We start from the raw sequence: 72,089 nt of genomic DNA on the forward strand, positions 1-72,089 counted from the left end.
CTTAAAATATGATTTTTTTTATGTGTATAAACTTATTCCTTAAATAAAAAATCATATTATATTCCAAGATAATATATCTCTACTGAATGTTGGAATAAAAACTTCTAAATTTAGCACCAATGGTGAAAAATGCAAAAGTGTGTTGTCAACTGGATTGTTAGAACTTGACTCCAAGTTTGTAAATTTGAACTCAAAAATATTATATGAGTTGGAAATCTATAAAATTTGATGTATTTCCATTTTTTTTTGAAAAAGAGTACAAAAATATGGAAGTCCACAAAACTACAAAACTGGGTTTTGGGCTTTTTTTCCTTTTTTGTTTTAGTTATCCTTGGAGTTTTGAATCTCTCTATGATTCCCATTACATCAAATGGGTATAAAATTTCCAAGGTGAAAATATTCTTATACTATTTCATGCAAAAATTCTTAACATTTTGTTCTAAAGCTTCATATCCTTTGATCTTCCCTGGAACTTTCCTTATGATTTCTTCACTGTATGAAGATTGTTTTTTTTGGTGACAACTCCAAATGATCCCTTAAATTGATGTATCATCAACTCCATCGGGTATAGTTGAGTATTTTGATCATCTTGATATATTTCAGTTCTCACATTTCTAAAAAGGTGCCCCCACTTCATCCATCTTCTCAAATGTCTCCGTTTTGATGTCTTCTATCTCTGAAAACATCTATGAAATTCCCTAAGAACCAATACTCATGATTATAATCAAATCATAGAAATTATCCAATTTTGTGTTTTTGTACAACTTCAAAAGATCTTGGAATCTATTCTTCTTTATTATTCAGAGATGTGATCTCATTACATCCCAATCATGGGCCTAATTAAAAATATTGTTCTCCCCTTCCACCAAGCCTCAAAGCTTGACTTTATTCTAAAAAATGGAGTGTAGTAGTTGAAAAATAATATCTATAGACTCTATTCCAAAATTGGTAAAATTATGCCTCCACTGTACACATGTCCTAAGAAAATAATTAGAATGGATGTCTAGCATGGATCACTTTTTGAGCACAACCTTGAATGCAACTTCTAGACTAGTAAGATCAATGAGACCTACTATCTTAGTGAAAATACCTTAAACCTTCATTCTTCTTTTGGAGGGCATGTATCCATGTTTCATTTGTGGCCATACACTTAAACACATGCTTCATTCACATTGTTTCTAGAGATATAACATCTTCATAGGTTGGTTGATTGAGATCAATCTCCATGATTCAATAGTATTCAATTGTGAGGTCAATAATGTTGTCTTATTAGGTAGATTGAAAATCATGTTCCTTCTAGCTACTTGACCTATCTCGTGTCATGTATAACATTCTATATGATTTAGTATTGGTTGTGGGTAAGTGTAAGAACTTTTCACTTGAGAGAATGTCTACATTTTCAATCATGGTGTATGTACCCTTCCTTGTCTATATTACATTAGATAACTATATGGGTTTAGTAGAAAAAAATGATGACTCTAGAAGGATCTCTTCATATCTACTAGTAAAGGAGGCCTAGTCTTTCTCATCTTTATCTATATTCTCTACTTATTCATCTTCTACCTTTTCCTCCATTTTCTCTTTAATATACTCATTATTTTTGGGAGGGAAAGGTGGTTCTCCTTTGGATGAAACCTATGGAATTTGCACCTTTAGATGTACCTTTTTTCGCTCTTCATCCATTGTGTCCTTTTATACTTCTTCATCCTATTCTAAAGATGAAGGTGGGGGAATGAATTATTCTTCCAATAGAGGTGAAGGAGTTTTTAAATTTATAGTAGGTTGTTCCTTCAAAATGGTTTGGGAATCATCTCTCTTGACATTCTCTATTTCTTTTCTTCCATGCTTATTTTTCCTTCTTTAAAGGTTTTCTTCTTATTTTTCTCTTGGGTACCTTCTTTAGTATATGCTCTCTTAGAACCTATCTATACCTTTATAATTGTACCTTGGATAGCAACCTTAGGCACATGTAGCTATTATGTAGACATCTTTATAGTGACCTTTTCTAGTGGCTTACATGTCTCAACTATATGTAACTTAGTGGGAAGAGTCCACCATTTTTCACTCTTCTTCTCTAAAGCGAACTATAAAATTTAAATGTCAAATTCACCTGACCCCTGATCCTTTCACATTTCCTTCTCCTAATCTATAGACTCATTAATATATGTCAAATTATCTTGGGAATAGGAAGACATTTTTTGCTAGCTCTTATTTATTTATTTATGTCAACTATATTCTATTGAGTTCTCCTTGTGAGAGGGACATCTTCTTTTAGACTATCTCCCCTTTTTAGCAATGGGACTCATGAAAGGAGACAGTGTGGCACTGCCTCTCTTACTTTGGTAAAATTTTCCTTTATTTTTCTTGAGGGTAGAGACAACAACATGAGTTTACTTTCTCCTTCTTGGGTAGCTCCTATTTGATGGATGCTTTCCTTTCTTTCCATTTCTTTAGCTTTCCCCATGTTTATACTCATAAGTGACATGCATTTCATGCCAATATGATGTCTCTAGTTTATGTGGCATAGTTGGCCCCATGTTGAAACAACCACCTTCTTTTCCTTACCCTTGCTACACTTTATCAGAGATAATAGCTATGGTCTCTATTTTACTAGGTCCATTCATAAAGGTTTAGACATATAGATCCATGTAAGTGTCCAAATATTACTTTCCCTATGCCCCAAATCATCATTCTCTAGTTTGATAATATTGTCATTAGTAATCACTTGCTTGAATATTTCATCTTTATTGTATAATGAATCAAGGAAATCTTATGAGTCCTTATTCTACACAATCTAAGGGATCTCTACATCAAAGATATACTTTTCCAGATAAATATTTGTACTGTAATAGTGTTTAATTTTCACCATGTAATCATGTACAAAATTTATCTAGTGATCTTCTAACTAAGGTTTGTGGGAAAAACCTCTACCCATTTCCTTCTTGAAGGAACCCACTGGGTTGAACACAGACCAAATCATTCAGAACTCCTCTCATTCTAAATGGAATTTTATTATTGTCTTCACGTCTTTGATAGTGCATGCCCCCAAAGAGATGGAAAAGATCCAAAAATGCACATTCTTTATCTTTACATGTTTGTACACATTCTTTATCTTCCTTGCAATCTCCAATAATATCAACCTTTTAGATGGATATGTCAAAAAATTCTTTTGATAAATTGTGGCCCTAAAGACTCTGATGTAGTCAAACATTCTAGATTGAATGTAATATTTCCTAAGCTTTGTGATCTAGTGACAACATCTAGATATAGTCTCTTGGAATAGTCAAAATCCTCTTAGGGCATCCAAATCTAGTGATTATGTTATTCAACAAAAAATATTTCACAATCTTGCTAGTTGACTTCCTTGTTGGAATAGCTTCTACCCACTTTGTGAAGTAATAAGTAGAAACTAAGATCCATGAATGAACTCCACTAGATTTATTTGAAATCTCTCCAATAAAGTAAATACCCTATTTCTAAAAAGGGGCTTGTGCCTCCACTAGTTTTAATGGTGTGTTTCTAGAAAACTTTAATTTACTTGCATACTTCTGGTAGGGGTCACACTTTCTTACCAACTCATGAGCATCTCTGAATAGAGTAGGCCACCAAAGTCAAGATCTCAACACTTTATGAGTTGTTCTCTTAGGCATGTAATGTCCCCCACACACTCCACTATGCATCTCATTTAAGATTTTAATGGATTCTTCTTGATCCACACATTTTAGTAACACACCCTCCAAGCTTCTCCATTAGAGTTTGCTACCTACTATAATGTACTTGACTACGTGAAATTTTAATGTTCTCTTCTCATTTTCACTCATGTTTGGTGGAGTGCACATATATTGTAAATAATGGATAATATTTTTGTACCAATCACTATGGTCCATATCACATATGTTTGGTCTTAGGTCATCATTTACATTATTTATTTGATTAGCATTAAGATTTGATTGTGCCATCAACTTTGCTAATCCTTTTCCTCTGACTAGTTTGGTGATCTAGATGTAAATATTAAATTCTTGTATCCTATTGATCCACCTACATCTTCTGCTAGAGACCTCTTGTTGAGAAAAAGTATCCTTGACAACATCAATAGGCACAAAAGAAATGATAGTGGCACCAACCAAGTAATATCTAAAAGCCTTTACAACCTTTACCAGGGCATAAACCTATTTTTCATTTATGTCATACTTGAGTTTTGTAGCTTGCAAGGATTTACTAAAAAATGTAATGGGTTATTCAAAGACTTCTTCATTCTTTTGGAGCAATACTAATTGTATGAAATGATGCAAATGAAAAAATATGCATTGTTTTACTATAATTAGGAGCTCTAAGCATGACTACATTATTTATGGTTTCTTTAATTTCTTGAAAAGCAATTGAAGGTTCTCCATCCCATTTAATCAATGCCCCTTTCTTGAGCATCTTAGAAATTGGTCTATTGATCTCAACAAAGTTGGTTACAAACCTTCTTAGAAAATTGACTTGGTGAAAAAATGATTGTATTCCTTTCACATTTTTAGGCTTGAGGACCTTATCTATAGTAGAAACCATCTCTAGGTCAATCCTTACTCCATCCTTGGATACTATGTGACTAAGAAGTTTTCGCTTTGTCACCCCAAAAGCACATTTTCTTGGATTTAGAGAAACTCCATATTCTAAGGCCTTCATGAAGATTTTTTCCAAATTTTTATAGTGGTCTCCTAACTTCTTTGAATAGGTTATTAAATTATTTTGGTACACTACCATGGATTATCTATATAACTAGAAAAAGAAACATCCATAGCATTTTAATAAAGTTTCTCCTATATTTGTTAGGTCAAAAGGCATCCTAACATACACATAAGTTCCCCATGGTGTTGTGAAGGAAATCTTGTATTTTTCAACTTCATCTACCAACATAATTGTAACATGGAAATCCATCCATCATGGACATCAACTTAGAACCAATTATCTTCTGCGACATAGCCTCTATCTTTGGTAGACCATAATTATCTTTTAATGAGGCAACATTCAAGTTTCTAAAGTCTACACACAACCTGATATCTCCATTCTTTTTTCTGGTAGGTACCAAATTTGAAACCCAAGAAGAATACCTAATGGGCTTAATAATACCTCCACATTTAAGTTTCATTAATTCTTCTTGCATTTTAGAGCTAACTTGAGATTCACAGGCCTCTTCTTTTTCCTAAATGGTTTGACATTATGATGCAAGCATCCTTAAACTTCTCAAATATGTATATTCAATATCAATTATTTTTTCTATTGTACTATTGGAAGAGGTATGTCTATACATAATCCATATTCTTGCTATGGAAAAAGACTTCCAATTCTCCTCACTTAAACATATAAATATTGAATCTTTTAAAACCTTCTTCAATCTTATATTCATATCCCCCATGATGAATCTTTGAATAAAATCATTTAAAAACACAGAAAATATTCTCTTAAAAAAATCAGATTTTTCTAACTTCAAACAATCCGTAGAAACCAAAAATCATATCCAAATTGGGGAAGGAATAAAATGTACTTTCCATGGTAATTATAAGCTCCTTAAGAAACCATTTTTTGCAGATTTAAATCTACACTAAGGAGATTGGTCCAAACCCATCAAATCAGATTTTTTTTTGATAAGTTAAAAATCTTCTTCTTTTGCATGTCATGTAGACAAGGCTATCTATTCTTTAAAAATCAGAATTAAGTTTAAAATCAAACCCAATGCCATGACTATAAATCAAAATTCTCACATTCTAATCAACATGTAGGAATCAATTCATATTCTATTAGATCAAACTCCTTACCAACCCAATGCCATAGTTTTCCATATTCATATGATACTTGATAAACCAAACTGCTGCTAATACTTTCAAATATAAATAGAATAGTTATTACTTAATAGTCCTTTCCAACATATGTGAGATTGATAACATAGAAAACTGAATTTTTATCATTCCAATTCAACAAATGGAAAAACTCGATATCATACTTGTCACACATGAATTGTCAAAGGAAAATAATTTCAACACATAGAAAAAAATTCCATGTTCCTTAGTAGTTGATTCTTGGAAAATATAGGGCATAGAATATTTCTATTAAGATGAATCCATTTGAACAAAAATTAGAAAATGATGGAGCTAATACTAAAACAAAACTTAACTATTCTATTCCAAACATTTAGTTCATGTTATTGGTTGTTCATAGCCAGAGAAATAAATCATATTTACATTATTTCATCCTCTTCTCTCCTCTCAATTATATTCATGTCCAATTGATTTTAGACCTTTATAACTATTTGATGGGCACTTACAAAATACTCTTTCCCTTTCAAATACACAAACTGTTCAAATTTCTTGGTACATTTGGTGACATATTTCAGAATTGTAATTTGCTACTTTTGTTTTTACATTTTGATCACATGACATTTAATTTCATAATTTGAACAACATTAAGCCATAATAAGAGGAAATTAAATATTTTGTTGGTGCCCTTGCACCACATTATCTTTCAAAGGGATAACATTCTTAAACAAATCCTCCCTATAAGCCTTTAGATGATCATAAGACCAAGAAAATACATGCCTAAATTTTCTTATTAAATCAATCAATTATTTTCTTATGGAAGGAGATAAAGTCTTACCCACATACACCTTCTTTGGAGACTCAATTGTTCCCAGATTAATCTCTTCTAGCTCCTTTGGCTTCTTGTCTTTGATTTCCAATTTAAGCTCATCCTAGTTGTAAAAAATACTCTCCAACATCACCAATCCCTTAGGAACTTTTTTTGTTTTGAGTTGCAGCATGTTTTGACCAAAAAATATGTCCTTCTCATTCAGAGTCTCCACATGGGCACTACAGTCCAACTCCTATCCATGGTACTTGTCTTCTCACATGAGAAAATTCAAAGTGTTTGAATTATCTTCAAAAACCTACCAATTCTCCATATTATTAGGGATAGATGGTTTGGTCTATACTTCAACCTTGGAGACCCCAACAAAAGAAATATCATCAGGTTTGATAACTATATTATCAAGGAGATTAGCCATCTTGTTAATTGTTTTGTCCATCTATGTAATCCAAAATGCATCAAAGGCCTCAATCTCATCCACACAAAATTTCTATATTCTTTCAACCTCTTTTTATTTGATGTATATGTCTACCTCACATGGGATACTATTAGTTTAGAGTCATCACCCATAGGCTTTCCTATTTAGTCGGTGAAATAGATCCATAGGAGATTGGTAATGACTAAGTGCCCCAAGCCCCCTCAATTCAGAAAAAGGCTCCTTATTTTCTTTAGAAATATAGGGGTATGCATGCAAGGGCCCCCTTTCAATAATTATTTTAGGGCTGCCCACTTTCTGTAGGCACCCATCAAAGTAAATGTTGACTTGCTTATTACATGCAAGCCTTTCTTCCCATGTTTAGCAGCTACTCTCAAACCCATTAGGAGTGCTTCATACTTATCAATATTATTTGTACATGTGAAATCTAGGGTGAATGAATATCTAAAAGTTTCTTTATTTGGGGAAATAAAAGAAACTCTAGCTCTTTCTCCTTCCTTTGAGCTGGCACCATCAAAATGCATAGTCCATAACCCTTCTAACTTAGAACAATCAATAACTTCTTGTGAGATCAATGTAGGGAGTTTTTGTTTCTCCAAAATAATTGGCTGAAATTTGAAAGAATTGATGTCAATATCTAAGAAACAAGTGGCATCTTTGTAAATATTTTCCTCTATCATATGAGTCACCCTGGACTCTTGGTTTACTTTGATATCTTTGTCACCAATATTAAAAGTAGCAAAAGATAAGTCACATTGCAAGCTACCTCCCATTGAAACACTCCACTTTATAGACAAAAACATACCATATTATGGAGGGATATCCATGACCAAAACACTCATAATAAGGTCACTATTAGGATATGCAACTAGCTTATGTGGTAGTCCATTCATAGTACCTATAGCAAGAACTTCCCTTGAATCCATATCATAACATCTCCCTTTTTTGGTATCTACTTTCAATCCCAAAGATTCCATGATTTTAAAGGGCATAACAATTTTTGAAGCACTAAAATCTATCATACAATTCTTCATAGTTCTATCATTTATGATCAAACTCAAGAAAAAGGATCTATGTTTTTAATGTATGCCACTGCATAATTATATAAACACATAGGTGGAATTTGAGATATCACCCCTTGTTCCTCAATTTTCTTTTCAAAAATGCTTTCGACCTTTTCTCCTAGTGGAATCTTATTTCCAACATTTTCTAACCATGCCAAATCCTTATTTCTATGCTCCTTTATTCTAAACATTTCACATAGAGGTACATTTACTGTTATTTGGGACAACATGGAAATCATATCAATAGGGATATAAGGAGGTATATCAATGTTCATACCTTTATTATCTTGTAGTTGCAAAGTAGCATCCCCTGTTGGCTTGTTGGGCTTCATCTCAACTAGCTTTACTACAATAGGTTCTTTATTTTTTTCATCATTTGGAGCTACTACATTCTTCTTTTGTTCACATTTCTTTTCTCTAGTATCTTTTACCTTGATAATCAGTGGATCTTTCTTTTTATCCAAATCAACTATCTTGTAGTCACATATTTTATGAAAATACCAAAAGATTTTCTAGTGTTGTTATCTACTATTCTATTTCTCAAGTTATAGTTACTTTGCACATTAGCCCACACCTAATAACATGCTACATGCTTTGATGGCTACTTCTTCTTCTTCATCTAAGAAAATTTGTTGATGATGGATCCCATATATTCTTCTTTGATTTATACGTTAGATTTTGGTTTCTCCATGTTTGATTCAAAGTAATCACAATAAGAATTAATCACATTACAAGAAACATCATCATGACTTTCTTCATCAACTTCTTCTTCTATCATTGATTATTGTGATGCAAAAATAGATTGAGCTACAACACAATATTTAGGAGAATGAGGAGATTAGAATTCCATACACCAGGGTACCTCCTCAACCATATTTACCATACTTCTTTACAAAGGATCAGGTGTTCCTTTGTTAGAAACTCCTTGTGGAGAATTGGTTATGGGTTTACCATCTTTCCATTGTGTATTATAAGGAAAGTTTTTCAACCTAGTTTGTTTATTAAAATTATTAAACTATGGTCTATCACCACTGCTTGTATTGTTGGCATTTCTAGTTGAAGGCTTCATGTTTTTAAAAAAGTTCAACATCTGATCCATCTTGCCTTCCTTATACTTCTTATTTGTAACATGCATGTCACCTTCTTTCTTATTTCCATGAGGATTGAACAATTTAGGATCATCCCTCCTTAATTTTCCTAAAGCCCTCCTATTTTTTTCCAATGTTGACAACCATCTTGAAGGTATCCCTTAATGTTTTGGGATCCTTATCTCTCAATATATATGTCATCTTGATTTCAAAAGTATTGAAATAGGTTGTTAAACATACAATCTCATCCAACCTCATAACTTGTAGGAGCTTGTATATTCCCTTCTGAAATCTAACATTAAAGTCAAAAGTAGACTTCGTTTGACTCATTCTTATTTTTCTTAATAATATTAAACTCATTTAACAAAAAATTAACTTTGGTATTATCACCATATTTCTCTTTGAAACATTTCTCCAAGTCATACTAGGATGAAATACTATTCATCAAGGAGTCTTCTAAACTAATCCCTAACATCTTCAATAAGTGAATGTATAAACAATTTCATCACCATGTTCTCATGTTCAACCTCATAGTAATTTAGCATGTGATTGATATTTCTAAGATGCTCCTCTCTAGTAATGGAATTGTTACCAAAAAACTTAGTAGTTTTGTCCCTTAGTTCATTTGGGACAAGATTTGAATGGCTAGGGATTTCTAAGAAAGAGATTTTATTATATCTTTCCATATACATATACCTCTTCATAAAACCTAAAGCATTAGTAGAAAAAGGTCAAAAAACTTGAATTTGAACATTTGTCTTTCATTGTTGTCCACTAATTTGTTGGCCTATTGTGGTAGAAAAGGAAGTCAGACCAGATTGCGAAATACCCACATTGCTTATTGTGGGACCACAAGCAGTACTAGAGGGCACTCCTATTGAAGTTTGGATTTGCCCTATATTTAAATTAGAGGAAAACTTTAAGAACTGAATTCTCTTCTTCATCTTAGCTACTTGAGAGCTTCATTGTCCACTTTTTCAAGTTCTTTGGCTAGATCCTCACATTCTTTCTTAGCATTCTCTAATTCCAAATCTATTTTAGACATGGTATGGATATTCTTGGATGTAGTAAATGGTTTATTTATCCTAACACCAATCACCTTATGTTTACCCTTATTAACAATCCTAGTGTTGAGACCATTCATCTGCACTTTAGTTTTATCTTCAATAGGTTTGAATGAATGAATTTGTGCAACAATAGGACATTCATTTTTGGGTAGAGCTTTTTCATACTCATGAACCTTAGATCTTATTGTTCCCACATCTCCAAATAGATCTAAATGTAGAGAAATCAATTTATCCTCTAGTTTCTTATTTTTCTTTTGTAGCCTAGCCATCCTTCTGAGAAAACTATCTCTTTTAGTAAGAGCATTCATGGTGATTGTTTCTTTTTCCTTCTCCAAATGTATCCATTTGGCATCTTCCTTAGCAACTCTTTTCCTAATGGTCTCTACCTCAACTAATAAGTCATCAAGATCTACACTAATTGCTTCTAATTTTTTGGGATCACTTAGTTCAATGAGGTTTAATTTAGCAAAAGGGACATGCCTTGGGTGATATCTACTTGACTAGAGACTCCTGGATCTCACATGTTGATTTCCACTTTTAGAACCATTAGATCTAAAGATAAAATATCCCATAGATGAAACCATTTTATCTTAATTAGTTGTCTCCTCTTGGAAAGGTGTTGCAAATAGTTCACCCAAAAGTCGAGTATTCTCAGATTTAGAACTTAGGGTTGAAACCTTCCTTTCTACTATGAGCTGGTATTGGGAATAATCCTGTAAATTATCTTAGGGTTTCCATGTGTGACGAGGTTCTCCCTTCTTCTTAGGCCAATTTTTTCTACCAACTAGAGGAAAGTCTCTATATAATGGGACCTTAGGATTTGATTTGTTATAAGCCCTTGTATATTTTCTCTTGTCAGTCATTTTATTATACTTTTATACTAGAACTAGTTACTTGAAACCTTGAACGAGTTACCACCCACTATGGGGAATATTTTTGTGACAAACTTTGAGAATCTACACTTAGAATGGTTAACACCTCACAAAAAAAGATGATACAATGTCTCACCAAAACAAGACTTACTACACACTATTTATGCTACTCAATAAGAACTTGACACCTTGACAAAGATTTACAGTACAATTTTCAATCTGACTAACTCCTTATACACTAGATGATCAAGATTTTATCACAGTAATAAGGGACCTAGTTTGACAAGGGCATGCTTAAACCATAACTAAACAACACCCATGTAATAGTTTTATCCCCAAAAGAGTCACTATTTTTTTTGGCTCCTAATTTGACAAAATTTTAATAATCTTTTAAAAGAAAAAAATACCTAGGAGTTAGCTAAAAACCATAACAAGTACTCCAAAAATAATTTAATAGGACCAACTGACAAGACCTTGCAATGTTTTCTTCACTTTGAACTCTGCAAAATCTAGATGGGTTTACCTAAGAATTCATTTTCTCTCTCCAACTCTCATTCCTCAATATGAATCCCAATATAATAGATAATTGGCCTCAAATTCTTCTAATTCTAGGATTATAAAAGGGATGATAAATAACTAATCTATCAAACCCTAAAACTCCATGAATCAAGCACAAGCTTACTTTCAAATCTTCAACAATGAAACTTTAAAAGATTTATTTATAAATAAATACACCATATGAATATTCCAAGCTATAGCAAATTTGATGATAACTAATGCCTTATCTATTGGGTTGTTGTCTCTAAAAAATTTGACATTTATTATCAGATCTATCTCAACACTTTGTGGAAAGTAATAAATATTCAATTTGAAATCTCATTCTTATTAGAATCTTATTATAATAACTAGTTATTCTCTCAACTCACATTAAGAATTTATATAATCCATTGGATTATCAACAAAACATAAACTAAAATATAATTCGAAAAAGAATTATAACTAAGATTTAATAAAATTCACTACCAAATCTCAAAAAATTAAAAGCAACAAAGAAGAGACAAGATTCAGATTGAATAACCATTCTATTAATGTTTTTGTACTATCTTCCTTGAAAATATACAATTCAATGTCAATTTCAAAATAGAGAGGCTCAACTAGACTCAATACTATTAACCATATTTTTAATTCTAACTTTGGGATACTACTATATAGTATACATGGACCAACTCAAAAAAATGAACAATCTAGTTTAGCAAAATAATTCTGAGATACTTTGTTAGCCTTGCAAACTCACGTATATAGGTGAGTTGCAAAAAAGATTTAGGCAACAAAAGGACACATCTCATCCTTTGATTTGACAATTTTACTTGCTACAACAAAAACACATGACTTACATCAATATACAAACAATTCCCAAAATTACAAACAATAATGATGTGACATGTGAGATATAACCACGTTTATACAAAATATTCCCCACCCATGAGAGAAAATTAATTTTAAAATTAGTTATTTTTGTGGGTACTCATGTTTTGAACCATCATTTGGATCATATTTCTTTATCCACTCAGGATATTCATCATCGGTTAGTCACATGTGCTGGAGGATTTGATTTGCTACCTTCCTGTAGGAATTATAATTTACTGTAGCCTAAGTAACTTCCTTTTCAAAATTCTCATAAAATATGCAATACTTATAAATTTAGAAATGCATTCTTGGAAAAGTGTCATGTTCATATGACTCTCTATAATTTTCACCATATCATTTACCTTAGTTATAGCCTCTACTTTCTAGTCAATGAGTTCTTTGATAATTTTTTAGTATCCAAAAGTGGTGGGATCAAGGTATCCTGATAACTCTCTACTACATCTTTTAGTTCCATTAATCTATTCCCACTATGATTAGGTAAAATTGAGAAATTCTTTAGCGATCTAACAATTTTGGCTGTTGAAGTGGCATTTTAGGAGGCATTAGGGTCTATTCTTGCACATAATTCTACCTTCATTTTTCCCACCAAGTTTACCCATTTTTGATAAGTTGGCGTAACCAATGTTCTATCATCTCCCATTTTATTGATTGCCAAGTACAATATCTTGTATGCTTCATGAGGCTAAACAATTTTTCATTTATCTTTTCATGCAACATCAGTAATGCAATTTTGACAATAATTTCTCTATCATAATCATGTTTATCTTTACTATTTTCTAACTGCATCCTTAAGGCTACCACTTCTTTTATCATTGCATCATCCCTTTTGTTTCTTTTATGATGGGTCTATTGTTGATAATTAGATAATGAAGATATGTAATTATTGTCCTTTATGTCAACACATGATGTACATTCTTATAGGAAACCTCAAAAATAAAGATACTTAGCTTTTGGTACTTAGAAAATTGTCTAAGTATGAATTTGGTTTACAAAAGTGTATTGTTTTGTATGTAACTTGTTACTGATGTCATATTATGACTAGAAAAGTTAGATGGAGAATGTATACATGTTGATGATGATGAGTATAACCTTAGAAGTCACTATGAACTATATGAAAAATAGATATTTGTGTTTTACCAATGAAACATAAAAAAATTAAAGGCAAGGAGTTATTTTGTTTAAAAAATAATTACTTGTCTAATTAGGACCAACATCCTTGATGTTTACTCTAAGTCGGAAAAGTGTATGATGGTCTTAGTTGACTTAGCAAAAATTTGTGTAAAGGCATGGTATTTATGCATAGGACATCTTGCAAATTCAACTGTGTAATCATGGTGTAAGATGTGCAAGTATTGTGATATGCAAACTTACTGTGGAAGTGATATATGAGAAATTTTGTAAAAGCTATTTTTGTGATCTGAGATCGAGCAGAAGATCAAAGATTAGTCAAGAAAGAAGTTATAGAATCTATATTCCAGAAATCTAATTACTTGTTTGGGCAGTGAACTCTTCTTTTAATTGGAAGTGCATGTTTGGGCAGTGGGCTCATCTTGCATCTACTATACTACAACTCCTAATAGGGTTGGCACAACACCTAATAGGGTTGGAATCTCCTAACATGGATTCAAAGTCTCCTAATAGGGACTCTCTATACTAAATTTTCTCATTAACTCTTAACAGGGTCCATCTTCTAACAAGGAACTTATATATGAGTATATTATCTAGTAGGTATCATCCCTATTGGGGTTTTCCCTTGGCTAGGGTTTCCCTAGTTAACACAATATGGTGTTATGAGTTATCTTTGTGCATGGTTACTATTACTATTCAACATTACTTTATTACTTAGTTATGTATGGTTTAAGTAACAAATTATATCTAGTTGGTGATTAAAGTTTGAAGATACTGATTCACCCCCCCTCCCCTAGTAATTCCTATTTCTAACATATATTGTAACTAACCTTGTTAGGGAAATGAAACAATGCTTAGCTACTTGGATGGACCTTCCTGATTTTTGACAGATGGCTCAATGGTGGTAGGGATTTTAGCTACCTCCAACTCATATATTCTTTCCTCTAACAAGTTTTTTTTTTGTAGCTCAATGGTCTCTTTTGTCCTTTGATCATAAGAAAAACACACATTTCTCTATTGTTCTTGTAAGTTTTCATATATCCTCTCCTTATCTAGGGCAACATCATGGAGATAAGATACCAGTTCTTATAGATTCATAGTTGAATCAAAGAGCTTAGCATCCTTCAATATTTTAATAATAATGTTCCCTTTGACCCTAGTGCCTTTCTCATCTCCTCTTTTTGATCCAGAGGTAGTAAAATTCCATGTTTCCAAGGCACCCAGGTCTTTACAATAATATGTGCTACTTGACATGTTTTAGAGCCATCTTAAATGTGGTTTTTTCAATCTCATGTTCTTCACGATCAAATCAAATGAAATGGCATCAAAAATTCTAAGATTAGGTGACGATTGGATCCTTTCTTTCTTGACTATTTGTCTCCCTTCTTCTAGAGTGATTTTCTCAAACATAGTCATCATTTCATTTTTCACTTCCTATTCCAAATCATCTAGGTCAGCACATGGCCTTTGTTTTCTCTTTTCCTCATCTTTCTTTAGAGAATCTTCTTTGTAATGTTGCCAAAACAAGATCTTTAATGCTACTAACTTTACAAATTCATTGTCTTCTACATCTACATCACAATCCTCTTTCCTCAATCCTCTAGGAAAAATCACTTTTATTTCCTGTATGGTGATGTTAGAAATATGGGCTATGGGGATTTGAGGATCTCTTCCCTCTAAAAACTTCTTAGGGATATAAAGATACTCTTCATCTTCATCATTATCATAAGGAAAGTTTAACCCCCTTGACTATTCTACCTCTTGAGTATGCTCTATTTCTATTATAAGCTTTCCTTCTTGAGTCTTTACTTCCTTTTCTTTAGTTATATCTTCAACATGTGCTTCTATTGTCTGGGAAGCTATAGGAGGTGGAATAGGAGATATAGGGGATGGAGATATCCTTTCTAGATCATCTTCTTAGATAGCTTCAATGCTTGGAACTTCAACCGTGTTGGAGTCAACATGCCTTTCTCCCAATCTCCTTCTCTGATATATCCTCAAATTGGTTTGATTTTTAGGATCTTCACTTGTCTTAGTAGCAGGGGTTAGTGTTTAGTGTTTCCCCTATCCCCTCTTCTTCTTTGGGACTATATCAATAAAATTTAATAATTCATTAATGCTTTATCCATTATCCACAATTGTGACCTTTGTCTTTTTTCTCTTCCTCAAAATTTTCTCCAAACCTTTGCAATTTGGGCGAGGGTCATAACTAGGATCCTCTTCATGAATCTCATTTTTTATCTCCTAATAAACATACCAACCAATCTTTTTCATTCTTTGAGACTCTAAGTTTGCATCATTTTTGATTATATCTTTAGGAAAATTAAACTCATGGGTACCCCTAGGGTTCATGTTTATCTTTCACATTAACTTGGCATAAAACTATTAATATCATTTAACCTCTTTGAATGGACATCTAGATTGTATGTCCTTCATAGATGAACCAATTAATTTCTACTTTCTTTTATTATTGTAAATTGGTGGAAGAAGGTGAGATTAGGGAAGAAAGTTCCCTTTCTTACTTTAGCTAGTGGGAAATTAATAACTTGCAACATTGCAATCTACCTCATGACATCCAAAAAATTCCATCCTCAAAGGAACATATCTAGGCAATATAATTGGTCTTCTTGGGAAACTATATGTCTTGATAACTATTGTGTGCTTATAAAAGTAGATATCCCCCCATTGATGACACATCTTCAACTTGACATCATACTCAATTGGTCTAAAAAATGCCCTTAAGGATTGAGGGAAGTTCCTCACATTTTGCAAAATTTTCTTCCTCAACACAAATCCAAAATCATTCTAAAAAAGGACAACATTAGATCCCTCCCAATCAAAAGGAAAAGTGGTAGTCCATAATTGAACTGGTAGTGGTTCACCATCTCTTTCAAACTCTAAGTCCATATGTTGTACAAAATAATCTTTCTTATGTAAAAGAATTATATACATAAAAAATGAAAACTATCTAAAGTTTGGGGATTTCCTTGCCTTCAAAGTTGTCAATCCCTCATTTGATGTTTTTCTCTAAATATCTAGGGAAGTCAAAAGTCACTACTTATCCATCCTTTTGGAGTTCAAAACACATCCACATTGTGACATTATTGAATTTCCTATGACTTGGCAGCCCTAATACTTGACACAAAGCTGTGTGTATTCACAAAGGCATTATTGTAATGCTCACAATTTCCAAAACTATATAAAATAGCCAGATGTGACAACTTCACACCATCCACCTTTTTAGCAAAAGATTTGATTAATTTCTATTATCTATTAGAATCGACATGATCAAAATATTCTTCAAGTATTTTGAAGTCAACTCTATTAGTTACTTCATTAGCTGAATGCAAATTGAAAGCTTTCTTGATTGAATCTACATCAATTTTAAGGAAACACTTTCCATCTATATCTCTGATCTCATGTGTGATGGGGTCATACTTCTCTAACAACTCAAGAAGTAAGTGAATATCTAAAACAAATTAGGGACTACCAACTTCCCTAAATCATGTTCTTCATACATTATTAAGCGGACTCCCCACATTTTCCTGTTCATACCACCATCTTCATTTTTGAAAACCCTTGGTTGGCATATGGGTGTAAAAAATGCTTCCATATTTGACTTTTAAACCAAGGCAAGTTTCTTCTCCTATGGTTTTCCAAAATTTTGTTGTCTCTTTACCCTTGTTAGAATTGGGAAATTTTCCTAAAAATTCATCTTGTAATCTCCTGTCTTTGTAATTAAATTTACCAAAATATTTTCTAGGAGACATCTTCTTTGTATTTTATCTAATCACAACTCTTAGGATTTTTCTTCTTTCTAGACTTCATTTGAACTAGGGTTCCAAATATTTCACAACTGAGTATCTATAATTTGCTAGTTCTTATATAAAGGATGGAAGAAACATAGGTCAAATTACTTGTTATTTCTCTATAATTATCTTATTCAAATTTTTTGCCAACTGGGTGCTTTAGCAAACTCGACGACTTTGCAGATTGAAATCTTCACAATTGATCTTTGAATCTGATGGATTTATTAATTTATGAGGAGTGATAGTCCTTATTACAACATTTATTTCATCAATTCATGTGATAAAACATCTATAGTTTTGAATTGGCAAGCTTTTTCCACATTATTACTCTGGTTTTGAAATTTGACCATAGATGCAACTTTATAGGCAAATTAGATGGTCTTAATCCTTCTTTAACATCCGCTATCATTCCACCTCTATTTTTGGGCCCAGTTCCTTGCCAATAGGAATGAAGACAACAACCACATTAGAAATTGCTGAAAAATCTTCAAAGTTGGAAAGAGTGGGACACATGTCACAATCTTGCTCAATCACCATACAACTGTCTTTCTTATGCGATAGCGTGTGACCTGTTGATCTTCTATGTATCTGGTGAGTAGATGGATGAATTCAATTTATCCTATATTAGATCCATCCCATCAAAATATCCTCGTGCATAATTCAATACTTAGAAACCCTTAGCACTGAATGAGACACGTAGCTCAATCGTGCTTTTATCTCAAAGAAAGGCCTACTAGCTTGTGAGATAATGCAAGCCATTGATCCTTCCTATACTTGGTATACCTTATTTAATCCTATGTATGGGTCCCTCTAATAGTTTGCAAATGTGGCTCAATTATCACTTAGGTTGTGCTGACTCATCAAGTCCCACTACTAGGATCACCCATTCAAGGAGCACCACGTGTCAACATCTTATTTATTCACCATAAAATCAAGACCCCTTCATGAAAGAACATAAGTTGTCTGATCAACTTTAGTATCTGCATTATAGTCAAAATACATCATCAAGAGGTTTTTCAGTAGCTATAGGACCAATCATATCTTAGGTCCCTTTTGACAACACCAAGTCCTACTGAAAATCATACTCCACCCAGGTGCACATGTCATCATTTCTCTTAGTCGCCACATCTTCTGCCAGAGCAATGAACAAACACATGCCTTCAATTTCTTTATTACACTAGAGAAGACATGAAACCATTTCAGATATGCATCACAATCTAACTACATCTCTATGAGCCAAGGTCTTGTAGCGAATGAATGTGGATAGTTAATTTTGTCCCCTTTATCCTTTTCAATGGTCTGCATGCTTCTACATGTTTGCATCTCACACGTTCACCATGGAAAGTGTTAGAAGAGGGAACAAACATGGATCATCCAATATTCAGTCTTATGAAACATTAAAGGGCTTGACAAAGGCACTTAGACTTAGGAAAAACATGAACAACATTGTTTAGAAATAAAAGGAAAAACATGTGGGGAACACATCTTAAGGTGGTTAAACCTAACAAAGGATCATATCCTAAAAGGGAAAAGGGGACCCTGTTGTGCAAGACAAAAAGGGTAATGAAGAAAAAGAACATCCTAGGGAAAACCATGTAGAAAAAAGGATTTTTCCCCTCCCTAGGGTTTTAGACTAAAGGTTTTTGATAAATAAGATATTCCAAAGCCAACATTAATGAATTCTCTTCTGAACAAAATAGAGTACTTGTAAAAATAGAGAAACTCACCAATAAAGAATTTCCTAGGGTATATCTTGTGTCACATATTTATGGGCATGTTGTCTATTCTCTTGCATGTGGATTCTTAAAAAATATTTATTTAAAATATATTATGGTTCATGTGAAAATAACAATATTTTATGTTGCAAGTTTCCTTACAAGTAGTATTAGAGATTTGTTTTATTTATTGTAACCCTAGATTGAATTCATGAGAATGCATAAAAGAATTAAAGAAATGGCAAGCTATATGGATTTTATGTTGAAAACATATTTTTTTGAAGTGAAGAACATGTAATGGAACAATCACTATTTTTTCAATGATGTCAAACCTACTACTTGCTGGTGAGACAATTTCTTTTTGGTCTGAATGCTATCATGTGGTTGATTGATGAAGATAATTTGAAAAGAGGAGATGATAAGAGAGCCTAGAGAAAGGTCGAGTTATTTGGTGTATAAAAGGAGCACTAAGACCAAGTAAGAAATTGATACTATAATGCATTGTTTATCTACTTAAATTCTAAAAGGAAAGATTACCCAAGAAAAGATTGGAAGAAGATCAAGTAAGAAAAGTTTTTGCTAAGTCTTGTCGAGCAATCAATGCAAGCCAAGTAGAAATCACTAGAAGCTGAGTGAAAATCAAGTGGTACTGAGAAAAGATGACAAATAGTGCAAGACGAGTGAATGTTAGTATATACCAAGTAAAGTTTAGTTTGTGCCAAGCATCAATAAACTTTAGTGTTTTCTAAGTAAACTAATATTGGCTAAGTGAAAGAACAATATAGATGCTGACTGATAGAAAATAGTGTTAAATCAAAGATTTGACAAATGTGAGCTGACTAATTTGATTTCTTGAATTATGTGAAGCATGTGGAATATGACTATGATGAGCTTGTGGTACAAAATTCAAGGTAAAACATTTTGAGGCAAATTTAAGGAAGATTGTAGAGGAAGTTTCTAGAGGAATCAAAATGGAAAGTGGGTAGATTCATTGAATCCTACCTAACCCTAAAATGGAAGATTGTGGTTAAGTGATAAAAGATCTAAATTATTTATTTATAGAGATAACCAACCAAAAGGAAAGGTTTTCATGTGTGAGAACCTAAGGAAGACAAGGAGTCTAGGCTATTGCTTCATCTAGTAACCGAACATAAGAGACTACATTTGAAATACAAAGCAAGAAGGCTTAAGGGGATGAATACTTAAAGGGTGAATACACTATTAGATTTGAAGAGCATGAATGCTAGGCAAAATAGAGGACTGAACTAAAGATCTATAATCTGCAAGTGAGTTGTAATTTTTTATCAGATCAAGTTCTACTATTATTTTCTAACAACTATTCTAGTGTGGATAAAATCCTTTGGATTAAGGTTGACCTAAAAGTTATTTGTAAATCCTTTAACCAAGTGATATTCTAATGGAATGTTCTAAAGTCCTCTAACAAGGCTCACTCCTAATAGAGTGATTGAAATCCTTTAACCAGGTCACATTTAATAGTGTGTACTATAACCTTTAATAGGGTTGGCCTTTCATAGGGCATCACTTTAGAAGAGTGAGAATTGGTAGCATGTTACTGGTGTTTTTTCTCCCAAATTTTGTTTCCAAGTAAAATCCTTGTGTCAAATTGTCTGAATGTTCTTATGCTATTTCATGTTTACATTTCTGCAAAGTAATTTTGACCTAGGATAGTAACCTACTAAGTTAAGATATTGGATGATCTAATGGATGCATCAATTTTATGGTTTTATGGATATGGATCTGATTACCACTGAAAAGTTTTATTTGTACATCTAGACCTTGGATAACCAATTCACCCCCTCTCAGTTATTCTAAAGAATTCCAACACTTTATAGGTTGTTTATTGCATATCTAAGAATTATGGGTTTTCTATTTGAGGGTTGTTGTTAGATTTTGGGCATGTAAAATTATTGGTCAAAAGATTTTTTGTATGTTTCATTTAAATGAGGGTTTTAGGGAGGATCTTTAAAAAATGACCTCTTGTGTTAAAATATACCTTGCCATGGATCTGAATTGGCCTTTCCATAAAATTTGATATATAATTTTCCCTAGTTTGACCATGCTGACAAAAAATGCAAAATTATTTAGTTGTAGGCCATGACATGATGAGGTTAGAAATTCTTTAGAATAACTAAGAGGGGGGTAGGGGGTGGTGAATTAGTTATTCAAGGTCCAAATTTCCTATTCAAACTTTTCACTAAGTATAGTGATCCCATTCAATCATTCATTCATCCAAGCTTTCACTTTTCTAACCAGCAAGTTACTGTAAATCAACATGCAAGCATAACACATAAGAAATCAACACATAACACACTGATTTACATAAAAATCCAATTTGGGAAAAACCACTAGTAACATGCTACTCAATTCTCACTCTTCTGAAGTGATGCCCTATGAAAGGCCTACCCTATTAAAGGCTTACAACACACTATTAAATGTGACCTTGTTAGAGGATTTAACCACCCATTAGAAGTGGGCCTAGTTAGAGGACTTTAGAACATTCACTTGGAATGCTACCCTGTTAAAGGATTTACAAATGGCTATTGGGCCAACCTAAGTCCATAGGATTTTCCTTCTATCCTAACTGATACAATTGCTAGAGATCAACAATTAGGAATTTTGACCTAATTGCAGAATACAACTTGACTTGCAGATCTTAGATCACTTCTCAACTCATACCATTGCCTGGCTTACAATTTTTGCAACTTTGATAGCTTGACCTCCTTTCAAGCTTAGTCTCCTTGAGTCTCCATGCTCAATGTACTAGTGCAATCATCTCTTCTTGACCACTTGTAGAAGCATAGCCTCTATGCTCTTCCTTCTTCTAATATTCTTATTCTTGACACCATTCTATCTACTTCACAATTTGGCTCTTTGGCAGTAGCAACATCAACAACATTTGCTTCTTGGTCTATGACTTCTTAAATATAAGTCTTGGATTTCCTTTCCCACTTGATTCTTCCATTCTTAAGTTTCAATTCATACAGAATAGGTAGGATTCATTGTATCTAATCCATATTTTTTTCTCTAGAAACTTCTTGAATAATCCTTTTGAATTTTTCCAAAAAATGGTTTACATAGAATTTTGTGCCACCAGCTCATCATCCTTATCCTCTAACTAGTTCACAAAATTCAAGGTAACCACTTTGTTGGCTCAAATTTGGTGAATCTTTTTTATTTAAAATAATGCAACAGCTCAACACTATTGAAATACTGGTGCTCGACACATATTGTGTTACTCGGCATCAACTATGTTTTTCCTAATGCTCGACATTTGAAGATCACTCAACACCAACTAAGATTTTTTGATGCTCAACCCCTAAACTTCACTTGGTGCCTGAAGATCACTTGACACACACTAGAATTTCCTGTTACTTGGTTCCAACTGAGAATTTTCTTGGCTTCAACTAACTTGCTTGGCACCTACTAATGATGTTAGTTTAAACTTTGCAATCAACCTTGTTACAACTTGTTCCTTCAATGTTTCTAAGTGTGACCAACCTTTGTATCTTTGGGTATGTTATCAATACATCATTTAACCATTGCCTTAACTGATCCTTTCACTTCATTACAATATCATAACTTAACCTTTCCCTGAGGTAGTCTTGTTATATCTTGTTATCAAATCCTCTTCATCGATCAACTAAGTGATAGTAGTTGGATCTTATAAGAAAATGCCATTCCTACAAATAGTAGGTTTGACATCAATGACAAAATAATGATTGAAAACATTCTTTTAACAACAATCTTGCTTCTTTGTAACAATCTCCCTCTTTGATCTTCAACAATGAGCTTTTCAATCAAATTTCCAAAAAACTCCCTCTTTGGCATTGATGGCAAACCAAACTAATCAACCATCAGACTAAACTATTTAACCAAATGCTAACTAGGTTAGAATAGTAAGTTAGATGCCAAAAAGTAATTGTATTACCATCAATTTTCACATCTCCCTCTACTATTTGATTGCTTCATTTCTACTTCTCCCTCTTAGTTGTTGTATCCTCATTCTTTATTTTTCTCCCTCTGTATTTCTTGTCTTCTACTATTCTAATCAACTTTTGATTATTTTTGTCAACTTCTCCCTCATACTTTTGATCACTAGATCATCAACATTTGATCAATTTCTCACAATTTCTCCCTCTTTGACAATAATGTCAAAGACATATTAGCATCTTAATATATAAGTGTAGCTTTTGTAGGTTCATTCAATTTCTCCCTCTATCACTTTTCTTGTGCCTGATTTGGAACTTCAACACTTCTACTACTTCAGGCATGAATCCTAAAGTAAAAATCCTCTGCATCAATGTGCAAAATCTTCAACAATCAGCTCATTTGATGTAGGGCAATCTTGGTTTTGCTTCAAGTAGCCTTGGCTAGGGGTATCACCCCTAACTTACCTCTAAGATACTCAAAAGCATCTTTAGGTAGTGCTTTTGTGAAGATGTCAGCAATTTGTTCCTTTGAACTAACATATTCCATCTTCACTTATTTTTCTTCTACCAACTCTCTTACATAGTGATACTTGATTGAAATATGCTTGGTTTTAGCATGCATTACAGGGTTCTTTGATATGTTGATAGTACTTGTATTATCACCATAAAGTATCACGAGATCATTTACCTCTTCCTTCATACCTTGCAACAAATGTTTGATCCATAAAATATTGGTGCAATTTATAGTAGCTGCAACATATTCAACTTCACCAGTGGACTATGATCCATACAGCTTTGCTTTTTACTGGTCTATGTAATCAACCTTTTTCCCAAGAAAAGTATTCCTCCCCTGGTGCTTTTTCTATCATCAATGTTATCTCCCCAATTTGCATCAGTGTAGGATTTTAGTTCAAAAATTTTCACTCCTTTTCTAGTACAAACCAAAGTCATTAATTCCTTTTAGGTACCTCAGTATTCTCTTTACAACCATTAAGTGATTTTCTCTTGGATTTGCAAAAAATCTTGCCACTATTCCAATAGCTAATGCAATGTATGATTTACTATGTACAACATATTGTAGCTTTCCAACCATTGATCTATACAATGTTTGATTCACTTTAGCTGATTCATCATTCTTGGATAGCTTATGTCCTATTGCCATTGGTGTGTTGACTAGTTTTGAGTCTTCTAACCAAAATGTTTTGAGTATCTCCTTCATGTATTTTGATTGGGTAACAAATATGCCATGCTTCAATTGATGTACTTGTAATCCAACAAAGAATTTGATTTTTCCAAACATTGACATCTCAAATTCATGTTTCATTTGATCAGGGAAATCTTTGCATAGAACATATTTTCTTCCAAATATTATATCATCAACAAAGATTTTTGATATCAAAATGTCTTTACCTTTTTCAGCTTTGATATACAGGTTATTGTTATCATCTATTCTCTTAAATCCTATCTTCTCAAGATATTTGTGCAATATCTCATACCATGCTCTAGGTGCTTGCTTCAATCCATAAAGTGCCTTGTGCAGTTTGCAAACCATGTCCTTGTTCTTATTATCAAAAAACCCCTCTAGTTTTTCTATGTAGACTTCCTCTTCCAGTATACCATTCAAAAAAGTAGACTTCACATTCATTTGGTAGACTTTGAAACCTTTATAAGCAGCATATGCAAGTAGCGCTTTTACTCCTTCCATTCTTGCAATAGGGGAAAATGTTTCCCCTTAATCTAGTCCTTCTTCTTGTGCATAACCTTTACAAATTAGTTTGGCTTTATTTATTGTTATCTCACCATTCTCATTGAGTTTGTTTCTAAACACCCATTTGGTACCAATTACATTCTTATCAGTTGGTCTAGGAACTAGGGTCCAAGTTTTGTTCTTCTCAATTTGATCTATCTCCTCTTCCATGGCTTTATACCAGTCATCATCTTGTAGTGCATCTTTCACTGTTTTAGGTTCAACCTTGCTTAGTAGATATGATTCATTACTGAGCCTATTCCTTGTCATTGGTTTGGCATCCTTGTCACCAATGATTTGATCTGCAGGGTGATGTCTTCTCACATACTTGGCTAATCTTGGTTCTATCCTTCTTTCCATGTTTGATCCTTTAGTTTCAGAGTCATTTTTCTCTTCTTCATCAAGTATTTCATCATTTCTCTCATGTATGCTATTTTCAGAGTAAAAATGTTCATTTTCTACATTTTGCAGCTCAACTTCTGAATGCAACTCAACATTCACTAGCTATGACTCGGCTGATACTAAAATTTATTGCCAACTCCCAACTTGATTTGCAACATTGTCTTCAACAATCATTCCTTCATAGAAGTATACGAGGGATTTATAATCCTCTGATTGCATAGTTTCATCAACCTAAAATTTTGCATGCTCATCAAAATTTACATTTGCACTCTCCACAATCTTGTTAGTGTTAGTATTCAAACACTTATATGCCTTACTTCTAGTGGAGTATCCAAGGAATATGCCTTCATCACTCTTTGCATTAAACTTTCCATTTCTATTGCCTTTAAGAATATAGAATTTACATCCAAATACTTTGAAATGTTTAACATTGGGTGAGTGACCATACCATAATTCAAAAGGTGTTGTATTTGTACTTTTTTTGACTTGAACTCTATTTAGTGTGTAGACTGCAGTGCTTATAGCTTCTCTCCAGTACTTTAGTGCAATATTTTTCTCCATCATCAAGGTTCTAGCATAGTCAATTACTGACTTGTTTCTTCTTTCAACAATACCATTCTGAGGTGGGGTCCTTGGTGTTGATGTTTTCCTTTTGATGCCTTTGTCATTGCATAATATCTCAAATTCTTTTGATGTAAAGTCACCTCCTCTGTCTGACCTTAAGCATTTTAGATTTTTCCCTATATCCTTCTCAACTCTGGCCAAATACCACTTAAAAATTTGAAATGCATTATATTTTTTCTTTAAAAACATAATAGTCATCATCCTTGAATAGTCATATACAAATAGCATTATGTATCTATCTCCTGGGTAGCTTTGCACTTCTATTGGACCACATAAGTCTGTATGGACTAACTCTAGTACTTCTTTGGAAGTGTATGTTTTGCTTTTGAAGCTAGACTTAGTCATCTTCCCTAGTTGACATTGTTTGCACATTGTGTTTTCAAGTTTCTTTAACTTAGGCAACCCTTTGACCTTCTTCTTCTTCTTGCTAATGCTAATAAAATTATCAAAGTTAACATGACACAACCTTTTATGCCACAACCACACATCATCAAGACTAACAAAAAGACATGTTGCATCTTCCATTTCTAGGTAAAATAGATTACTCCTAGTTTGTTCACCTTTTCCTATCAGATTTCCATCAGTGTCATAGATCTTGGTAGTTTTGTTTCCAAACTCTTTGCAACCTACATTACCTAACTGTGACACACTCAACAAGTTGTAGTTCAATCCTTCAACATAGTATGCATTATCACATTGAATTTTCTTTGTGAGTTTAATAGAGCCTTTTCTTTTGTTTTGAAATGGAGCATCATTACCAAATCTAACACTATTTCCATCATATTGAGTAAAGGTAATGTACTTACTTTTATCTCCTGTCATGTGATGTGAGCATCCACTGTCTATGATCCACTTGTCATTCTTGTTCACATAGGTAATCAATGCTATTGATTCACCTTCATCTTTATCTAATTCATCCTTCATGGCCACATAGACTACTTCATCATTATCCTCATCAGAATCTTCTTCAACAATATAACATCTTTTGCCTTTCTCCTTGTAGTCTTTGCTATCATATTCTCTTTTGTTCCTGTACTTGTTTCCTTCTTTGTAGTTTTTCTTGTATGTACATCTTGCAGCAATATGACCTACTTCATTGCAATTGAAACATATGATAGGGAGCTTATCTTTGAATTTACCTTTGCCTCTATGGAATCTCCTAGCCAGTAGTGCTTCTAACTGTTCCACATCTTCCTCATCTGCACTGCTATCACTGAATGCATGTTTTCCCTTTCTTCTCTTCTTGCTTGATGACTCCTCCTCAGTGTCTTTTATTGTCATCTTGGTCTTGAAAGTAGATTCAAGGTTCTTAGGTCTATAGTTATCAAAATTGGACAATTCAAATGTAGTAAGTCTTCCCACTATTCCTTCAAAGGTTAGTGTGTTCCCTTGTACACACCTTAGCTCTTGAATGGCTAAAACTCTAATAGCATAGATAGGGAGCAGAGTTCTTAAGTATTTGTCGATGATAGTTTCTTCTTCCAATTGACCACCTAGATTTCTTATTGCACTTACCATTTCTTTTATTCTAGCATCATATTGTGCAACATTTTCTCCTTCTTCCATTTTCATGTCATCAAACTTTCCTCTTAGGCTTTCTCTCTTTGCTCTCTAGACATTTTGATCTCTTCCATAGATATCTGATAAGGCTTTCACATCTTGAATGTAGTGTCACAATCTTTGATGTCATCATATTCTGCATAACTAAGTGTAGAGGCAATATCTAGCATTTCTTGATTGTGCTCCTTCTTTTTGTTCAAATCATCTATAGTAAGAGGTCCTACTGGATTTACATGTTATGTTCCAATTGAAGTTTGTGCATAATCACCTATTAATCCAAGGTGCAATTTCATCAGACTCTTCCATGAAACAAAGTTGTCTTTGTTGAGCTTGGGAACTTCTCTTTTGGAAATCTTGGTCTTCCTAGTTCTAGTACCTTGAAACTAAATCAACAGATGGCTCTAATACTAGCTGTTAGAAATGCTTTAGAATAATTGAGAGTGGGGGGGGGGGGGGGTGAATTAGTTATTCAAGGTCCAAATTTCCTATTCAAACTTTTCACTAAGTATAGTGAGCCTATTCAATCATTCATTCATCCAAGCTTTAACTTTTCTAACCAACAAGTTACTATAAATCAACATGCAAGCATAACACATAAGAAATCAACACATAACATAGTGATTTAAGTGGAAACCCAATTTGGGAAAAACCACCAGTAACATGCTACTCAATTCTCACTCTTTTGAAGTGATGTCCCGTGAAAGGCCAACCCTATTAAAGTCTTACAAAACACTGTTAAATGTGACCTTCTTAGAGGATTTAACCACCCTATTAGAAGTGGGCCTAGTTAGAGGACTTTAGAAAATTCATTTGGAATTCCACCCTATTAAAGGATTTAAAAATGGCTATTGGGCCAACCTAAGTCCATAGGATTTTCCTTCTATCCTAACTAATACAATTGCTAGAGAGTAATAATTAGGGATTTTGACCTGATTGCAGAATACAACTTGACTTGCAGATCTCAGATCACTTTTTAGCACATACCATTTCCTGGCTTACAGTTTTTGCAACTCTAACAGCTTGACCTCCTTTCAAGTTTAGTCTCCTTGAGTCTCCATGCTCAATGTAGAAGAAGAACCACTTGTAGAAATAGAGCCTTTGTGCTCTTCCTTCTTCTAGATGTCTTCTTCTTGACACCCTCCTAACTACTTCACAATTTGGCCCTTTGGTAGTAGTAGCATCAACAACATTTGCTTCTTGGTCTATGACTTCTTAAATATAAGTCTTGGAGTTCCTTTCCCACTCAGTTCTTCCATTCTTAAATTTTAATTCATATGGATTAGGTAGGATTCATTGTATCTAACTCATATTTTGTTTCCTCTAGAGACTTCTTGAATAATCCTTTTCAATTCACCCAAAAAATGGTTTATATAAAATTTTGTGTCACTAGCTCATCATCCTTATCCTCCAACTAGTTCACAAAATTCAAGGTAATCACTTAGCTCAGATTTGGAAAATCTTTTTTATTTAAAATAATGCAGCAAATCGGCACTATTGAAATACTATTGCTCGACACATACTATGTTACTCATCATCAACTATGTTTTTCTTGATGTTCGGCATCTGAAGATCACTTGGCACCAACTAAGATTTTCTAATGCTTGGCATTTGAACTTCACTCGACACCTAAGGATCACTTGGCACACACTAGAATTTCCTGTTACTTAGCTCCAATTGAGAATTTTCTTAGCTTCAACTAACTTGCTCGACACCTACTAATGATCTTAGTTTAAGCTTTTTAGTCAACCTTGTTACAACTTGTTCCTTCAATGTTTCTAAGTGTGACCAATCTCTATATCTTTGGGTATGTTATCAATACATTATTTAACCATTTTCTTAACTGATCCTTGCACTTCATTACAACATCATAACTCAACCTTTCCCTTAGATAGTCTTGTTACATCTTGTTTATCAAATCCTCTTCATCAATCAACGAAGTGATAGTACTTGGATCTTATAAGGAAATGTCATTCTTACAAATAGTAGGTTTGACATCAATGACAAAACAATGATTGAAAACATTCTTTTAACAACAATCTTCCTTCTTTGCAACAATCTCCCTCTTTGATCTTCAACAATGAGCTTTTCAATTAGATTTTCAATGGATGAGACTATGATTGATCTCATAATTAACCCAATAAAATCATATATTTCTTCTTGAAATATTGATGCTAAAGTGGATTTGAGTAATAATGAAATATTGTTTAATTGTTTAAGGTAGAAAATAAAGTACATATTTGAATTATTTTTAGTAAATAAATATGACCCAAATTATTTCTAATACGTTTCTATGAGTGTGCAAGATACTAAAGTGTAGTTAAATGGGTTATTAATTAACTCATAACAAGAAGAAAGTCTCAAAAGGACTCCATACAACCACAAAAGAGAAATCTAGAAATATTTAAATCTTTGAAGACATCATAAAAAGAAGAAGAATCCTCTTTTAGACAAGCAACACTTTCCAATAGATAATGGAAAATCAATTAATTTCTAAATCACTGGGAAAACTATTTGTTTTGATTAAGTAAAAATAGGTTTTGAAGGACTCAAAACCTTGTACAAAGTACCAAACAAAAAAGATAAGAAAGCCCATGAGGAATTGTGCATCAGCACTAAAAAAATGAAAAAAACTATGACAATTATCCTTAATACATAAAATAGGAATGAAGTTAAAAACAAGACAACATCAATACATCTATAAGGTCTTTAGTAAATGCAAGTATGAGTTACAAATTACATTTTATTATGTTTCTCCAAGAAAGATAATCAAGTTATAAAAGTATTTGATTGTTGTAACATGATTTTAATCTAATATTTGTAATAAAGATCAATGATCTGATTGAATTGATTGATGCTAATTTCATTCATTCATGTTGAGAACTTGGAGAGTTCCTAAAACCAAGTGCTCATAAATTGTCATAAATTTTGGACTTCAAATAGAAAATGGAAAGGTCTTGCAAAAATCTACACATTTGTTTAGGTTGGTGTAGTTTTGGTATGGTTTATTAGGTGATATATTAATCCAAATTAATTTTGGATTTCTAGGATTAGAAAAATGGGTTAAAATGCATAACATACTATGAGAAAATCACAAAACTCAATAATCATACGTTAACACCCACTAGTCTATCATAAAAGCCAAACTAATTAAGAAAGCAATAGAAACCCCCTTTTTCGTTTGTAGCTCCCATGTTCTTCTTTCTTCTCCAAATGATTGTAGTTCCAATTCGCCTATAGTGGACACAAGATTGAAGCCAAAGCCTGTGATGTGGATAATTCCATGAGAATACTTGAAGTGTGATTTTATGTGAGAGAGAGAATGCAAAATGAAAATTAGTAGAAACTCAAAAAATCAAAGAGTCAAGGACTCAAGACTTAAGAATTCTCCTCCAAGAGACAATGTCATGTCCCCTTTTCAAATAATTAAAAAATAATAATCTTTGCTAAGGCAGGCAGGCCCAAGAAAGTGAAGTTTCAGAAAAAGGGGGTTAATCTTTGGGAAACTGTTGGACTAATAAATGAAAATTATAATTAAAATATTTTTTATTAACCTCTCTTGGATGTGAGTTACAGTTATGCCCTCTTTTAAGGGGTTTGGAGGCATTTTGGGCTGATTCCAGAACTTGATTTTCGCTCATTCTTTGTTATTCTTCAGAGGCTGCCAAACCTGTGGAGAAGGAGACCCAAGAATGAGAGTTTGCAGGTTTCTAGGAAGGCTAAGGATGAGGGTTTGAAGCCATTCCATGTGCATGCTCATACAGAGTTTGCTTTTGTGCTGAACAGTGTAGATTTGTGGGTTTTTGGGTGTGTTTTTTTGCATGAGTTTGGTGTTTTCAGTTGAGCATTTCATATCAGTTTTGGTTGCTGCTGTATTTCAGACTTTAAGCTGTTAAAATAGAGCTGAATATATGTATTGGGACGTGATTAAACTTCTGAGATAGTTTATTAGTGTTTTTGTGGTGTTTCCGGGCATTTTTGTGTTAATTACGGGAGCTCGATGAGCATAGTTTTTGTCCTACATTTGTGAGCTGTTGTGTAAAGGCTATATAGATATGGAAATTTCATTTTTTAGGATATTATGCTGCTGAAATTTCTGTAAAAATTTCCATTTTCAAATTTATTAATAATAGGTGAAGCTGTGAAGCTTTTGGCACCATTTCTGGCATACCCAATTTGGGGTTTCTTGAGAAATTTGGAGGATCTTTGTGATATTAGTTGTTTGATCTTAAAGATCTAATTAATGGGTGGAAATATCATAAAAAATCAGAAAAGGGACATTTCAGTGGTATGAAAGCCATGATCTTGCCAGCCTGAGGGTTTGTAGAAGTTTGCAGGTCAATTTTGACAACTACCCAGATCTTGCATTTCAGTTTTGAGAACTACCCAAATCTTGCATGTCATAATTTATGGTTGCATGTTGCTTCTAATTAGCTACATGTAAAAATTTATGGTTGCATGCTACTTCTAATAATTTTCATGTTAGTTCTTAGTGAAATTGGTGGTTGTAGAAGTTTGAATGTCATTTTTGACAACTGCCCAGATCTTGCATGTCAGTTTTGACAACTACCCAGATCTTGCATGTCATAATTTATGATTGCATGTTGCTTCTAATCAGCTGCATGTCAAAATTTATGGTTGCATGCTACTTCTAATCATTTGCATGTTAGTTCTTGGTGAATTTGGTGGTTGCATGTTGCTTCTAATCAGTTGCATGTCAAAATCTATGGTTGCACGCTACTTCTAATCATTTGCATGTTAGTTCTTGGTGTTTGAAGAAGTTATATCCTATTGGGGTTACACTCTACTTTATCTAGAATGGACAGGTATAGTACAGAGTCTCAGAGGACACGATCTTAGACAATTGATAACCAGAGTCAAAAAAGTAGAAAGGATGGTTATTTAGACATTCAAGATAAACTTATGAAAATAAGCCATGACATGTTTGAACAGTTGATTGAGCACCATCGTATAATGAATGACATGTTGTCTGACCCAGCTAAGGTGGATAAGTTGACTGGATTTTTATTTGGCAGATTTTCTCATAAGACAGATGACACAATTCCCAAGAACTTGCATGAGGAGTTTGAGAAACTAGCTAGTAGCCAGGTAGAGGTCTCAGATTCTACTCTACCACAGGAGGTGGTGGGAAAGGATATTACACTGATTGATAGTAACGATCAACTTGATACTCAAATTGAGACAATTGTTTACAGGTCGTCAAAGGGTGATGCCACAGGTATTCAGGAGTGTATAGTTACAACAGGCAGTGACTACAGTGTAGTGGGTTTAGATGATGATTATGAGGATGTTGTTGTGCAGGATGGTGAGATACCTGGTAGAGATGAGCATACATTGAGCATTCATGACTTTGCTGAGAAAGAGTACCAGGCATAGTTAGATGCTTCATCACACGAGGTTGAGGTTGGTAGTACTTCACATGATTTGTCCAGCCAGCTGAAGGTGAACAAAGATAGTATTGTGACTTCATTATCTCATCATGACAGGTATGTGGAGTTAGTTGGTATTGGTCATATTACTCAGGTGAGGAGTTTGCTTGAGTTACCAGTTGATTCTAGTTTACGGATATGGACTCGGGATTTTTATATTGGCATTTGGGATTCAATTGACTGGAGATTTTTAACAGATAACATGGTGTTGTCTTTTCTTGTGCCAATATCTTGTCTGATGTTGGTATTAGTTTTTATACACCAATGTTGGGCTTTGTTCATATATCCAGTTGACCATACTTGCTGGAATGTGTTGATGATATTTCATATTTGGCAATGTGTATAGATGAGTCCTAGGATCATATTGGCATTGATGACATCTAGGAGGATGTAGTGGGTAGTTTTGAAGACTTAGTTTCCTTGGGTATAGAGGAGTTGGATAGCAATGCTAATGTTTTTGATACTCTGTATGTTGATATGAGCTTTAGATTTGATTCACAGGATATGGATGGTAATACTCTAGAGACTAGTAACTTTGAGGATACTCCTTTAGACAGTGCATCAGAGGAGATTTGTAGGAGACAGTCAAGCCAGTGCCATCATGTGTCTAATGAGTTGAGAGTTAGTGACCGAGACATTGCTATCACTTCCCAACATTTTGATGTTGCTCGTCAATTGTTAGCAATTTATGGATGGTGTTCTCCTAATAGTGATGAGTAGGGAGGCAATTATCTTTCCTTGACAGAGTTCCACTCTTTATGGGAGGCTATTCAAATTTTGAGACATAATTATATGTAGTTGGTAGCCAATAGAGATTATCTTATGGAGTGGGGTAGTACATCATATGATGCATTGTTGGCCAAGGAAGATGAGGTGAGTGAGCTTACTGAGCAGCTTGAGGTGACTTCTGAGATTCTTGAGAGTACACAGTTGGCTTTCAAGGAGTCACAGTTTCATTTGGCTAAGGTGACCATGGAGTTAGAGAAACTATAGTCTTTACCTAATTCTATACAGTCACAAGCTATGGTGTTTGGTGATTCAAGGATGTCCATGGCCGAGATTGTCAGAGACAATGGAGATGGGGATGCATACATCTTTGATACTAACATTGGCATATCAGGTTCATTCCCACTAGAGTCAGGTTCAGTTGAGTTGGGTGTTGTAGCAGATTTTTGTATGCCTGACATGGTGGTGGCCTCTAGTACTGATGGCATGAAGACTAGAGATGTATCAAAGATCATGTGTGATGTTGGCGAGTTGGCAATTGGCATGGTTCCTGCTAGTAATACTACTCCCTTGGTGATATCTTTGGAGGTAGTAGTCAGTTCCAACATGGTTAATGATCAATTGCAGTTAGTTTCATCTGGATTACAGTCTCAGCCACTGACTGAGATTGGCGCATTCTATCAGCATTACACTATGAGGTACGCTCATCCATTTACCTTTGATGACCATGTTGATGAGTTGATGATACGGAGATGTACTTTGGTTCCTAGTGCTTGTCATCAGTTATGGGATAGTTTGACGTCTCAGGATGAGAGTTGTGATGGGCATGACATGGTGATAGGTTCTACAATTGACAGCTTGATAATACATGACTTAGAGCAGGAGTTTCAGAGTGATGCTTCAGCGGGTGTGGTTATTGATTCTACTCCTTTGGCTATGACATCTCCTAACTTAGTTGGTGATCAGTCACAGTGGGTTGTATCACTTGTTCATGGTGAGCTATTGACTCAGGTTGGTTTTTTTTATCAACTTTATATTGCAAGGTATGTACATTAGTTAGCATTTGATCCTTGTGTTGAGGAGTTGATGGCAAGAAAATTTGGTTTGGGTTCCAATTCTTGCTATTTATCTTGTGATGGCTTTTCACCATCAGGGGTGCATGGTAGTTATGCTTATGAGATAGTGGTTGGTGATCTACAGAGTTGTGTTGACTGCAGGTGTTGTATAGTGTGTGGATTCTCCATACTTGGTATAGTTTCATTTGAGAGCATTCACCATTGTTGCAGAGTTGGATTGTACATTCCGTATAGGCCAGTGGAATGCATTGATGGTATTTACTGTGTTGGTAGTCCACTTTACTTGGATTTTGATGTTCTAAGAGTTTGTGTCTCATGGGTTTCTGACTGTGGAAGTTGTGATTTTGGAGTTTGGTTGAGCTATAATTGTCAGTTTGATTATGGATTCCTCTTGGTCATATTGCAGAGGATATTGCAGGAGCCTGTGTTAATTGGTAGTAGTATAGTTCATGACTACATTTGGGATCCAAGTGGATTGATTGGTTTATTGTTCAGCCATTGCTTGAGGACAAGAAATGTTTGGGAGGGGAGGACTTGTCATGTCCCCTTTTCAAATAATTAAAACATAATAATCCTTGCTAAGGCAGGCAAGCCCAAGAAAGTGAAGTTTCAGAAATAGGGGGTTAATCTTTGGAAACTGTTGGACTAATAAATGAAAATTATTATTAAAATATATTTCATTAACCTCTCTTGGATGTGAGTTACAGTTATGCCCTCTTTTAAGGGGTTTGGAGGCATTTTGGGCTGATTCCAGAACTTGATTTTCACTCATTCTTTGTTATTCTTCAGAGGCTGCCAAACCTGTGGAGAAGGAGACCCAAGAACGGGAGTTTGCAGGTTTCCAGGGAGACCCAAGAATGGGAGTTTGTAGGTTTCCAGGAAGGCTAAGGATGGGAGTTTGAAGCCATTCCATGTGCATGCTCATACAGAGTTTGCCTTTGTGCTGAACAATGTAGATTTGTGGGTTTTTGGGTGTGTTTTTTGCATGAGTTTGGTGTTTTCAGTTGAGCATTTCATATCATTTTTGGTTGCTGCTTTATTTTAGACTTTAAGCTATTAAAATAGAGCTGAATATATGTATTGGGACATGATTAAACTTCTAAGATAGTTTATTAGTGTTTTTGTGGTGTTTCCGGGCATTTTTGTGTTAATTTTGGGAGCCCGATGAGCATAGTTTTTGTCCTACATTTGTGAGCTGTTGTGTAAAGGCTATATAGATCTAGAAATGTCATTTTTCAGGCTGTCATGCTGCTGAAATTTCCGTAAAAATGTCCATTTTCAGATTTATTAAAAATAGGTGAAGCTATGAAGCTTTTGGCACCATTTCTGGCATACCCAATTTGGGGTTTCTTGAGAAATTTGGAGGATCTTTGTGATATTAGTTGTTTGATCTTAAAGATCTGATTAATGGTTGGAAATATCATACAAAATCAGAAAAAGGGACATTTCAGACAAAATGAGAGAAAGAGTGTTCATTTTATAATTTTCAAGTAGGGTGAGAGCATTGGATTTGTCACCTATAGACATGTGATGTGGCAAGAGATTCCTATGATGCATATGACAAAATATGCCAAACGTAAGATTCTATGACACACAAGAGTCAAATTTGGAAGAGAATCTATGACGCGTCATAAGATTCCTCAACCCACTTAAAGCCAAGAATCTATGACGAATAAGCCAAATATGGACATGTGTAAGAGATAAGAATATTTGATTATGAAAAATCTCAGCCAAGTGTCAAAGGAGAATCCACGAGGTGTCACATCCAAGTGTCATGATGATGAAATATTTTATGGAATTTTTGAATTAAAAATCCTTTTATTCCACAAAATAAGAATTAGTAGAAAATGGAATTAATGATGGAAAATGGAACTTAAGAAATTGTAAATTTCCATGGTTTGCAGATAATGAATCAATTAATTAATAAAATTAATTAATTGAGGATGATAATCAAGAAGAATAATTAGTGAGAATAATAGAATTAAATTATGGGTTATTTAATCCTATAGAGAAAATTAGTAGATGATTGGCCAAATTGATTAAATGAATGCGATCGTATCTTTTGATGGAAATGTGATGATGATGGATATCAAATAAGATGATGAAAAGGTAGACCAAATCCATGGTAAAATTAATTGATAGATCAAAATTGATAACATGCCAAGGACACATGACATGAATTAATTGATGTGTAACATTTAACCGGCATTGTAAATGCTACAAGATTGAAATTGATTGATAAGGTTCGATCATAATAACATTGATAGACATTGTCAATATTATTAAAATGGTTGATGATGCCATGATATGACATTGAAAGCTTCAACAATGTCAAATATTGAATGACATGAATGATATTTTGACCTAGCACTGAGAGCCATGACAGTACTAAGGTCAGATTGATAAGATTGATAAGTTGATAGGTTTCCAAGGCATTGAAAGCCACAACAATGCCTAGGAGCGGATAAATGATGATTGATTTGGGATGTTTGATATGTTTTGGGTTGATTAGGACCAATTTCAAGTGATTCCAAGTTGATTTGGGGTGATACTGAGTTGATTTGATATGATTCTAAGTTGATATGAAATTGATGTGAAAGGGGATACAAATGACAAAATATGGTCAATTTGGCCAAAATATTGAAGTTAGTAGAATGAGAAAATGGGACAAATTAGTATGAAGAAGTGATGAGGTTGTAGATGCGAACCATTTTTGAGTGTCTACAAGATTATATTTATTTTGGTAACATTATGAGTTTATAACATGGTATATTTTGGAGATTTAAGATTTGATGTTATTGTATACTTATGATGTATTTCAAATTGGTCTCTTGTTGACATGGTTATCAATGTTTGATCTAGATATGTATGATATCTTGCTGGATCTACAAGATGTGTAGTGTGTAAGTGCTCTATACTTACAAATTACATTTATGACTTGGACATGGGTTGTCATTACTAATTTATCTTTCATTATTGATGTATATTTAGTTCAATGTCATAGATTTGGGCTTTCTATTCCCTTAGTCACTTGATTCATGGATTTATCTTCATGTAGAGGGGATGAGATGTTGTTACCAACTATAATCATGGTGGAGGATGATGGTTGAATATTTTATGCTAATAGGTTTGATATTTTGACAACTAGATGCTTAGTTCATTGATTTGATCATGGTACAATGAGTTTTTGTATGACATGATTGGATATATAGGTACTTTTTTGATGTTCATTGGTTTGGATTCCTGAATTGTTTATGGTGGTATGTCTTCTCAGTTGAGGATCATGGTTTTTGGTTTTTTTGAGAATATCATGATGTGGAATTTGAGTTCTTTGATGGTTTTATTCCTTGGTTTATTCTAATGGTTAAAGGATGGTTTTCATCATGATGTCATAGATATCTCTATTACATGGATTAGTGGGATTTTGTAACAACGATGATGTGGTAATGTAGGATTAGTCCCTACTTTGGTTTGTATCCCCTTGGTTGGAGATCTTGGTTTCACTTGTTACAGACACTTTGGTTGTGTGTGTAGATCCTAAGGATATTCACATAGGAGATGGATTTTATGATTCAATGAGTGACTTGATCCCATAATTGAGTGAGAGTTGTTGACACTAATATATTTATATTGAGTGGTTGTAGATGTTAAAGGAAGTTTTAGATCCTATTTATGCAGAAGTATCTTTGACATTTGCATGGTGCACTTGTTGGTAGTGGTTATCTTTATGGTGTGTGGAGATGGTTTCATCTTGAGGACTCATGGGGTTCTTGGTAGAGGTGTGGTTTATACTTTCATTTAAAATGTTATCCTTGGCATTAAGATGGTTTCATTAATATTTCATGACATACTCTTGATACACATTTAGAGTTTTGATGTGTTATGGTATGTTAATTTTCAGCATGGCATCTCTTTGGTTGAGATGATTTAGATCATGTTTCCATGTTCATGTTCCTAAGGCCATGAATGTAACTTTTGATATTGATCTTTGTTTATTTCCTTGGTATTGATTACATGTGATCATTTTATAGTTAATTTATGATATTGTTATGTTGCATTTGGAGTTGGCATGGATTGATCAGTTACAGGTGCCCATAAATACTTGGAGATGATGGTGATGATGATTTCTCTTGTGATTAGAGATGTATTTTTTGGGATATTTGATATTTTTAGTAAGATCCCCAAGGGGAATTCACCTAATATAAACTTGAGAGGAGATAATTCTTAGACTAGTCTTCGTCACAAACTTATTCTCATTCCCCACTCTTGGTCCACTTGGAAGTTTACTACTTGAGAGGTATATCCAATTGTTTCTCAAAGATGAATTATTTTTATGATTGTATTTTATTAATATAGATCTTGAGATATGGTACATTAGTTAGTTCTAGACAGTTCATTTGAGATATTGTTTAGCACTATTTATCTCCTTGTGCATATGTTGTTATGCTAGTTGAGTTTTGGTGATAGTTTTATTGCTCATATTCCTTGGTTTATTTATGAATTCTTATGAGTTTTATATTGTTGAGAAAGGATTACATCAATGATTGGTTTTATGGTATGGTTTGGGTATTTTAGTGGCTTATTGGTTGGGGTTTTATAGAGGAGATCTTACTTGACACAATTTACATCTAGAGGTGAGTGTATAAGGACATAATATAGGATATGATTTGCAAGGGTTCTCTTTGGTATTGGTTATCTTCCTAGATGTTTGGTTTCACTTACATTGGATTTGAGACTGTTTGGAGCTTGTGATCACTATTTTGTGCTCATGTATGTCATGCAAGAGATGACATGGTTGTTCCTTATGTCTTTCTTTTATTGATTATGGAGAACATGGGAGACTATTGAAGACTTGGTTCATGTATTTCAAATTATTATGGGTGTCCTTAATACTACATAGATTCACTTCCATGAGATGTGAGTGGTTTGGTTACAAATTTGATATTATCTTTTGTAGTATGAGATTCTTTGTATATATGTTGTAGGAATTTCTCTTTAGGCTTGTGATTATTGGTTATATATCATGTATTTTGATGTTGTGAGATTCAATTAACATACCTTTAGAGGTATAGAAAGTTGGATGGGTTAGCACCTCTTGTGGGTGATATTTAAACTATTGATTTTGATAGATATGGATACATGTGATTACATTTGGATCAAGTGTTTGTGCTTGACATTTTAGTTGGTACAAAATTTTATGATTCTTGCATGACAAGCTAGGCTACTCTATCTTTGGTTGGATTCTATGTATGTCAGGTGGAAGTGGCATAATAGGAGGTGGGATAATTCATGTTTGAGATGTTAGATACTTTGATTTTTTATAGGTGCCTAGATGAAAGACATGGTGTACTTTGATCCATGATAGCATATGTGCTATGAGGGATTGTTTCCTTGTTCATTTATGTGGCTAAAAATTGACCATATGCAAGGTATATAATAAGTGAGAGATAGTTTAGATTATTGGTGTTGTTCATATTGCATAATCTTGTTTATATTGTATTATTTTATTTTATTATGTAATGCTTCACCTATGGTGCAGCGCATCCAAGAAATTTCATTAATGAAGAGGAGTATCCATTGGCCATTGAATCAAGTATTTTTTTATTTCATCATGATTACATCCTCAGAGATCAATCATTTCTAGGATAGAAAATGATCATTTGTAAGGGTCAATGCATCAAGATGTTTCTATAAATCTTTTTTTGCATTGGACTCATTGGCCCATAGCTTTAGGTTTTGTTGTTTTGTGTAAATAAATGTCCTATCCTAGGATCTAAATAGGTTCTAGGTCTTTAAATAGGTCTAAGATCAAAGATTGACACATTTTGCACCACTTTTGGAAAAACTACCAAAGTTGCAAAAATGTTGTCAACAACTTTTAAAAGTTACAATGCAACTTTTGCAAAAACTTGTATTTTGGGAAAAAACCTCCAAATGGTGGTTATAGCGATTGGTTTGGAGGCTATTTAAATTTAATTCATCTCTCTAAGAGGAGAGAGAATCAATTGTATATATTCTACTTTGAAATTGATAAAGAAAAGACTCTTTTCTATGCAAATTTGCTGAAATAACCCTTGGTATGGATGTGTAGGATTCCATGATGTCTAAATCATACATGGATGTTTAGAGGGATGAATTAAACTTCTTTAAATTTTGGTTTGGAGTGAATTAGTATAGGAGTGTACAATTTATAAACCATTTTTAGAAATTGGTCTAATTAACCTTAAATTCTAGGGATTAACACAAAATGGTGACCTAACATGACTTCAAATGAGTGTATTTTCATGGCTACTTAGGAAGATCAAGTTAGGAAAATTTACTATCAAATTCTAGGAGTGTAGAACTAGGAGAGTTGGTTTGTTATTTTTGCATCCATGCCCTAGGTTGGATATCCCCATGTATTCAACATGTTTAATGTATAGTTTGATGAAATATTCATATAAGAGGTATTGATTTGAAAAAATAAATGGTGGATTTAGTTGTTATTGGTGTAGGAGCACACACATGAACCACTATTCCAACTCTTTGACCCCATCATAGTACACTTAAGAAACCACACCTAATTTGGCCAGTTAGGTCTGTGAGTTTTAGGAAAGTTCTAGGGTCCTGGAATAGAGTTGGAACTTGAAAGTTTGAGAATATATATTACTCAATAAAGGGTATTGGAAACCATAAAAAATTTTCCAAGTCAATTTCAAAATTTTTGAGTTATTTGAATTTTTTTTTTGAATCTCTAGACCTATGTGGAAGCCTAGACCTAGAATTAGAAATTCTTTGATTGGATGATTGGAGTCCTAAGATCGAGGTGGTATTGTTTGATTGAAGAAGGATTGAATATGTACTAGTAAACCTAAGGCTAGATAGTCTATAGGTCAATTTGGGTGGAGCCCCATAAATTGGGTCCAAGTCCTAAGGATTTTTCCTTGGAGTCAAGACAAGATTATGAAAGATCTTGATCTAGAAGAGAAGGATTGAAGTATATGTTTTTTCTAAGACCTTCAAGAAGGTTGAATCTAAAAGTAAGATAAGAGACCCTATCAAGGATAGAAGGTCCAAGAGTAGGAACCCTTAGAAGGCCCAAGATTCATAGAGAATCTACACCTTTTTCTACCAAGCTTTGCATCAAGTGGTATCAGAGCCACTAAGACCTTGTTTGGAAATTTTAGAAGGAGACAACATGTATGAAGGTGAAGAGGTGGAAATGATGATCCCTGTAAGCATAAAAATTGTTGAATTGGAAAAGATTGTGAATGAGTAGATGGTTGAGAGAAGAGCAGTTAGAGAGGAGAATAGGATCACGAGGAGAGAGTTGGAGAAAATAAAAGGCCAAGTATGAAGGGGATAGAATGAAGAGTCAAAAGGAAAAGAGGAAGAAGAGGATGAGGACCATTCTAGACAAGTAAACATGCCTGAGGATCAAAGATACATGCTTGCAACCCTAGAAAGGGTAGGAAAAGGAAAAAGGAGATCTACCAACATTTCATGGGCATTTAGAGCCAAAAAAATGTATGGATTGACTAGAGGCTCTTGAAATCCTTTTTGAATGTGAAGAGATACCTTTCAATTAGAAGGTTAAGATTGCAAAAGCTAGATTGAAGGGACCAACCCTGACTTAGGTGAACTTTCTATAAAATGAAAGGATAGAAGAAAGTAAATAAAACCACCATCACAACTTGGAAGAAGATGAAGGAAGAGTGTAGTGCTTGCCCTCGTTCACATTTTTCTGGACACATTATTGCTATAATTATCAGACTATGTTAGACTAGCTTTATGTTGATGGATTAGTGGTATTTTTTGAGACTATCGGACATTATGTTATGGATTCAGTTGATAAATGATGAGATTATTTAGACCTTACATTTCATGTATGCATGATGATCATGACATTGCTTTCAGTTATTGATGATGATTAGTTAGATGGTTTATTATCTCATGTGTTTTATTATGGATACTTACCCCATACTTGCATGTGTATGGTGTGCATGTTTGTTCTTTTGTATGGAATTTTTTATGTGGTTAAGAAAGGGAGTCGTAGTCACCTGCTAGTTGGGATCTACACGATGCACCACTTCCTACCATTTCCTATTTTAGCTTAGCATTATATATATTGTATGTACATGCATGGTTTTTATGCAGGTTGTAGGTACTGGGTATCGACTTCCCTGAATTGCCAGGATGAATGTACCCTATTACACTATCTCAATGATAAGAGAAGGGAGATAAATTCTCAAGTCCAAATCCCAAACCCTTAAACCATTTTTCCTAGAGAGATAGGACAAGTATCTAGATATTTTACCTTCTGAATGTGTTGGATGACATATTTCATGATTTTTAACCCTTTAGACTGATTTTTGTATGAATTGTTCTATGATGGGTTTTCATATTTTATCTTGGAGGTCTATGGTGAATTTTCTATTAATTAAGTCTTAATAAATAGATTTAATTAATAAATTAATTATTTGAAGAAACTTAATATAACATCATGATCTTTGATATTTTGACTATAATTAATTAAATGAGAATTAATTGACAAAAATAATTAAATAAAAGAAAATTAGAAATTAAAATTAATAATAATTATAAAATAATAACAAAGTAATAAATAAATAATAATAATAAAAGTTATAAAAATTAAAATGAAAGTTATAAAAATTAAAATAAAAGTTATAAGCTTGCCTAGGAGTAAACGCACCTTTTTATTTCTAATATGTCAACAACACGGGGGTTAGTGCACCAATTAAGCGCATGGTGTCTACAAACTTATGACTCATCTAGAAGGTTGGAATAGACTCATGCTTAGTTGTCTACACCTTCTAGTTGTTTCTAGAGACATTCTAGGTGCTTCCTGAGAGTTCTTTATATTCAGGCATTCCTAGAAGCTTAGACACAACGTGGGAGAGCATTGGAGGACTCAGGAACTTTGGAGAAGGGAGGAGCTTGCTCTGTGGGTTTTCTGAGGAGAAGCAAATTAGCATCAGAATTCGGGTAGACTCTTGTGATTTCACTTACGTTATTTCCACATCCTGCACTTCCTGTCTTTTTCGTGTCTTCCATATGTTTTTTGAGGATTTCCATATTTTGATTGTATGCATTATTGCTATGGTTAGTTAAAATCTTTTATGAGAAAAAAACTTCATATGGATAGATCTGAGGATATTACAGGGCTAGGGTTAAAATTTATAGTCAAACCTATTAGAAGCATTAATGGGTTAATTTAGAGAACAAATATTTTATTGATTGAATTTCTTAATTTATAATTGAGAAGCCCTAGTTGTTTATGTCCGCAGACCTTTCTATAAATGATCCTTTATACACACACACACACACACACACACACACACACACACACACACACACACACATATATATATATATATATATATATATATATATATATATATATATATATATATATATATGTTTGAAAATGCTGCTATATATATATTTGCAGGCGTTTAAATAAATTTTTTTAAATGCATAATCGAAAAAAATTATTAAACATTTGCATAAAATTTTTTTAATTAAATTCGAATTCGCAATTGCGAAATTCATTTTGGAGAAAATGTTTTTTTTAAAAAAATGTTTGCAAAATTATAATGGGGTGGGGAGGGACGAACCTGTACCCCCACCCCCCTTTCAATAAATGGTAGTGGCCGATGGCACTACTACCATAGGTTTTGTGACAGTGTACTATCGCAGGCCTGCGTCAGCAGGCCCGCACGACACCCCTTCCTTTGGTGGTGTTTTTGTCATATGTATATGAAATCAACTTTGATATCGTGGGTAAAAGATGTGATGCGATTTGTAATTCAATTTTTGTATTTCAATTTTTATAAAATGTTATTATTTTATGTATATATATATGTATATAGGTATATATGTATATATAAAAATAATTATTATATTTAAAAGATTGGATTAATGGTTCCTTTAAAGGATAAATGAACCAAGTATTAATATTAGCTTGCCAACTATTATTAAAAGTGGAAAGATATTTAACTTAATTAAACTTAGTTTAATTAAGATTAATCATTAGAATATGTTATAAATCAAATTTTGAATTATGTAATTATTGTTTTTGATAATATTGGGTTCATTAGAATCGCTAATTGATTTTTGAAAATTCGATAGGGGTCATTTTCAAACAACGTTTATATAAACAATGGAACAATTAGAAAATTGAGTCTAATGGTTTTGGGAGAGAAACTTTTATCTGTCGAACAAATACATGGGCTAGGAAAAACATACAAAATGTTTCTCCATTCATTATCCAAAATTGGAAATGAAAACTGAGACCTCCACACTCTATTCAAAGATGTAATTTTAGCAAAACTAAAACATGTGCTTGCATTGTGTTTTCTCTATGCTATTTGTTTTGGGTTTTGGGTTGATTAGTGTTGAACAGTCATAGGACATCTACCAGAGGCTTGGGGGTTATGATTGTGATGTCGTGATGATGTCTTATTTTCGATCTTTATTAACGCAACCATGGTTATGTGATGGAATACTCTATGAATTTTTTGTAATTACTGATTGTTATTTCTTTTCAGTCTTCTTGAGTGAAGTTGAGTTATGTGTATTTGAGACACTTGACTTAACCATTTTGAGTCATTGATTAGTTATCCTTGGGATATTTTCCAGTCGCCATGATGGGACTGAAATGTTGATTTATGATGTCATGTTGTGACATGTTTTGACTCAACCATTTTGGAGTCTTCGATTAATATGATTTGAGATATATTTTGGTTATTGAGAACCAATGGATACTTTTGATTATCAGTGATGCTTCAGTTGCCAATAGAGAGCTACTGTGGTCATGATTTTCTATAGATGCTTTTTAGTTGCTCATGGAGTTTTGATGCTATTATTGTGGATATTTGATGTTCTTATTATGGATTATCTTTTGATTTTTCTTTCTAGTTTCTTGTATAGGATTGGGGTGATTTATGATTCCATGAGATTAGGGTAGGTAATCTGTTGGTAGTGTCAGGAAGTGGCTTGCAATGGGGGCTGGGGCCTTAAGAGGCTGCCAGGGTAACTCATTGTACATTGTTTTAATAAGTGAAAACATTCACACCTAATACTAACTAAATGAACCTAAAAAGATAATTGTTTTGTTCTCACCCATGCCTCGAGTGCTTGTACAGACTAGGATGGGAGTAGAGAGAACATATGGTTGTGACCTTGCATTCCATAGTATGCCTTGTTAGTATGAGAGGATACTAGTGGCCGCATGAGGATTAGTAGGGACCCGTGGAGTATAGCTAACTACCAGGATAACTTCTACATGATATATGCGATGACACTTTTCTTCTTGCATAGTAGGTTTCCTACATGTCATTGTGTGCCTTTGGGTATTAGATGTCAATTTTGTGATTGGAACCTTTGAGTTAGTATACTTTTAGGATTCCTGAACTTATAGAGATTTATGCTATGTGTTTCGGATAGCCTGTTTGTGACTTGAGATTATCTCCTTAGCATGGTGGGAGTGGACCACTTAGGTACCATGTAGCTGGGTGGTAGTTTTTTTCCACTCTTATCATTTGAGATCCATTTGAGACATCGTGGTTGATGCGTCCTTCATGATGGTGGATATGTATCCTTTCACTGATGATTAGCATATGTTAGATGATGTTATCTTATGCTTATATTTGTATGTTAGATTACTTTCTGCATATGACGTAGTATATGTTAGGAGTGACATTCCTATTATGTTAATACCAATGATCTCTTCGATGATTTGGAATGTTACGCATGGAGGGATGGTTAGGACCCGCGATGGTCTAATGATGCTATTAATGGTTGGGAGGAACTATGCACTTAGTTTATTATGTTTGATCTTTTATGATGCATGTCTATATCTTCTAAGATGATGTATCATGTATGACTTGTGATTATCTTTACTTTGATGTATCATGGATTAGAATAGGATGATGTACCTTATTTCACATATGCATATTATTTTAAGCTTTTCATACCCTATGACATGTATAGTGGATGATTGAGCATTTAGAAATGTAATGTATAAACATTGGACTTATCATTATTATTTCATGTGGTTGTTGTATTAGATGGATTCAATATTGTTAGTTGATTTAGATGTAATTCAACGTTAAGGGATATTTAAAGAATGTAACCTGTTATGTTATGTTATGTTTTCTTTTAAATGGTTATTGCTATTGCTTCTGTATTTATGTGTTAGTTGTAATTGGATTAGTTGTAAATGATATTACTTTCATGTAAAAAATAAAATAAAATAAATGTTACCAAACTTAGTGGAACTCTAGGTTAATTCTTTGGATCCCTTGGCGGGGCATTACAAAGAGATAAAGAGACAATTTGTCCTAGATATTTATGAAGCCATGCTCCACAAGAAGCTGCATGACCTAAAACAAAGAGACCAAGATGTAAGTAATTACACCCAAGAATTTTATACTCCATCTCTTAAATAAAAAATATATGAAAGTGAAATGAAAAAGTTAGGAAGATATGTAAATGGTCTTAAATATAGTATTCAGGATGGAATCACCTTGATGACTTTAGAATCTATCCATAAATGTTTTCAAATTTCCCTTAAGATTGAGGTAAATCAAAAGAGAAAGGGGGAGCAAGGCAATAGAGAGGGTAGAGGAAATAACTTTAGAGGCAGGGGAAGATTCTAAAATAAAAACTTTTCAAGACCCCAAGGAGATTCTAACAAACAAGACATTGTTACCAAATCAAGAACTAATTTTACAGGTGGTAGAGGAAAAAATAGGGGAAGGTTTGGTGGAAGGAACCCAAATATTTTCACAAGAAAATGTTTTTCTTATAATCAAGTTGGTCATCAATCTTTTAGGTGTCCAAACAAGGCTAGTTAGAATGGGAACAATCAGAAGGGTGACATGAGAATCCAATTAACCCAAGAAGATGATTGCCAAAGTAAAACATCCTATCATACAACTCAATCAAGGCATGCTAATCTTGAACAAGGTGAATGTATCATGTTTAATAGAACATTGTTGAAGGTGTCAGTCAAAGAACCACCACAAAGAAAATCTTTATTTAGGACTACTTGTAGGGTGAATGGGAAAGTTTGCAAGATTATTGTAGATAGTGGCTCTACTAAAAACTTAGCATCTATTGATATGGATAAGAAGCTTGGTCTCAAAAAAATCCCTCACCCCACTCCATGCAAGGTGTCTTGGTTGAACAAAGAACAACATACTTTGGTAGATGAGCAATGTTGGGTAGAATTTTAGATAGGGGAGTATAAAGATAAAATCTTATGTGAAGTTGTGAAAATGGATGCATGCCATATCCTTCTTAGGAGGCCTTGATAATTTAATATAGATGCAAAATATGGGGCCAAGACAAACATATACACATTGACCAAGAATGGAGCCAATTATACTATGAAACCTCTGCCTGACAATGACAAGGAAAGAGTTCTTACCAATGACATATTGCTAGTAGGAGAGAAGGAGTTCTTGAAAGTCCTTAAAGAGAAGGATACAACTTGATTATTCATCACTGTAAAGCCAAAAATGGAACAAAAAATTAAAGCCTAAGGGTTTAGAACCTCTAAGAAATGTAGGCCAAAAAGAAGTACATGAATTGTTGCAAATATAAAAAGAAATAATTATACATGAGAAGACATATACTTTTCCACCCAAGAGAGAGATAAGCCACTATATAGATCTAATTCTGGGTGCCATACTACTAAATTTTTTTTCTTTCAATTAACCCTTGAACAAAATGCTGAAATTGTAAGACAAATTCAAGGATTTCTAAAGAAGTGATACATTAGGAAAAGCATAAGTTTTTGTGTAGTCCTAGTAGTTATAGCTCCCAAGAAAGAGGGTACATAGAGGCTATGTACTGACTCTAGAGCCATTAATAGGTTAACAATAATGGATAGGTTTTCCTACGCCTAGAATGGAGGATCTCATGGATTCCCTAGGAGGAGAAAGATATTATTCCAAAATTGACCTAAAGAGTGGATGCCACCATATAAGAATCAAGGAAGGAGATGAGTGGAAGACATATTTAAGGCCAATGATGGTTCATTTGAGTGGCTTGTTATGCCTTTTGGCCTATCCAATGCCCCTAGTACTTTCATGAGACTAATGAATAAAGTCCTTAAGCCCTTTATAAACCTCTTTGTGGTTGTTTATTCAGAAAATATATTGGTCTTTATAAGGGATAGAAATGAGCATCTAATCCATCTAGACATGGTTTTGAAAAGGTTGCATTAAGAATAACTAAAAATAAACTTGGACAAATGCATGTTTTTGCAGGAAGAACTAATTTTTCTTGGTTTTGTTATATCCAAGGGAAACATGAAGATGGATCCCTCCAAGGTAAAAGCCATTTTGACTTGGCCTAATCCAATATCTGCTAGTGAGGTAAAGATCTGCAATGGTCTTGCAAGTTTTTACAAAAAAATTATAAGGGATTTTAGTGGGGTTAGTGCACCTATGATAGATACTATCAAAGGGGAAGAAAATGCCATTTTTTATGGATAGGTGAAGTAGATAGCTCCTTTGAGTATCTCAATACAAGAGTATCCCAACAACCCATACTAGTACTACCTGATTTCCACAAGGTGTTCACCATTGAATGTAATGCAAAAAAGAAGGATATAGGTGGGTTTTTGAGCTAGGAAGGAAGACCTATGGCCTTTTTTAGTGAAAAATTAATGAGTTAAAAAAAATACTCCACATATGATTTAGAGATGTATGTTATGGTCTAGTCACTTAGGAAGTGGAGGCATTACCTCTTGCCTAAGGAATTTGTTGTTTATACTAGTAACCATGCCTTGACCTTTTTGAATAAGCAAGAAAAGTTGAATCATAGACACCTCAAATGGGTGGAGTATTTGTAGGCTTTCACCTTCACCATTAAGCAAAAAAAGGATGTGGCTAATAAGGTAGTAGATGCCTTAAGTAGAAGGAACCTAGCAATCCAAGAAATCTAGTTGGAGAGTGTGGGAATCTCTATAATTAAGGACATGTACCAACAAGATGAAGATTTCAAGGTTTTATAAATGAGGTTTTTCTAGAGATTGGAGATAGGTATCATACTAACTTTCTTGATTATATCATTCAATAAGTACTCCTTTTCAAAGGTAGTTAGTTATGTATCCCAAACTATTCTATAAGAGAGAACATAATAAAACAAAAGAACCATGAAATTCTATCATGCCACTTTGGCTTGGATAAGACTCTTGAGTTGGTCAAAATATTTTATTACTGGCCTAAAATGTAAGTATGTGTTAGGAGATTTGTTGAAAGTTGTTTGATGTGTTAGAAGGCCCAAAAAGCCACTTGAAATGAAGGGTTATATACACCTTTAACAATCCCTTTAAAACCTTGTGATTCCATAAGCATGGACTTCATTTGGGCCTTCCAAGGACCAAGTCTAGTTTTGATAGTATTTGTGTTGCTGTAGATAGATTTTCAAAGATGACTCACTTCTTGACATACAAAAAAAATCATGATGCCTCAAGAATTGCAAGTTTATTCTTTAAGGAAATTGTAAGACTTCATGGGTTACCTTTGAGTATTGTATCAAACAAAGATCTTAAGTTACTTGGACACTTTTGGAGGACTCTATGGAAAAGGTTGCGTACAATCTTTCTATGTCTTCTGCCTATCATCCACAATCAGATGGGTAAACTAAAGTCAACAATAGGTCTCTATAAAATATGCTAAGATGTCTAACTAAGGAGTATGGAACATTATGGGATGCCATCTTACCTCAAGAAGAATTCTCTTATAATGATTCCATAAAAAAGAGTATAGGGTGAAGTCATTTTAAGATTGTGTATGGATCCCATCCTAGGGGAGTCCTTGAACTCAGAGAAGTTCGAAATATTGATCAGAGGAGTGCCCTTGCTAATGACTTTATAGAAGTCATGAGGGATATACATCAATAGGTCAAGGATAGACTTATGCATACTTCAAAAAAATACAAGCAAGCAAAAAATGTCAAGAGGAGAGATGTAAACTTCAAGGTGGGAGACTTGGTCATAATTCACTTGAAGAAAAAGAGACTTAAGGAAAATATAGAAAGCTTCATATGAAAAATATTGGCCCATTCAAGATCCTTAAATAGTGTGGCCTAAATGCATCTAAGATTGATCTTCCATATGATATTGCTCTCTCTCCTATCTTCAATGTTTCTAATACCCATGCTTATAAATATTATGATACTAATGATTGTGTTGTAGGACAAACTAAACCTACTACATTTGAAGTACTGAAAGATCTTCCCACTCAAACTCCACCTATTATTGAATCTATTCTTGACAAGAGAGTAAGAAAACACACTAGGAGGCATGTCTACTATGACTATCTAGTTAAATGATAGGAAAAACCCTTTAAAGAAGTCACTTGGATGATAAAGGCTGAAATTGAGAAGATAGGAGTAGCATTCTCCAAAAGTCCAACTCAAGGGACTTGAGTTCAATTGGTCAAAGGAGTATGGTGCAAGACACCCAAGCAATTTCATCAATGAAGAGGAGTTTCCATTGGCTATTGGATCAAGTCTTTTTTTCCCATCATGATTGGATCCTTAGAGAGAAATTTCATCAATGAAGAGGAGTCTCCATTAGCCATTGGCTCAAGTCTTTTTTTTTCATCATGATTGGATCCTCAGAGATCAATCATTTCTAGGATAGAAAATGGTCATTTTTAAGGGTCAATGCATCAAGATGTTTCTATAAACCTTGTTTGCATTGGACTCATTAATGCCTAGCTTTAGGTTTTTTTTTTTTTTTTTTTTTTGTGTGTGAATAAAGGTCCTATCCTAGGATATAAAGAGTTTCTGGGTCTTAAAATAGGTCTAAGATCAAAGATTGACACATTTTGCACCACTTTTTGCAAAAATACCAAAGTTGCAAAAATGTTGTCAACAACTTTTGCAAAAAGTTGCATTTTGGGAAAATGAAATCCAATAACAATATGGTGGTTATATTCATTGGTTTGGAGTCTATTTAAATCTAATTCATCTCTTTGAGAGGAAAGAGAATCAATTGTATGGATTCTACTTTGAAATCAATAAAGAAAACCCTCTTTTCTATGCAAATTTGCTGAAACAACCTTTGGTATAGATGTGTATGGATTCCATGAAATATGAATCATACATGGATGTTTAGTAGAATGAATTAAACTTCTTTTAGGTTTGGTTTAGAGTCAATTGGTATAGGAGTGTGCAAGTTATAAACCATTTGCTAAAACTAGTCTAGTTAACCCTATTTTCTAGGGATTAACACAAAATGGAGACCTAACTTGATTTCCCGCAAGTGGATTTTCATGAACACTTGGGAAGGTCAAGTTAGGAAAATTTAATATTAGATTCTAAGAGTGATAAACTAGGGGAGTTATTTTTCTATGTTTGCATCCATGCCCTGGGCTGAATATACCTATGTATCCAACAAGTTTAATGTATAGTTTGATGAAACAATCATATAAGTGTTGGAATTATTTAGAATAGCTGAGTGGGGGGGGGGGGATGAATTAGATTTCCAAGGTCCAAATGTACAAATAAAATTTTTCACATCTTAGTGAACCCATATTTATAAAACATATTCATGCATGCATTCATTAGATCATACAATTATTTAAACTTTGTACATTATTATCAAATAAAATTTGTAGAGATGTAAGCATGAAACATAATAGATTCAATAACACATTTAACACAATAATTTTATTTGGTAACCCAATTTGGAAAAAACCACCAATAACATGCTACTAATTCTCACTCTTCTGAAGTGATGCCTTGAGAAAGGCCAACTATATTAAAGGTTACAATACACATTATTAAATGTGACCTAGTTAGAGGATTTCAATCACCCTATTACGAGTAATCCTTGTTGGAGGACTTTACATCATTCAATTGAAATGTCACCCAATTAAAGGGTTTACAAACTGACTATTACGTCAACCTTAATCCAAAGGATTTACCCTAGACTAGTATAATGATTGGAAAGTAATAGTAAGGCTTGATCTGATAACAACTTACAACTCACTTTGTAGATTACAAATCACTATTTTAGTCCTCCATTATGCTTGGGTTTCACACACTTCAGCTCTGATAGCTTTTTCACCCTTCAAGCATCCATAATCTTAAGCCTTCTTTCTTTTCTTGCCAATAGTAGTCTCTTATTTTCGGTCTCTAAATGAAGAAATACCCTAGATTCCTTGTCTTCCTTAGGTTCTTGCACATGATAACCTTGTCTTATAACCAACCATTTCTATAAATAGAAAATTAAGATCTTTTTCTGTTCAACCTCTATTGTCCATTTTTAGGGTTAGGTAAGATTAGGTAGGATTCAATGAATCTACCCATATTTTCATTTTAGTATATTCTAGAAAATTCTTCTTCAATACTCTTTGAATTCAACTCAAAATAATTTACCATAAATTCTATGCCACCAACTCATCATAGTTATCTTCTACATGCTTTACAAAATTCAATAAAACAAAATAGTTAGCTCAGATTCATCAAATTCATGATTTAACATGAATGCTAGCACTCAGCATCAATATGTTGTCACTAAGCTTCCATACTATTCTTCCACTTGTTGTCAACTAGATAACTTAGAAAACACTAAAGTTTACTAGTTCTTGGTATCAACTAAACTTTACTTGGCTTACATTGTATCACTTGACATATACTAAACTTTGACTTTGATTAACTCCAACTGATTTTATGCTTGGCTTGCAACTTTTTTGATACCAACTATCCACTCAGTCAAGCTTGGAAGACTCAATTCTTCTTACTTTTTCTTCTAGACTTAATTAGTGTATCCAGCCTTTGTAACCTTAAGTAGATAATTAATGCACTATATCATCACTACCTTAACTTATCTTTGTACTCCTTTTTCATACCATAACTCAACCTTTCCTCTAGGTTCTTTTGTTATCTTATTTGATTAAAACCTCCTCATTAATCAAACAAATGATAGTACTCAAATCAACTAGGTAGTTATCTTACCAGCAAGTAACAAGTTTGACATCAATGGAAAAATAATGATTGAAATATATTCTCATACTTGTATCAATTTATTCTCAACAATCTCCCTCTTTGGCATTGATGAAAAACTAGTATAACTAGTACAACCAAAAATAATACCAAAAAGAAAATAAATCCTTGTACTGAAATCTCTCTGTCTATTAGTAGCTTTCATCTTCTGTATAGGTTACAAAATTATTTTATGATCAATAGACAATAAAGTCATCTTTATGAATCCCTCTTGATCACTTCCTCTTATACTTCCCTCATCACTATCTCCCTCTAAGTAGATATCCATGTTTCTTCCTTTCTATATTTCTCCCTTAGATTTCTCCCTTTCTTTGTCTTTCTCCTTCTTTGACAACAATGCCAAAGACTTGTCATCTTAATATGGATATATGAACATTTTTAGTTTCTCCCTCTATCACCTAGCTCCTAAAGTAAGATCCACTACATTAATTTGTAACATATGTCAATCATCTCAGTTGATGCAGGGCACTTCTTATGCTTCTTAAATATCCTTGGATAGGGCTATCACCTCTAGCTTACCTCTTAGATACTCATGAGCATCCTTAGATAACTTTTTTTTTAAGATATAAACTATTTTCTCTTTTGTATTCACATATTCCATCTTCACCTCTTTATCTTGAACTAACTCTCTCAAGTAATGATACTTGATTACAATGTGCTTAGTCTTTGTATGCATCATAGGGTTCTTTGATATATTTATAACACTTGTATTATCACAATAAAGTATCACACATTCAATTATTTTCTCCTTCATACCTCTGAGTAGCTGTTTGATCCATACAATGTTTGTACAATTTACTACAACAAAAATATATTCAGCTTCAATAGTAGATTGAGATATGTAGTTTTGTTTCTTGCTAGTCCATGTAACCAACATTTTTCTAAGAAAAATTCTCCTCCACTAGTGCTCTTTCTATCATTAATATTTTCATCCCAATCAACATTAGTGTAGGCTCTCAATTAAAACTTCTCATTTCTCTTGTAGTATAGAACATAGTCTTCTATTCCTTTTAGATATCTCATTATTCTCTTAAAAACCATCAAATGATTCTCCTTGGGATTAGCAAATAATCATACCAATAGATGATACAATATCAGGTCTACTATATACTACATATTGTAGTTTGCCAATCATAGAACTGTACAATGTTTGATTCACCTTAGCTAAATCATCATTCTTACACAATTGGTGTCCTATCACCATAGATGTGTTTACTAACTTGGAATCTTCCAATCCAAATTTTTTTAGTATCTCCTTTACATATTTTGACTAAGTAATGTATATGCCATATTTCATTTGATGTACTTGCAAACCCACAAAGAAATTTATTTCTCCAAGCATAGACTCTTAAATTATTTCTTCATTTCATTTGCAAAAGCTTTACATAAAATATCCTGAACTACAAATATGATATCATCAACAAAAAATTTAGATAGTAAAATACCTTTTCCTTTTTTTGTCTTAAAGTACAGATTGTTGTTATCATCAATCCTCTTAAATCCAATTTTTAAAAGATAATTGCGAAGCCTTTCATACCATGCTCTTGGTGCTTGCTTCAAATCATATAAAGCTTTGGGTAGTCTACATACCATGTTTTTGTTGTTAGCATCAAAAAATCCTTTTGGCTATTCTATATAGACCTCTTCTTCCAATATGCCATTCAGAAATGCTTACTTAACATCCATTTGATAAACTTTGAAATCTTTATATGCAAAGTAACCAAATAGAGCTCTTACTCCTTCCAATCTTGCAACAAGAATGAATGTTTCTCCATAGTCTATCCCTTCTTCTTGTACATACTCCTTGCAAACTAATCTTACCTTATTCCTTATGACTTCACCATTTTCATCTAACTTGTTTCTATACACTCACTTGGAGCCAATCACATTTTTATCTTCTGGTCTAGGAACTAGAGTTCATGTCTTATTCTTCTCAATTTGTTCAATCTCTCCTTTCCTGGATTTACTCTATTCCACATCTTCTAAGGACTCTTTCACTATTTTAGGTTCATGCATCCTAAGAAAACATGTGTGACTTCTCAACTTGTTCCTCATCATTAGTGTTGCATCTTTATCTCCTATAATTTGTGTAGGAGGGTGATTTCTTTTGACATACTTTTCTCTATTTTCCTCATTTGGTCACTTCTCTATTAGGTATTTCAACATCTCTTTCATGTACACTAATCACAAAATCAAAATGTGCCCCAACATCATTATGTAACTTGGCACCTGAATGTAGCTCGATTCTTGAATGCAACTCGACATTCATTGTACGTGACTTGTCATTCACTGAAACTTGTTGATTTGCAACTTGATTTACAATGTTTTAATTAGCAGACATACCTTCATAAAAGCATACAATTAATTTGTATTCCTCTGGTTCCTTCATAGGTTTAGCCTCATGTACTTCTATATTTTCATCAAATTTCACGTTTTCACTTTCCACAACTTTGTTAGAGTTAGTATTTAAACACTTATAAGTTTTACTTCTCATGGAATATCTAAGGAATATACCTTCATCAAAATTTTCATCTAATCTACCATTCCCAAAATACTTGAGAATATAAAACTTTCTTCCAAATACCTTAAAATATTTTATATTAGGTCAGCATCCATACCATAGTTCAAAAGGTGTTGAGTGAGTACCTTTCTTGAATTCCAGATGGTTCAAGATATAGACAACTATACTTACAACCTCTCTAGTATTTCAAAGAAACATTCTTCTCCATCATGAGTGTCCTAGCATAGTCCATTACAAATCTATTCCTCCTTTCAGCAATTCCATTTTGTGGAGTGATCCTAGGGCCAAATGTCTATCTTTTGATTCATCTATCATTACAAAATATCTCAAACTTATTTGATGCAAATTCTCCTCCTCTATTAGATCTCAAACGTTTTAGACTTTTACCTATTTCTTTCTCAACTCTTGCTAAGTACTACTTAAACATTTGGAAAGCATCTAATTTCTATTTAAGAAATATAACTGTCATCATCCTAGAATAATCATCAATAAATAGCATAATGTACTTATCACCTTTGTAGCTTTGCACATCAATTGGTCTAAACAAGTCAATATGAACAATCTCTAAAGTTCCTTTAGAGGTATGTGTCTCACTCTTAAAACTAGATTTTGTCATTTTTCCTAACTAAAATTGTTTGTAAATTATATTTTATGTTTCTTCAACTTAGGAAAATGTTTGACTCTTCTCATGTTACTAATACTAACCAAGTTATCAAAATTAACATGACATAACCTCTTGTGCTATAACCACACATCATCAAATTCTACAACTAGACAAGTAACATCTTCCATATCAAGATGATTACCTCTAGTTTGACCACCTTTTCCCATTAGTTTTCCACCAGTGGCATATATCTTAGCAATCTTGTTCCCAAACTCAACCTTGCAACTTGAACTATTTAGTTGTGACATACTCAACAAATTATAGCCAAGTCCTTCAACATAATAAGCATTGCCATATAATATATTTTCTATGAGTTTGATAGAACCTTTTCCTTTTATCAGATAGGGTGCATCATTACCAAACCTTACACTATTTCCATCATTATAATTTAGGATAATGAACTTACTTTTATCTCTAGTCATGTGATGTGAACACCTACTATCAATGATCCATCTATCATTCTTGTTCACACAAAACACTAGTGTAGTTGCCTCATCCCTATTAGATCATCCTTCATTGCAATATACACCACTTCATCATCATGATCATCAGATCCATCTTTGGTTTCCTCTTCTGTAATGTAGCAAGACTTCTTTCCTTTGTCTTTGTAATCTTTTCTATCTTCATCCCTCCTACTTTCATACTTGTCTCCACCTCTATAGTTCTTCTTCTCTAGACATCTAGCAGCAATATGACCAACCTCATTGCAATTAAAATACATGATAGTAACTTACCTTTGAATTTTCCTTTACCTATATGAAATCTCCTTTCTAGTAGTGCCTCAAGATGTTCTACATCCTCCTCATCTATATCACTTTCAGTGGAAACATATTTTACCTTTATGTCTTCTTCTCATTAGATTCCTTTAATGAAAACTTAGCTTTGAAAGTAGATTCAACATTGTCATATTTGAAATTATCAAAATTGGGTAGCTCAAAAGTAGTGAGCCTACCTACTAGACCTTCAAGAGTTAGATTAGAACCTAGTATACATCTCAATTATTGTATTGCAAAAACTCTAATAGCATAGATGGGAAAAAGTTCTCTCAAATTTTTTCTTTAAATAGTCTCATCATCTATCTTACCAATATATATCCTCTTACAACATTAACGACATCTTTTATCCTAGGGAAATATTGAGAAACATTCTCACCTTCTTACATTCTCATATCATCGAGCTTACCTCTAAGAATTTCAGATTTAGCTCTCAAAATATTTGTGTCACCTCCATAGATGGTATGAATAAGTTATACAACTATTATCAAAATCATTATCTTTAAACAATCTTAACCATACAAGTAATGTTAACTGAAACTATAACAAAATACTCATACGCAATTAACACCAGATATGTTAACTAGGGAAACCCATGATCAGAGGGAAAACCCCAATGGGGATGGTACCCACAAGATGATGCACTAATATAAACATCCCTTGTTAAAGGGTAGACCCTGTTAGGAGTCTATTACAACATTCAATACATAAGAGTCCTTGTTAGGAGACTTTGAATCCCTGTTAGGAGATTCCAACCCTATTAGGAGTTGTGGAAGACAACAGGATCCATTACCCTAATAGATTCAAGGGATTGACCAATGAACCCACTATCCAAATGATCTATGTATTATTCCCTGTAGAATAATAGAACTGAATTATAATTCCTTCCTCCATCTCTATCCTATCAAGTAGACTTCTTTTCCTTCAGATCTTGTAACTAGATCCCATACTACACATCCAATGATTACTTGGATTACTTACACACATTCAATAAGAATTCTACTCCTTTTTTTACTGCACACAAATACTTTGCATTCCACTTGATCCTCTAATCCAAGTTCCACATCACAAGGAAGGAAAGAAACTTTCCTTTATATCGTATCTTCATAATAATTCCTTGAGTCATCCTTGAGGCTTTCTTGATTAATTAAAAATAGGGCAATTAATTAATTGACAATTACAATAGTACTATCAACTCATAGTCTATAAAAAAATTCACACATGTGAAGCCACAACTTGTGCACACACTAAAATCATCATCTGACTGTCTTTTGTCTTCGGTTGATTGTGCATCACCTAAAACTTCCTCAGATTTTGTGCATACTAAGAGTACTGATTGCTATTCTTCTATTCTTCACATAATTACTACTATGTTGATATTAATGAAAAATACAATCATGAATGCAACATATAAATACTCTTCAATGCTTAGGATACTCCTCCAATGTAGTATCATCAATATTAATGCTAACAACTTTTCCATGTAGGAAACTTATCTCTGTTAAGCTTGGGTACCTCTCTTTTTGACATCTTGATCTTTCTTCTTCTCTACCTTCAAGCTAGTCCTCTTAAGTAGATGACTCTAATACCAATTGCTAGAACTCTTTAGAATAATGGGTGTGGGGGGGGGGGGGGGGGTGGTTGAATAAGTTATCCAAGGTCTAGATGTACAAATAAATCTTTAAGCATGAAAAATAATAGATTCAACAATACATTTGACACAATAATTTTATGTAGAAATCCCATTTGGGAAAGACCACCAGTAACATGCTACTCATTCTTATTCTTCTCAAGTGATGTCCTGTGAAAGGCCAACCCTATTAAAGGCTACAATAAAAAATATTAAATGTGACATGGTTAAAGGATTTTAATCACTCTATTAGCAATGAGACTTGTTAGAGGACTTTAGATCATTCACTTGGAATGTCACCCAGTTAAAGGATTTACAAATAACTCTTAGGTCAACCTTAATTCAAAGGATTTACCCTAGATTGGTACAATGATTAGAAAGTAACAATAAGACTTGATCTAATAAAAACTTACAACTCACTTTGTAGATTATAGATCACTATTTTAGTCCTCCATTCTTCTTGGCTTTCACACAGTTCAATTTTAATAGCTTGTTCACCCTTCAAGAATTAATACCCTTAAGCCTTCTTTCTTTGCTTGCCAATAATAGTATCTTCTATTCAGTCTCTAAATGAAGCAATACCCTTGATTCCTTTTCTTCCTTAGGTTCTGACACATGGCAACCTTTTCTTCTCACCAACCATTTCTATAAATAGAAAATTAAGATCTTTTGTCATTAAAATTATATCGTCTATTTTAGGGTTAGGTAGGATTAGGTAGGATTCAATGAATCTACCTATCTTTTCATTTTAGTCTATTCTAGAAACCTCTTCTTCAATCCTATTTGAATTCACCTCAAAATAGTTTACCATGAATTCTATGCCACCAACTCATCATAGTTATCTTCCACATGCTTTATAAAATTCAAGAAAACAAAATAATTGGCTCAAATTCATCAAATCCATGATTTAACCTAAATATTAGCACTCGACATCAATGTGTTGTCACTCAACTTCTATGTTATTCTTCCATTTGTCATCAACTAGATAACTCAATGAACACTAAAGTTTATTGGTGCTTGACATAAACTAAACTTTACTTGGCTTACACTGTATTACTCAACATACACTGAACTTTGACTTTGTTTGACTCCAACTAATTTTCTACTTGGCTTGTACTAAATTTTCTTGGCACCTACTTTCCACTTAGTCAAGCTTGGCAAACTGAATTCTTCTTACTTGTTCTTCTAGACTTAATCAATGTATCAAACCTTTTCAACCTTAAGTAGATAATCAATGCACTCTATCATTATTGTCTTAACAGATCTTTGTACTCCTTTTTCATACCATAACTCAACCTTTTGTCTAGGTGCTTTTGTTAGCTTATTTGATCAAAACCTCCTCATTAATCAAAAAAATTATAGTACTCAAACCAACTAGGTAGTTGTCTTACTAGCAAGTAGTAGGTTTGACATTAGTGACAAAATAATGATTGAAACACATTCTCATATTTGTATCAATCTATTTTCAACAATAAGAAGTATTGATTTGGAAAATAAAATGGTGGATTTAGTTGCTATTGGTGTAGGATCACAACCCTGAACCATCATTTCAATTCTTTTACCCCATCATAATACACTTCCTTAAGAAACCAAACCTAATTTGGCTAATTAGGTTTGTGAGTCTTAGGAAAGTTCTAAGGTGCTAAAATAGAGTTGGGTCCTAAAAGTTTGAGAATATATAGTACTCAATAAAGGGTATTGGAAAAAATACAAAAATTTCCATGTCACTTTCACAAATTTTGATTTATTTGAATTTTTTTTGAATCTCTAGACCTACTAGGAAGCCTCGGCCTAGAATCATAAATCCTTTGATTGAAAGATTGGAGTCCTAAGACCAAGGTGTCTTATTTTATTAAAGAAGGATTGACTATGTACTAGTAAACCTAAGGCTAGATAGTCTATAGGTAAATTTGGGTTGAGCCCCACAAATTGGGTCCAAATCCTAAGGAGTTTGCCTTGGAGTCAAGACAAGATTATGAAAGATCTTGATCTAGAAGAGAATATCATAAGTGTATGTTGATTCTAAGACCTTTAGAAAGGTTGAATCTATAAGAAATATAGGAGAACCTATCAAGGAAAGAAGGTCCAAGACTAGGAAGCCTTAAGAGGTCTGAGATTCATAGAAAATCTACACCTTTTGCTACCAAGCTCCACATCAACCTAGGGGAAACTAGATGGATGTAAACCATGTAGAGTTTCCCATGGAATATTATTGATGAGTTGTAGTGATAATATTTGATGCAATTAATAAAATTGGGGAAAATAAACTAAATGCCTAATATTAAATGTGGGTAAGTGGGGTTTTAATAGGACATGATTAATGTAATAACACTTGGTGGTTTTGTGGGATTTTGCTTCTATAAAATAAACCACATAGATAGTTTTTGAGGTAAGACAGTTGAGATGAAGTAGCATTTGTGAAGGCTAGAAGCATGGTATGGGATTTGTGGATTCATGCTTGTTGACATGTATTTCTTCGTTATGGCTATGACTTTGAAGACTTCCATGGATGTATTGAAATGATATTTTTTTCAACAATGTGTGATGGATATTTATAGAGACTAGGTTTTTCACTCAATGAGGGTTTCCTAGGTTATCTATAGTGTAATATTTTTATTGGTATGTTGTCTATTCTCTTACATGCAGATTCCAAGACCTTATTTGTTTTAGATCTAATATGGGCTATGTGGAAATGGTGATATTTTTTGTTTTAATTTTCCTTACAAAACCACAATAGGAACTAGCAACCTTTTTGTACCTCATTTTCTATATTTTTGTTTCTTATTAAGTTTTCATGTATTTTTTATTGGAAACTTTATATATGAGAGTTGTTCCCTTAGGTTAGATATTTTTCCATTAAGTGCCCCACATCAATTTTTATAACATATCATTTCTATAGGAATCATATCTATGTCCTAGATTTAAATCATCATCATTTATTTTGGTTGTGGTGTTCTTATATCCAATGAGGCAATATATTATTAGGATTATCACTCAATTTATGTAATTTTAAACATCATAGTTGAGTAAATATGTCCTTATCCTACTTATAGTTTTGGAACTAAACAATTCCATTTTCTAGTGGACATGTGTTATCTCCTAGGTTCATTACATATTCCTGTGGGTTTCCATGGATGTTGTAAAATTTATTAAGTATTCCTCACTCTGGATTGGAGGTTGATTATACACTCATCCTACCTAGTATATTTCCTATGAGAAAAAAAGATCATATTATAAAAATCCATCATTGTTGGATAACTCTTATCCTTCCTACAAGTTCATTTTAGTGGTTCATCACATGATTGGTAATTATTTTTTCCAACCCTCTATTTTGTTGAAATATCAAAGCAATTTTAATATCATTTTCTTATGTTACAATGCTCCATATTACACTTGTATGTATGATGTTGTGTATGTGAAACATATTTTTGTGGCATCCTCTATGATATTATTATAAAAAAATTATTTGATTAGTTTTATCCTAGGCATGTGGATTGGAGCATTATACTTTGTATTATATGAAATATTAAAATATCAAGATCATATATATGTAGTTGATGTTCTAAGTTCATACATGGTTAAACTATGTGCTTGACATGTAAAAGTTATTTTTGGTGCAAAATAGTTTTAGAATTTATTTATTTTCCTTCTTTATCATTAATTTTTACAAGCTAGAGTATACCAACCCATGCAAATTTTATTTATGGAGGAAAGATGCCACCTAGGATTCACCATACTCAATTATATTAGAATGTGTCATGTCCCCTTTTCAAATAATTAAAAAATAATAATCTTTGCTAAGGTAGGCAGGCCCAAGAAAGTGAAGTTTCGGAAAAAGGGGGTTAATCTTTGGAAACCGTTGGACTAATAAATGAAAATTATTATTAAAATATGTTTCATTAACCTCTCTTGGATGTGAGTTACAGTTATGCCCTCTTTTAAGGGGTTTGGAGGCATTTTGGGCGGATTGGAGAACTTGATTTTTGCTGATTCTTTGTTATTCTTTAGAGGCTACCAAACCTGTGGAGAAGGAGACCCAAGAACGGGAGTTTGCAGGTTTCCAGGGAGACCTAAGAAAAGGAGTTTGCAGGTTTCCAGGAAGGCTAAGGATGAGAGTTTGAAGCCATTCCATGTGCATGCTCATACAGAGTTTGCCTTTGTGCTGAACAGTGTAGATTTGTGAGTTTTTGGGTGTGTTTTTTGCAAGAGTTTGGTGTTTTCAGTTGAGCATTTCATATCAGTTTTGGTTGCTGATGTATTTCAGACTTTAAGCTGTTAAAATAGAGCTGAATATATGTATTGGGACGTGATTAAACTTTTGAGATAGTTTATTAGTGTTGTGTGGTGTTTCCGGGCATTTTTGTGTTAATTTCGGGAGCCCGATGAGCATAGTTTTTGTCCTACATTTGAGAACTGTTGTGTAAAGGTTATACAGATCTAGAAATGTCATTTTGTAGGCTGTTATGCTGCTGAAATTTCTGTAAAAATGTCCACTTTCAGATTTATTAATAATTGGTGAAGCTGTGAAGCTTTTGGCACAATTTCTGGCATACCCGATTTGGGGTTTCTTGAGAAATTTGGAGGATCTTTGTGATATTAGTTGTTTGATCTTAAAGATCTGATTAAAGGTTGGAAATATCATGTAAAATCAGAAAAGGGACATTTCAGTGGTATCAAAGCCATGATCTTGCCAGCCTGAGGGTTTGTAGAAGTTTGCAGGTCAGTTTTGACAACAACCTAGATATTGCATTTCAGTTTTGAGAACTACCCAAATCTTGCATGTCATAATTTATGATTGCATGTTGCTTCTAATTAGCTGCATGTCAAAATTTATGGTTGCATGCTACTTCTAATCATTTTCATTTTAGTTCTTGGTGAATTTGGTGATTGTAGAAGTTTGCATTTCAATTTTGACAAGTACCCAGATCTTGCATGTCAGTTTTGACAACTACCCAGATCTTGCATGTCATAATTTGGTGGTTGCATGTTGCTTCTAATCAGTTGCATGTCCAAATATATGGTTTCATGATACTTATAATCATTTTCATATTAGTTCTTGGTGAATTTGGTGGTTGTAGAAGTTTGCATGTCAGTTTTGACAACTACCCAGATCTTGCATGTCAGTTTTGACAACTACCCAGATCTTGTATGTCATAATTTGGTGGTTGCATGTTGCTTCTAATCAGTTGCATGTCCAAATCTATGGTTGCATGCTACTTCTAATCATTTTCATGTTAGTTCTTGGTTTTTGAAGAAGTTATATCCTATTGGGGTTACACTCTACTTTATCCAGAATGGACAGGTATAGTACAGAGTCTCAGAGGGAACGATCTTGGACAATTGATAGCCAGAGTCAAAATAGTAGAAAGGATGGTTATTTAGACATTCGAGATAAACTTATGAAAATAAGCCATGACATGTCTAAATAGTTGGTTGAGCACCACCGTATAATGAATGACATGTTATCTGACCTAGCTAAGGTGGATAAGTTGACTGGATTTCTATTTGGCAGATTTTCTCACAGGACAGATGACACAATTCCCAAGAACTTGCATGAGGAGTTTGAGAAACTAGTTGATAGCCAGGTAGAGGTCTTAGATTCTACTCTACCACAGGAGGTGGTGGGAAAGGATATTACATAGATTGATAGTAACGGTCAACTTGATACTCAAATTAAGACAATTGTTTACAAGTTGTCAAAGGGTGATGCCATAGGTATTTAGGATGGTATAGTTACAACAGGTAGTGACTACAGTGTGGTGGGTTCAGATGATGATTATGAGGATGTTGTTGTGCAGGATGGTGAGATACCTGGTAGAGATGAGCAAACATTGAGCATTCATGACTTTGCTGAGAAAGAGTACCAGACATAGTTAGATGCTTAATCACATGAGGTTGAGGCAGGTAGTACTTCACATGATTTATCCCGCCAGCTGAAGTTGAGTGAAGATAGTATTTTGACTTCATTATCTCATCATGATAGGTATGTGGAGTTAGTTGGTATTGGTCATATTACTCAAGTGAGGATTTTGCTTGAGTTACCAGCTGATTCTAGTTTACAGATATGGACTCAAGATTGTTATATTGGCATTTGGGATTGAGTTGACAGAAGATCTTTAACACTTTTTGGTAGCAGTGTTTGTTTGGGTGCTATCATGGATTTGATTAGCAGATTGAACGGTGTTGTCTTTTCTTGTGCTAGCAGCTTGTCCAATGTTGGTATTAGTTTTTATACACCGATGTTGGGCTTTGTTCATATATCCAGTCGACCATACTTGCTAGAATGTGTTGATGATATTTCATATTTGGCAGTGTGTATAGATGAGTCCCAGGATCATATTGGCATTGATGACATCCAGGAGGATGCAGTGGGAAATTTTGAAGACTTAGTTTCCCTGGGTATAGAGGAGTTGGACAGCAATGCTAATGTTTTTGATACTCCGTATGTTGATATGAGTTTTAGATTTGATTCACAGGATATGGATGGTAATACTCTAGAGACTAGTAACTTTGAGGATACTCCTTTAGACAGTGCATCAGAGGAGGTTTGTAGGAGATAGTCAAGCCAGTGCCATCATGTGTCTAATCAGTTGAGAGTTAGTGACTAAGACATTGCTATCACTTGCCAGCATTTTGATGCTGCTCATCAGTTGTTAGCAGTTTATGGATGGGGTTCTCCTACTAGTGATGAGTAAGGAGGCAGTTATCTTTCCTTGACAGAGTTCCACTCTTTATGGGAGGCTAACCAGATTCTAAGATAGGATTATATGCAGTTGGTAGCTGATAGAGATTATCTTATGAAGTGGGGTAGTACAGCATATGATGCATTGTTGGCCAAGGAAGATGAGGTGAGTGAGCTTACTGAGCAGCTTGTGGTGACTTCTGAGATTCTTGAGAGTACACAGTTGGCTTTCAAGGAGTCACAGTTTCATTTGGCTAAGGTGACCATGGAGTTAGAGCAACTATAGTCTTCACCTGCTTCTATACAGTCACAAGCAGTGGTGTTTCGTGATCCAAGGATGTCCATGGCCGAGATTGTCAGAGACAGTGGAGATGGGGATGCATCCATTCTTGATACTAACATTGGAATATCAGGTTCATTCCCACTAGAGTTAGGTTCAGTTGAGTTGGGTGTTGTAGCAAATTGTTGTATGGCTGACATGTTGGTGGCCTCTAGTATTGATGGCACAGAGACTAGAGATTTATCAAAGATCATGTGTGATGTTGGTGAGTCGGCAGTTGGCATGGTTCCTACTAGTAACACTACTCCCTTGGTGATATCTTTGGAGGTAGTAGTTAGTTCCAACATGGTTAATGATCAATTGCAGTTAGCTTCATTTGGATTACAGTCTGAGCCACTGACTGAGATTGGTGCATTCTATCGTCATTACACTGTGAGGTATGCTCATCAATTTACCTTTGATGACCATGTTGATGAGATAATGATACAGAGATGTACTTTGGTTCCTAGTGCTTATCATCAGTTATGGGTCAATTTGATGCCTCAAGATGAGAGTTGTGATGGGCATGACATGGCGATAGGTTCTACAGTTGACAGCTTGATAATACATGACTTAGAGAAGGAGTTTTAGAGTGATGCTTCAGTGGGTGTTGTTATTGATTCTACTCCTTTGGCTATGACATCTCCTGACTTAGCTGGTGATCAGTCACAGTGGGTTGTATCACTTGTTCATGGTGAGTTGTTGACTAAGGTTGGTTTTTTTTATGAACATTATATTGCAAGGTATGTACATCAGTTAGCATTTGATCCTTGTGTTGAGGAGTTGATGGCAGGAAGATTTGGTTTGGGTTCCAATTCTTGCTATTTATCTTGTGATGGCTTTTCACCATCAGGGGTGCATGGTAGTTATGGTTATGAGATAGTGGCCGGTGATTTGCAAAGTTGTGTTGACTACAGGAGTTGTACAGCGTGTGGATTCTCCATACTTGGTACAGTTTCATTCGAGAGCATTCACCATTGTTGCAGAGTTGGATTGTGCATTCTGTATAGGCCAGTGGGATGCGTTGATGGTATTTACTGTGTTGGTAGTTTGATTTGTCCACTTTGCTTGGGTTCTGATGTTCTAAGAGTTTGTGCCTCATGGGTTTTTGATTGTGTTAGTGGTGATTTCGGAGTTTGGTTGAGCTATAATTGTCAGTTTGATTATGGATTCCTCTTGGTCATATTGCAGAGGATATTGCAGGAGCCTGTGTTAATTGGTAGTAGTATAGTTCATGACTACATTTGGGATCCAGGTGGATTGATTGGTTTATTGTTCAACCATTGCTTGAGGACAAGAAATGTTTGGGAGGGGAGGACTTGTCATGTCCCCTTTTCAAATAATTAAAAAATAATAATCTTTGCTAAGGCAGGCAGGCCCAAGAAAGTGAAGTTTCGGAAAAAGGGGGTTAATCTTTGGAAACCGTTGGACTAATAAATGAAAATTATTATTAAAATATGTTTCATTAACCTCTCTTGGATGTGAGTTACAGTTATGCCCTCTTTTAAGGGGTTTCGAGGCATTTTGGGCGGATTGGAGAACTTGATTTTTGCTGATTCTTTGTTATTCTTTAGAGGCTGCCAAACCTGTGGAGAAGGAGACCCAAGAACGGGAGTTTGTAGGTTTCCAGGGAGACCCAAGAATGGGAGTTTGCAGGTTTCCAGGAAGGCTAAGGATGGGAGTTTGAAGCCATTCCATGTGCATGCTCATATAGAGTTTGCCTTTGTGCTGAACAGTGTAGATTTGTGGGTTTTTGGGTGTGTTTTTTGCATGAGTTTGGTGTTTTCAGTTGAGCATTTCATATCAGTTTTGGTTGCTGCTGTATTTCAGACTTTAATCTGTTAAAATAGAGCTGAATATATGTATTGGGATGTGATTAAACTTCTGAGATAGTTTATTAGTGTTGTGTGGTGTTTCCAGGCATTTTTGTGTTAATTTCGGGAGCCCGATGAGCATAGTTTTTGTCCTACATTTGAGAACTGTTGTGTAAAGGTTATACGAATCTGGAAATGTCATTTTGTAGGCTGTTATGCTGCTGAAATTTCTATAAAAATGTCCACTTTCAGATTTATTAATAATTGGTGAAGCTGTGAAGCTTTTGGCACATTTTCTGGCATACCCGATTTGGAGTTTCTTGAGAAATTTGGAGGATCTTTATGATATTAGTTGTTTGATCTTAAAGATCTGATTAAAGGTTGGAAATATCATGTAAAATCAGAAAAGGGACATTTCAGAATGATAAATTTGGTTGAAAGTCCATTGAGGTTGAGAGTATTCCTTGTATTATTATGTTCAAAATATATCTGCATAGGACCTTAGTATTTGTTAAGGCTGTGAGTGACATGTGAACTACATAATTTTATCTTTACTGGTTTTTTGGAGAGTAAGTTTATTTTAAGTGATATCTAGTAAAATTTTCCTAGAAATTCGCATTCATGTGTATCTCCTTCTTGCTCCTTCTCTCCTTTCTATAAGTGATAATTCAAATTACCTTGTAACATCTCAATGCTTATTTTTCTATAATTTTTTTCTACTATGTGGTTTTGGATACCCTAATTGAGGGCGTACTACCTTGAAATTGACACACTTCATTTTGAGACCTTATAGCCTTCCTTAATGCAGTTTTGGTCTCTCTTTACTTCGCAATATTTCTCACATTTCTAGATCATCTCTTATCTTTCAACATGGTCCTTTAGGTTCTATTTTATTAGCTTTTTTGTCATATATTTTAGTAGTTTTAGTTTTTTCCCAATTCTTTCCACAACTTCTTTGAGGCTTGCAAGATCCTTTTCTAGGACCCCCTCAAGAATAGGTCAACTTAGGTTAACCTATTTTGAAATAGGTTGACCTCGGTGGACCTTTTCAAGGAAAAGGTTGACCCAGGTTGACCTCTTCCCTAAGAAATTTTGGTTGTGGGTCCCAAAGTGCCTTGGGTTTTCCAATTGTTTACTCTTTCTCCTAGCTTAACCTACTTTATTTTTTATCCAAAAACATAGAATACTTAATTTTCATCCATCGTCATTCTACAAGAAATCAATAGCTAGCGTACATGAATTCACAAGACTTCAAGAAAGAATCTTCAAGCATTCATCAAGTTCAAACATTTACACCTAGCTTCTTCCTTAAAGATGGTAGTGGAGTTTTGATTCTAAGGAGGAGATCTATCATCCCAAATCATTCAAGTTATTCCATCCTTCATCATGAAATGTAATGTACATTCCTATTAATAATATTTTATCACCTTTTATTTCCTTTTGGCTTCTTTGAGTCAAGACTACTACATTTACGTGATCACATATCAAATTCAATTGCATCTACAAATCTAATTGTATCTTTAATTTGAATAATCAATCATACTAGATGTTATAATTTCTTGACCAATACATTTACATTTCAATTTTAAGGTTTATCCCTCAATCTAGGGATTTACCAATACAAGCCCTCATCCAACCAAAACAAAAACCACATTTTACTGTGTCTAGGAATAGAATATTTGAATTGTGACCATAGATATGGGCAATTACTCCCTTGAGACCTTTCCAAAGAAGTTGGGTTTAATTTTCTACTATGCCCTAAGAACATAATGACTTTAGGGTAAATCATCCAAAACATGTAGCACTAGGTCAATGTCTTCCTAGGACTCTAAGAAAAATACCATTTTTTTGTATATTCTATTGTGATTGTGAATCTCTAGTTGGAAGCTACCTCACAATATTAGATTTTTGTTTTTTAGAGTGAAAAGGTAAATTTATCTACACATTTCAAGGTAAGTGCTTTATCATTTATTTCGTCTTTAGTCTAGACCTATTTTCAAATCTTAATTGGGTCTATTGTTTACATTTAGCACCTATACCTATCTTACACTTCTCATTAAATCAAATAGCTCAATTACATATTTACATTTACATAACCTAAATCAAATTTACATTGCATGAAAAAGGAATTTCTTTCATACTTCCTTGATATGATTTAGGTTTATCATTAGCATCCCTTTATCCCCTTGTGTTTTTCTAATGTAACTTGGGTTATATTGAGAGTTATGTTTGGAAGCCCCTCTTCTCTTCTATTGAATATTAGTCATAAGTGGAGGCCCAATATTTACATATATTATTGTATGATTCCATTTTACCACAAAAATATTGGTTAATTTGACGTATCCCCTTGTTTTTCCATACTAGGAGGCACTTGGTTAGATGATTTATAAAATCATTCTAATGAAGAATTCTTGATTAAGAGCTTACAAGATGGTTGCAATGGGAAAAAAACAAATCATAATGGATGATCTAAATAAGTGGCACATATTTCCTTTTAGATCTCTTGAGTATACCTCGAGGATCCCTTGACCTTCCCTCACTATCTTGGCTCACTCTATGATTTTTTTGATATCACCCTAGGTCTATTCTCTACAATTGTGCTCTTCTTCACTCTCCCACTCTCTGATATTGAAAAATCACATTAAAAAATGAATTATTTATGTCATAATTCTCCAATGTCTAAGTACCAAAACCCCTAAAAAACATCTCAGTAAAAGTTGATGCATGCAAATTTTGAATCACATACATGGGATAGTGAAAAATACACATAACACCTATGAGTAAAGGTCTAGATTGGTAAGCTTACTAGTCACTCTATAGACTTATATATATAGCCTCTTTCTTGTAATCTTTAGTGTAACCTCAAGACTATCCATTCTATTATATAAGGTTGTAATATTCATACTCTACGATGTCAAATCAATGGTGGATCATCATGCTTTCTTTCTACCTATAGTTATTCTCTTCACATATTTTCATACAATTACCTTTCCTCAACTCTTCCTTAATCTAATTAGTGTAGAAGTCTATCAGTGGTCATTATGATTCATATCCTCATCTTCCCTTGTTTATCTATTTCTAATCATTGACAATACCTGGGTATGCTAAGTGTTAGCATCACCAATCTATAGTCCTCATGAAAATGAGACATGCAATCCCAATAATCTTGCCCTTTGGCATTGATGAAAAAACCTTTAACCATATTTTGACCATTCCATCAAGATCCTTTGGTTTTAAAACATCCCTCCTTTATTTCTTTGACTATACTGGCATAAGACTCTTACACTAGTGTGGACTTATTTGAAAATCTAGTAGGACTCCCCCTTGATGCTATATTCTCTACCCTTGTCTCTTCCTTCTTTTTCTTATTATCCCTTGTAAGCTAGATTATGCCTTTCTTAATCCTTCTCCTCTCTCTTCTATTAGCTTTCATTCTCTATGTTCTCTTCTCCTTTGTCTCTTGGTTTTCTTTTCCTTGATTCATTCTCATATTATTCCCTTGGATTCATGGTTCCCTTTTTAATCTTCTCCCCCTTTTACTCTCGTATTTATGTGTTTTATTATTCCCCCATTTTTTTTGTCAATTAAAAATGGTGTAGTCACAACCTATTGAGGTTCCCTTTGTAGAAGCCTTAAGAAAATTCTAGTTGTGCTTCCATTGAGAGTTTGAGATATTTTGGAGCATCTTTTTTGGGATATTTTTTAAGTAGTCTTCAATTTCATCCAATGTGTTCATCGTATCCTTGGCAAGGTGTATTCTAGCATCATAAATGTTTTCCTAAACAATTCCTACTAGAGGTGATAGGAAAAATTAAACCTATAGATTAAGTGTTCTTTTTTCTTGTTTATGTTTTATCCTATTGATAATATGAATTTTCTCTTGAATGTGCA

This window comes from Cupressus sempervirens, chromosome 11 (genome assembly GCF_028749045.1).
Source record: "Cupressus sempervirens isolate cs-2001-9-10 chromosome 11, ASM2874904v1, whole genome shotgun sequence".
NCBI lineage: Eukaryota > Viridiplantae > Streptophyta > Pinopsida > Cupressales > Cupressaceae > Cupressus > Cupressus sempervirens.